Source organism: Salarias fasciatus, chromosome 7 (assembly GCF_902148845.1).
Source record: "Salarias fasciatus chromosome 7, fSalaFa1.1, whole genome shotgun sequence".
In the NCBI taxonomy this organism is placed as follows: Eukaryota; Metazoa; Chordata; class Actinopteri; order Blenniiformes; family Blenniidae; genus Salarias; species Salarias fasciatus.
Window position 1 is genome coordinate 30,016,902 of NC_043751.1, and position 69,225 is coordinate 30,086,126.

The following is a 69,225-nucleotide window of genomic DNA, read 5'->3' on the forward strand; positions in this document are numbered from 1 at the left end:
TCTAAGGTTATGTGATTAACAATAGTGCCAAGAATTAACAACGCCGAGACAAGACTTAAAATACGCTAAATAGAGAAATGCTCCAGGCAAATTGAAAGTAGGTATTTAGTTGTATTATACCTGTTGTGATTTGCCTCGGGTAGTGTTGAGATCGCAGCTGTCTTACAGGCAGTGGAAACTTGCTTTCACCTTTTGCTGTAATGATTTGTATTAGGAAATTACCTTTATGTCCATGTAAGAAATTTCCCTCTAGAATGAAGAAAGTATTTCTATTCTATTTTATTCATTTTGTTCGAGTACCATTTTTTCCATTCATTCAAACTAAAGAAAAAAACTAACGCAAAAAGATGTTTTTTTTATTTATGCCTTGACAAATGAGTGAAATACCTAAGTGCATCAGCAATTTATGATGTCATAAAATGGGAGAAGATGAGCTGTTTCGATGTGTGTAGATGCATTGTGTGTTCTGTTGTACTGAGCAAGTCCATTTCAGTCTTTTAGTTTCCAGTGCTCGGCGTGTTTTCATGCAGGCTCTGCAGGGCAAGGTCCGTCCACTTCATTTCTTGTTCTTTCACGGACTCTGTGGATCCTCCATTGTCCTGTTCGGCCTCTGGGAGTTCACTCTGAAAGGAAAGAGACGCCACCAAGAAGGATGAGCAGGTAATCGACTTCATCGATACTTACAACATCAACAAGGTCAAATCATCCTGCAGTAACTCTATGTTTTTTTGTTTTTTTTTAATCATATCAACAAGTAATGAGATGGATGATGAAGAAACATCTTCCTGAGTACTTCAAGTAAATCTGAGATGTGTTTAGGATCAAGATCATTCAAAGATGTATAGACGAAATGTAAGATTTTGAAGTCAATCCTTTGAACTACACTAAAGTACCTATAATATTTGAGGTGTCTGCAACATATTCATGCACACTTCCCCTGGACATGACAGTAATCAGATAGAGCTCGCTCACGCCAAAGTTGACGTCAACCACACTATTTACCAGAGGAATGGTGACATCTTCGTATGGGAGTCTGTCCTCCCTCCAGGCATCGTCTGTGAGGTCCAGGACTCTCCCGTCCCGCTGGATCTCGCTGTCCATGCTCCGTCCACAAGCTCACACACCCACCTACAACAACGCTTCAAACGCTGGGAAAGCAGAACACACAGTGCGACCAGAGTCCACCGCGACAATCAAAAGTGGCGAAATTATCCGGATTATCAACAAGAGGGCTACATTTAATGAAACTACGACAAAAACACGAACAATCTGAATTTTTTACTTCCGTTTCAAAACAGTGGGCGCGGGAATAGTACGTCATCAAGCAGCGTCCACGCAGATAACGTGATGACGTCACAGATCTTCCAGTCGCAGAGAAAAACAAAAAACAAAATTAAAGTATATATTGTGACTATTAGATGACTTGAAATTCAGATTTACGTCTTAAAAATATTGAAAAATAAGTTGACAAACAAGAGTTTGTTGCTGATTTAATTCATAATGTTTAATGGTTACCATGGTAACCGGACTCCTCGGCTGTGAGAAACAAGCTGACCAGACAACGCGGAGGTCTTTTGTTCGTTTTGTTCCATCTGAAGGTAATTATTGAATAAATAAGACCAATTAGCAAGACCAGCGCCCTATTTATGTTGTTTTTTTCCTCAGTGATAAATGTACAGATGCATCTCAGTCATTAAAATGTGGCTGTTTACTTGTTTGACTTGTCTGTCAGCAACTTTGCTGTAATCTCTAATGTTTGCTGTTTGAAACAATTACAAAAAGAGATAAAGAAAAACAAGATTTAATATACAAGATTTCTGGGTTGTGCTTTGATAGCAAATCTCTGTTTCTGATTTTGACTGAACCAGCTGCCATTTTTCAGTAATTGATTTTGTTTATTCAGTGTCAAAGATGCACTGTATTTTTAAACATCCATCATCTCAGTGAATATCAGATCACAAGAAAGTCTGCTGGTGACTTCATCTAAATAGACAGAGCCATACAACTGTATATTTTTATTTCAGCTAGATTATTGCAAAACTTTCAAAAGTTAAATTGTTCTCAATAAAATGATAAGTCCTTTGTAATGTTGTATTTAAACAGTGGGAGATGTCATGTAAACTTGAGATGTGTCATTATAGATATGTCAACGATGCCAGTCCCTCAAGAACAACAGTCAGAAGATCCAAAGCCTTGTGTCAACCCTGGAAACCCTGTCTTCTCTTACATGGGGAAACCTGCAGGAGCAAAAACAAAGTCCACGAGTCTCCTGTACAGGACCACATCCAGTGACTATGGACGGCGTCCGCCTACCTTTGAGACTGCGCCACGTACCTTCCACCCTAAATCTCAGAAATTCTCCGAAAGCCTGAGCAAGACTGGGATGTATCGTGACAACTCCTTCAATACAGCCCTGGACCGAAGCAGAGTGTATGACTCTCGCAAATTATAAAATCCCAGGCGGAAAAGGGCCAGATTGAACAAAGTGATGGCATTCTCAGAAAATATGGATCACCATTAAAATTGATTGTGAAGATTATTTTATAAAGTGGCAGCGTTGGTCTTTCAGTAACATGGTTGAAGAAATAGCACATTTGTTCTGTATTTCATCCTTGTTTTTGCACATGAAAACAGTCTCTTCATAAACTGACATTCAATTGTAGCATACACGTCATTTTATTTGGTAGTTTTCAAAATTCTGTCATTGCTCAGGGTTTACTCAAAACAGGCTTTTAAAATGAGTGACTGCAATATGCTAACTGTTTGCTGTTTGTTTATTTCAGATTATTTTCTGGATCTGTTTTTGTTTAGTTTGTTGTTTTCAGCCAAGACTTCTGAATGTAACATTTTTTTGAACAAATCTTTATTCTAACTCCTTAACTCTTTACCTGAAAAGTATTTGGTGATTTCAAAATTTGTTCCTGATGCTTCTTGTTGAATTAACACAATATGATATTATTACTCAGGAATTCAGTGAGAGAATGTTGTGGAACTGATAGAACTAAATAGAACTGCCTTGATCACACATAAATGAACATATGTTCGTTTATTTTTCCTTAAAATTTCTGTGAACCACTCTCTTTCATTCCAAGCTAAATAATCAGTAACTCCTTCAGATTTCTTTTCAATGAACTACAAGCATGTAAAAATCACTGCATGATTAAATATTGTGAATTATTGAATCATGTGTGTTATGGTTACAAGAATTACAATAATTATATTGTAATTTTATGAAAATACCTTAATAAACAGTTTGCATTTTCATTTCAACGCTTCACATAATCCATCAGAAAATATATAATCATCACATTTTTTAACATTATAATTATACAATAAATATGATTTTTGATCAGTTTTGGAATTGTCAGCTAAAGTTTGTGTTCATGAAGGGTAGATATTTATATATGTCTCCACCATGAATAAGACAAGGTAAGTGTATTTCTAAAGCACCATACAGACACAGGTAGTGCTTTACAAGAAAATAAAGGAAACGTTGTAAAACAAGGTGATTAAGGTTATGAAAAATATCAAAACAAAGCGATTCAGAAAGGCAAAAATGAAGAATATTCAGTTCATATTCTTCAAGTGAATATAATATTTGTATAGACCCAAGAGATCCAAGATTATTAGATTTAGAGACAATATTTTGGAGTTATTTTTAATTTTTGTGTTTTACTCTTGAAATACGCAGTTTCCAATCATAACCAACAGGCTGGAGAGCAGTGGAGATGAAAACAGAAGTGACCGGACTGGTTGTTTTTAAAACCACTGCCGGGAGGAAAGGAAAGACTGTTTTTCTCCCCCTGTTTAAGTTGATCGTCCCCCTCTCTCTCCTCCCTCTCGCCTGAGCCTCGCCTCCTCCTCATCCCAGCTGATGATGATGATGATGTGAAGCCTTTAGCTGCCACCGCTACGGAACTTAGCGCGCGGCTAGCGGCTCAGTAGCATCGCAAACAGAGTGTGTGCAGGCTGCTCGCTGTGAATGCGCTGGCTCCGTTATCCAGCGGCTCTGTGTTTATGGGGTGTATCCGCGGATTTACAGCCTCGCTCGTCGCCCGGGTTCCGGCGCCAGGCTTTGTTCACGGTAGCCACTAGCTAAGTTGTGACAGGAGCAGCAGAGGAGTGTCTGGCTGTCGATGCTAACGGCTAGCAGAGGAGCTAGCTCGTTAGCTCTCCGTTCTGTGAAACACTTTTGGTTTTGAATGTCGATGTTTTTCAGCTGGTGTCAACGTAAGTATTGCCCCCGGATTTTATCTGAATTCCCGTAGTCTTATTTGCCAGCTGCCGAGTTGAAAGTTTGGAAAAGTTTATTTAATTTAGAACTGATAGCGTTACAGTGCTGATTTTGTGGGTGGCTAGCTTGCTAGCTAAGCTAAGTGGAAAACTCGTGTTTGTCAACAGAAACCCCAAAATGTGTCGCAAATAAATTAATATATGAGTACTGTCGTCATGCTGTGAACATTCATCTAAATAGAAAACGCTTCTTTCCGACAGCGTTTCTTTTTAAATTGAGCAGACCCATAGTTAGTCTTATCTTTAGTTTTTTTTAATAGTTTATTTATTAAACTGTGTTATCATATCCCGATCTGGTTATGTAACCTCAGCAAATGTAAAAGCTTTATAATGTCACCAGACTGCGTAATTTCACACGGTTAAATTTGTTCTTTTAAATATCTACCTCTAGCTGGGATTGCTAGTCAATAATCCCACTGTTTTTAACAAAGTAAGAGTAAGGGTAAAGGACAGGCTGAAGCAAGTATCAATAATGTCACATGAACAAGAAACAAGGGAATGCTTATTTTAAGCATAAAAAAAAAAATCAGTTGCCAAAAAATTGGGCTCACAGGTGGGCGGGTGACTCTCGCCCTCCTGGGAGACAGATGAGAGAGGATGATGACAATGACAACCAAAATAACAACATCCAAGAGCCAACTTGAGTTTCCACATTGCATGCTGGAGGGGACACGAGCAACATATGAATCTGGATTGAGAGATATCTATGGGATACAGAGGAAATGAACAAACTAAGAAAGAGAGAAGTTAATGAAAAACATTGAAAATAAATTAAAGAATAGAGGACGCTTACTCGGTGCATAAACATGTTAAGAGCAGCGGTAACACAGGCCAGACCTCTTTATGACTGTCTGCAGAGTTTATGTGCTTCTCTCTTCTGATTGCACAATTTTATCATTTGTTTGTTGATATTCATATAGCTTTATTAACCTGGAGCTCCAGTTATTGCACTTTATAGACATGGAACAGGAATAAGTCTGAAGAGGAGGATTTACTCGATTACTTGATCGTCAGACCCGTTGAAGGATGTCTGTGAAAACTGTCCTATAGGGAGAACTTGTTAGATTTGTGAAGTACTGATGAAAATCTAGAAGATGCTTCAGGTTCATCATGAAACTGTTGAGTTTGTGACGTAAATCATGGGAAGATGATGGGCCATTGGAGTCCCAAGTCCCGACTTGAAGCAGGACCAAGTGTTCCTTTGGGTTTATGAAGTACTTTGAGATCTTTTTGGAGGGCACATTTAAAACATGTTGCTTTTGTTTGTGCTTTCACAGCCATGCGAGCCTTGGATGAAAGCTGGACCTGAACCTCAGGCTGTTGGTGGTGATCAGAGGTTTTCTCATTGTGTCACCTGACCCGTCCTCATCCATGTAACCAGCCGCACGTTACTGCTGCTCACACACAGATCTCTGGCTTGGCCACAGAATGATCCTCCACGCTGACCCCACCCAGGCCACAGGGACGAGACTCCCCCAAAACCAGGCTCTTCAAATGATATGATAGTGGCCGCCTGGATCACTTTCTGTGCCTGCAGGAGCCTCGCTCGGGTTCTGCTCTTCCTCTCCTCCTCAAACTCCCATTCTCCATTCAGGGAGACCCTAGCCAGTGTGGTCTCCGGCACCGGAACCATGGGGAACAGCTGCGTGTGCCGAGAGGACAGTGACTTGGAGGACCACCATCACGGGTCGACCAGGGCGACCCGGGGTCAAGCTCGGCGAGTAGATCACAGCACGGGTGTGGGCGTCGACGCGGGAGAGGCCCGGAGCAGCCGGCCCCGGGACCCTGTCCGGCCGCCGCGGCGAGGTCGAGGGCCACACGAACCTAGACGGAAGAAGCAGAACGTGGACGGCTTGGTGCTCGACACGCTGGCAGTCATCAGGACACTTGTAGACAAGTAAGTCTGGTAACGCTATTAATTATTCAGAGGTGAAAATGGAAGGAAGAGTTGGAGTGGTTTGCACAGCTTCCAGATTAATATCCTGCAGATTTAATAGTCCTGTACACAGCGTGTGCGCTTCTGAAAAATTATAGTGATAATTCTGGTAGATTATGCCAAGAAAATCCAAATTTACTAGTGAGTGAGTGAAGTGTCTCTCATCTTGGATATTTTAACTATTAATTCATGTAACTTTGTTGGTTTTTGACAGTTTGAATGCAAACCTGGACAGAAAGAGCAGTCAGAAGTTATTCTAAATATGAAAGGAAATAGAGTGAAATAATGATCAACTCTTTCTGTATTTCATACATGATGGCCACAGGGAATATAAATTGATGGATAAAGGTCCAGAAATGACAAAATCAGCAGCATCTGTTGGACCTCCTTGAATTCAATTGTAACAATTGAATTCAAGGAGGTGGCGTAAAGGTTCCTTTCTGTTCTTCGTTGGATGCGCGCAGGGTCCAGAGTTTTGAGAGAGCTGGCCGCAGCGGTAAAACGCAACTGCTCAACAACATCAAACAATTGAAATGAGGTTCAGTGGCGTGTTTAACCAGGGCTGAGTAAAGCTCGCAGAGTTTGGAGTCGACAGATCTGGTGAGCTTCAGCCTGAAGCTGCATGTGGGATCTTGTATGTGCCGTGCAAAGCATTCTCCGCATCGATCCACCGGCTGACTGGAATAAAGCAGCTCATCAATCTTATCACTTGTGAAACACAAACTTCCTCCTTCCTCTCTACCGATCTGTCGTCGGCACATTTTTCAAAACCTGCACGGATCGACTGTCAAGTCGTGTGTTCATAAGATGTGTACGTGATGTGTAGACGTGAATATTGAACTATAGGTCCACGTGCGATGAAGGCATTTTGGTCTTGTTTGACGAGTTACCAGTCCGATCCTCATCGCAACAGCAGCAGCCTGAAGTTTAGTCACCGACAAATCAATAATCTGTTTTTCTGCACATGGTGCAAAATGTTCAGCAGCACATCGAATCTTATTTCTGGATGTTGTAAACGCAGAAAATTGAGTTTTCTGAGCATCTTTCTTATTTGATAGTGATTCACTTATGTTCATTAGAGTCTTCGTCACTGCTTCCAGCGGCCTTGTGCGTCTCTGTTGTATCAAGGCTGCATGAATGTTGCTTTTGTGAGACTGGTTTCATCTTCAGGTTCTTTGAAATCTTCTCATGTGACCATGTTTCGTTCATCGCTGGTATTTAGAGACTTTTTATCATAATACATTTGATGTGGGTTCTTGTTGAGTTGTTTTGCGACCAAGGTTTAACACAATAACTCAGCATTTTGTGGAAATAAATGTTGAATAAGAAACAAGATGAAGAGGTTCTCTGTGTTATTTCCACATTTAAAGGTTGGATGTTTGTGGCAATTTTACCAACAGGAGAGATGAAAATTCTGTTGATATCGGGGCAGTAAAATGAACACAGCTTCTAAAAGCTGCAGTTTTAAAAGTTATCTTTTTATATACTTTAACATGCGCCTCTCAAACAAATGATAAATGATCCCGAACCAGCTAGGGAATCAAGAATCAAGCCACTTGATTTATGGCTGTTTGGAAAGAAGCAGTTCTGAGTTCAGGACAGGTCGTGACAAGAAACGGTAAGAGTGACTGTTTCCTACGGTGTGAATCATTTCTCCGCGTTGTTCTCAGTCTGTTTCTAACCTCTTTTATCTCAACGTACCATCAATGAATGTGAAACAAGCGCGCATTAAAAAGCACTAAATTGCTGTCTTCTTGTATTTGTTTCCAGTGACCAAGAGCCTCCGTACTCCATGATCACACTGCACGAGATGGCAGAGACAGGTAAAGGAAGCACTTTTCTGCTCAGAACACTGATCCTGGATCTGCATTGTAGAACATCTGAGGGAGGAGGATCACAGCACATAGTCTTAGTTTGACAACCAGTCCATCCTCTGCTCCTGCTTCAGCTGATGTTTATCTGCTTTTTGGGTTTTTCCAGATGCATGTGATGGACGATGCTGTCATGCTGCGCTTGTGGTGATGTGTGTGTGTCTGTGTGTGTGGGCTGGCGTTTAAATTCCTGTGCTGGAGCTTGGTGTCACTCACATCGGGTGTTTGATGCTCACCAGGCGTGGTGTTGTGCGTCCTGACAGCAGCCGCGCCGGTATCAGCTTGCAGGTAGCGAGTCTGAAAGGCAGTCAAGCAGCAAGTCAGTCAGTCAGTCGGCCGTCCAGTCACTTCCTGTTTGACATGTGCTGCTCGCCTCCATTATTCATGAGACAGTCGGCTCTCATAAGTGGTGGTGTGTGAGTGTTTCTTACCGAGTCACCTAATGGACAGGAAATGCATGTTTCAGTGATTGTTCTTCATCCAGTACTCATAATCCAGTTATCTGAGGGACCACACACACTTGGTATTTCTGCATTAAGAACTAAACAACTTTTTGTAGTTGCATTGTTTTTCTCTCAATGTTTCATTTTTCTCTTTCTAGTTTCACAAGATTTCTTGGCTCACACAAGATAATATAACTTTAAATGTAGTCAAAATCTGAATTCTGTGCACATGTTGACGGAGCACTTTGTGTCCATGGAGGACTGTATTGACAGTGACTATGTGCTGCTGAGCAACCTTTTCACCACACCAGTTAATGCACAGCGACCGCGGCATTTAAGACTTTGAGAATTGCTTGTCTACCGGTTTGATAAAGTCAGCACCAATGTTTTACTGTATCAGTTAAAAATTGAATCTCTTGGCTTCGATGTAGTGTGACTACAGTACGGTTTGAATCCTCCTGACGGTTGCTTTGAGGATTACGTTTCTCAGATCAAACCTGCAGCCTGGCACATTGCTGCTGGAGGTCCGTGTCCAATTTGTCTCTTAAACGGTGACTCCATGTCTCCTCGGTTTCCTCCTAGACGACGGCTGGCTGGAGGTCGTCCAGTCTCTGATTCGAGTGATCCCGCTGGATGATCCACTCGGCCCTGCGGTGATCACCCTTCTGCTGGACGAGTGCCCTCTCCCCACCAAGGTTAGAATCTGACCCCGGAACCACGAACTGGATGTGATCTTGACCCCTGTCCAGCCCTGATCAGCTTGATTTGGCTTCATTAGGCTGCTTTTTACGTGACCCTTTTCTCATTTAATATGGATTCATTTTCACAAAGCAGATGGCCAGTTGCAGTGTGATTGTCTGCCTGTAATGTTTGACTTTCACTGCTGAGTTTTCAGCACCCCTGTTTCTTCTGCTTCAAACAAACCAAATCTTGTTAGGACCCCCTGTTTCCCTGACCGGAGTCACCCGAGGACAGAGGAGTCTGTTTATCTGCAGGGGTTTGCTTTCGTATCGCAACATGAAATGAATTTGAGTAGATGTGCGATATTCCAGCTCGACCTCACTTTACATTTTTACATGCGGACTGTGCGGACTCGCCCTTCGCTGTAACAACCTGCCTGTATTCTTTTTCCAGGATGCCCTTCAGAAGCTCTCCGACATGTTGAATCTGAGTTCGGCGGTTGCGAAACAGGACGCTTTGAACCCGGCGAAACACAGAAACACTACGGCTGTCCTGGGATGCCTGGCGGAGAAACTGGCTGGTAAAGCATCAGGGTCGCGCTTGAACGTCTGTCAGACTGGCTCCGAATCTCAGATTGACTCATTTTAAAATCTCACACGTTCAGATTTTGTTTTTTTTAGTCTTGCATCCACATTAGTGCACTGATAGGAGACGGCCTTATTAATGTTATGTTTGTGTGAGATATTCACAGATGCCTTGTGAGATGTTTGTTTACGTAACTGGCTTAGCTAGTCGGTTTATTCCGAGGCAGAAAGCACTTTCTAAACAATGAGGTTTAGATATATATCTTCATAATGTGCTGTTAACAAAACTCCTTTCATACAGGAATAAAGAGACTGTTGGGAGATGTTTTTTCTTTTTTTAAACCCCCCCTTTTTTTTTTTTTTTTTTGATCTAATTTCTGTTCCTATTTTCTCTAATTCCACATTTTTATTGGCAGGACCAGCCAGTATTGGGTTGTTGAGCCCTGGAACCCTGGAGTACCTTCTGGAGAGCCTGGTGAGTGAACGCCAACACCTGGCGTTTTAAATACACAATGTATTTCGTGCTTTTGCAGACTGAAGCCGAAAGTTTGCGGTTGCATTTGGGTGGCTTCACTTGTAAGGTGACGGCCTCGGTAACAGGAGCAGATTAAGTAAGACGCTGACCATCCGTACAAACGCAGCGTTGAAATTAATCCGTGATGCGTAATCATGTTTAATCATGTCAGGGCGCCATATTGGCCATTATCCAAAGCCTTCTAAATCCCCCGTAAGATCACGCCCAACAATGAGAGCGCTGCAGTTATTAGGTGGAAAACAATCTGTCACAAATATACACATTGTTCCTGCTTGTTTTTTTTTTTTCTTCTTCTTCTTTCAAAGTAAGAGTTGGAGTGCTCTTATTAAGGGACAGTGTTTTCGAATTTTGGCCTTGATTGTTGTGCAGATCGTCAAGTGAAGTGGTTAATTAGTTTCTCTCGGCTGTCAGATTGTTAATTTCTGAATTTTAACTGAACTGATTCGTTTTAGACTAAATCAATGAAAAGTCCTTGAATTGAATACGACTGACGGTGTTTCCTGTCCTCCTCCAGAGCTCCGAGGCCCACCCTACTGTCATGCTGTTTGCTCTCATTGCTCTGGAGAAATTCTCCCAAACCAGTAAGTTCACTTCACATCCCGAGGTCAAGATCTATTTTTGGATTGATGAACCCCTGATGTCGGCTCTTCGGTCGCTGCTTGTTGTTCAGGGCAGCCGTCATCATAGATGTGTGAGTGAATGGGACTAATGGCGCCGTGTCCTCTTCCTCTCAGGTGAGAACAAGCTCACCGTATCAGAGTCGTCTATCAGCAATCGACTCGCTGTCCTGGAGTCGTGGGCGGAGCATCCGGATTACCTGAATCGGCAGGTTGGATTCTGTTCCCAGTGGAGCCTTGACAACCTGTGTGAGTATCCTCTTGCCTCAGTCAGTGAACTTGTGTGGAATGTCGTAATAAACAGACTCGACACTGAGAGAGCTTCTTTATTTGACTGTTTGTTGAGATAAATTGTTTCTCATGTTGTCCAGTCCTAAAGGAAGGCCGCCAGTTCACGTATGAAAAGGTCAACCTCACCAATATCAACGCCATGCTCAACAGCAACGACGTCAGCGAGTACCTCAAGATCTCTCCAAGTGGTCTGGAGGTGTGTATTTGTGTGTGTGTGTCTCCTCAAATGAAGTGCAGCATTTACCTAATCTATCAGAAGCTTCACCTTGTTGGTTTTTGCTTCTGTTCCCAGGCGCGCTGCGACGCCTCGTCCTTCGAGAGCGTGCGCTGTACCTTCTGTGTGGATTCCGGTGTTTGGTACTACGAGGTGACTGTCGTTACGTCCGGAGTGATGCAGATCGGATGGGCCACCAAGGACAGCAAGTTCCTAAACCACGTAGGTATCCTTCGAGTGTGTCACCGGAGCTCCCCTCTGATCGCTGCAGTTCTCTCATTGTTTTGTTTTTTTTCCCTCGCTGTTTCAGGAAGGTTATGGGATAGGAGACGACGAATACTCGTGTGCGTACGATGGCTGCAGGCAGCTCATCTGGTACAACGCTCGCAGTAAACCTCACTCTCACCCCTGCTGGAAGGAGGGTAGGAGTTACTCACACGGTCGCTCGTAGTCGAACTTCAAGATGAAACGGTCAACTTGAACATCGTGCCTCTTAATATCTGCCTTATTCATTTGGAGTGTGCTCCATTGTTGTTGGTGTCTCTTGGTTATTTTCTGATTTAGATTTTAACTCCCACACTCCATCGCTGCCAGCGCTCAGTCTCTGGCTTGCCTCCTACACGGAGGGTTAACAGCAATAGCGGGCTTGCCAAGGGTTTATTCTGGTGTGTGTGTGTGTGTGTATCTGTCCCGTTTAGGAGATGCCATCGGCTTCCTGTTGGATCTCAGCAAGAAGCAGATGATCTTTTATCTAAACGGACATCAGCTGCCCCCAGAGAAACAGGTCTTCTCATCAGCAACGTAAGTTTTCCCACAATCAAAACTGACAAGTTTTATTTTTTATTTATTTATTTTTTTGGCCTTTTTTCTTCACACGAGTCCAAACTGTGGCTTTTATAAATAAAAGTCTTATAAATAGAACGGAAAACACCGACCCAGGAAGCTCGCAATTTGAAATGTTGTTGCTGATGAATCAAAACAGCAGAACTAAAGAAGCCAATGTGGCCCTCAAAGGAAAACCTGAGGGGACGCACCTGTTTTGTGGGTTTTATTCTTTCTTTGATAAATGAATTGAAGTAGTGGGTCTTTCGTTTTTATTGACGCCCTGCAACATAAAAGTGCAGCACTCTGCACTGTTTGCGTGAACTGCTCAGCACGCCACCCCTGCAGGGCGTCCTGTCCCACGTCAGAATGACCACTGGGAGTGTCGTCCGTTAACCAGGCCGCGTCTCTCCGTCAGGTCCGGTTTCTTCGCGGCAGCCAGCTTCATGTCGTACCAGCAGTGTGAGTTTAACTTCGGGGCCAAGCCTTTTCGCCACCCTCCCTCTGTCAAGTTCAGCACCTTTAATGACTTTGCTTCTCTGCTACCCAGTGAAAAGATCATCCTACCAAGGTGAGAAATGGCCAATAAAGGATTTTTTCTTCTTTTCTTTTTGCTTTCAGTACACAACACTGAGAGCTTGGGAGAGCAGCATGCAGTCTGCTGTTCCTACCAGCCCTCCGGTGAATCATGTTTTCACACTGTCACTGCGTAGGTCTGGCATGAAACCAGCATGACGAATCGTTTGGGGTTTCACCAGAGGAAACGGGGCTTGATCGTCACTTGTTGATTAGTTGGCTCCATTAAACAGGCCTTTACACTTTGTTTTGGGAGTATAGTTAAAAGCTGTAGTGAAGTTAGCCTAACTAGCCTGTTTTAAGGTTTTTAGTAAAGTGCAAATCACATTTCAGAGAACTTAAAGCAGAGAACAGCCTCATTTCTCTTTAATGCGATCTGGCACCTTTCTCTCTCTCTCGTGGGTCCAGGGCCTCATGTTGGGAATGACTGATCTGATATGACGATATTAACAGAATATTTATTGATGTTCAGAGAGTGGATCTGACCGAGAGATAAAATATTCCAGATTACCAGCAGTGAAAAGTAGTGTTGACACCACCATCTGCTGCTTGAGGTATTGACCAGCTGCCCCTCCGAGGACCTCTGAAATGATCACAAACACATGAGTCTGGGGCTCAGCCGCAGTTGGTGGCCTGTCAACATACCAGCGGTGCGTCCAAAGAGTGAACGAGGGGAGGAATGCTGAAGTGCTCTATGGTTCATATTTTTCTGTTTATGAAAGAAAAGAAAATTTGCTTTGAAAGGAGCCGATTTGTTCTTAGGTGATGGTCTAACCCAGTCTCTGAGGAATGCAACCTAATAATTATAAAGTAAAAATGTGAAGAGGCCTAATTTCCCCTGTTCTAACAAGCTGATATCGCTGAGTGAGGAGGCAAGTCAGTCAGCCAGGATGAATAAATACCAGAAAACGCTCTCAGCGGAACTCTGATCACGGCATTGTTGGTTTAATCTGTCACCGAAAGGGCTGTTGTGTTGAATAAACACTCATCTGTGTATATGTGTGTGTATGTGTGTGTGTTCTCTCTGGTCAGACACCGGCGTCTGGCCTTACTGAAGCAGGTGAGCATCCGAGACAACTGCTGCACGCTGTGCTGCGACGTCATGGCCGACACGGAGCTGCGGCCCTGCGGACACGGGTGAGTGTGGACGGACCGCCGAGCCGCCGGCAGTGCAGACTCGCCTCCGGTGAAGAAACTGACGACGCTTGGTTGTTCTCTTTCCAGTGGTATGTGTATGGAGTGTGCCTTACAGTTAGAGACGTGCCCGCTGTGCCGCCAGGACATCCAGACCCGCGTCAGACTCATTGCTCATGTCTCCTGACACACTTCCCGCCCTCCCTCCAGCAAAGAGAGAGACACGAGCCCCACACCCTCCCGCTCCTCCTCCTCCTCCATCATCTCGCTCTCACCCGTCAGGGCCGTGAGGACGGCGCCGCAGCATCGTGACGGCGGCAGAACTGCGGGTTCTGGTGGGAGGAGGTAGCGACGGAGGTGAGGAGATGGAACCACAGCTGGACCCCCCCCCCCCCACACCCTCCCCCCACCGTCTCACCTCTTTTGTACCCTTCTGACAACTCCCTGCAGAAACTGGGCCAAGAATCGTCTACTTTCTACTCGGTGTGTTTTTTTTTTTTGTTGTTGTTTTTTTGTGAGGAGCGGTGACCTTTTAACCAGATTAGGAGACTAAACCAACTTCTCGTCTGCGAGCCCCCTTTGCGTCATAACGCCATCCAGACCGGAGGATCCCGCTGCGGCTGCAGCGATTTCATCAGTGTCACGCACACGTCTGCAGGTCTCTCAGGGCCTGGAGAGCAGTATTAAACCCAAGGTACAAAGAAACTGGAGACGGATCTTCACCTCCTGGTTTTTCTGGCTGTAGGTAAACGAGTTGTCGTCTTCTCCAGGTAGCATTTTCATTGTCTCGTGCGACGCCCACACTGGTGGCAGCTTTACTGTCTGTGCTTCTCCATCGCCCACAAGCCAGGTTTGTCACGTAAAGGATTGCGTTGTGGGCGAATGATGGGATTTAATCGCTTTCTGTGTCAGAAAACCGTGATATTACAAGTTGATTTCTTGAGTTCTGTTTTCAAATCTAGTTTACAAAAATGTTTCCAAAATCAGCCATCGCTCAGAAAGAAGAAGAAGAAAAAAAATCATGTAAAGAACCGATGAACGACACACTTCAGTCTGGTAGAAGTCGCTGATTTTCAGTCTGGCTGACCCCGCTGCTTCTTGTGCTCTTGTCTTTTTGCTCAGATGTTTTCTCTGACTCAGTCATGTTTGAAGCAGAAACACACACACACACACACAGGGATCGATTTCCCAGTTACAGATGTGCATTTTGGAGCACATTTGTAAATGATCTCCCCTTCTCAGACTTCTGGAATTAGCTGGTTTTTGCTCGATTGGTGCTAACAGTTTGGCGTCAATGTAGCTCCAATAAGAGTCATTTTAGGCACCGACGTAAGAAACTTATGTCTTAATATCTTCTGATGACAGATGTGTTTGTGTTAGGACAACAATTCTCAAGATGTGATTTGATCTTTGTGAAATAAATGACGATGAACTGGTTTCGTTTGAAGAGCTGAGCGGTAAATTGTTTATGCAAATGTGAAGTTGTTTTTTTTTTTTTCCTTCAGTATCAGTTTACAGGATGGAGGTCTGGTATGCGGTCAGCTGAGGAAAGCCCCTCACGGCACAGTGACTGAAAAATTTGCTTCGCCTGCCGCTTTAATCAGACTCCTGGCAGATGCGTTTGACCTTCTCCCCCAAAAAAACCGAGGTTATGGAAGTGTCATTTCCAGTTGAGGTCAGGCTGGGTGAGATGTGTTTTCCCTTTCTGTGCTCTGTGTGACGCGACACATGCTCATTCTGCAGTTTCCCCATGTTCCTCCCTCTGTCTGCAGCTTCGTGTTTCCTGTCTGTCCATCCTATACTTGAAGCATCTCTGGGGTTGACTGAATTACGTTTGTATATCTGAGATGGGTAACCAAATTAACGAGAGATGGCGGTTCAAGACAGACTCTTATTTATACAACTTAAAGAATCCAAATCATGATACTGATTAATACTGATCAAATTCTTTCTGAACGAGGTGGTGGTCCACCACGCTGCATGAGGAGACTGTAAAATCATTCAGACTGTGTGAGACTGGTTTGTGACGCGCCTCTCGGTTCGACAACAGGCTGGGCTGCTCAGTGTTTGTTTCCTTGTATTTCCTGGAGCACCTTATACAGACGTGGGAGCAGAGAGAAAAGCCGTCTCTGGTTTGAGATGAAATTCAGGATTGTAAAGAATGCGTTGTATTTAAAACATCTATTAATGAAATTTACCCCAGAGCTCCCAAAGATGTGACTTATTGATGAGTTGTTGTTTCCTGGATTGTGATATTTGTAATAAATGTATGTTCATGTGATTATTTTTGAATGGCTGGCTTGTGCTTTCTCTATGACAGGACTATTTTAAAACACTTCTCTATAAACCAAAGGTGTAACATGACTTTCTGTAAGAAGTGGGACCTGTAAATTGTACAATAAAAAAAAGAAGAAAACTAATTGCATGATGGACAACATGTAATGTTATGTACTTCATGCCGCTTTTATATTAGAAATTTTAGTGTTTCACTTTCTGGGGCTGTCGTTGGCCTACAAAGGACTGAAGCCTGAAAATTTACCTGTATCTTTTCATTAATATACAGTATTTTTCATGAATAAGTCTTAAACCTGTTTAAACAAGGAAAGCTTGGACAGGGACAAAAAATTAATGAAAAGTAACTTACCATGTGATTCTTAATCACCGCTACATTACATGAGGCAAAGCACAGTTATTAGTCTGTAAAGTGACGATTTTAAAATATTAAATCTAAAGATAGCCTCTCCAGTGTGTCTTCAGTGGTTTGGATTTAGTTTCCATTAGTTTTTCTAATATCTTGTCTGTTAAATGTGTTAAATTATCTGAAGCTGAAAGTGATCCTTGGGGAATAAATTAGAAACAAGTTATCTTAATGGAAAAGTGTTTTCTACATTGCAAGGTTGTCTCCAGCTGAGTGGTTTACACTCTTATTTCATCATGTACTTAGTCTTGATGATATTCACTGTTCTTAAAATTTTATCTAATTCTGTGTATATTTTCATTTTGTTTTCAATAAAGATTTATTCTCATAATTCACAGGAAGGAAACCATGCTGGTCCTCCGACTTGCCAGGATTGTTGGCGCTTTTGCGCCCTCCAGTGGCGGAGATAACTTTTTATACTTGACAAAAACTAATCTAAAACTATGTGTTGCATTTCTTTTCAAGAATTAGGTTGATGCAAGATAAATTTACACAAATTTTCTTTCTTATATAGCCTTAGTGAATTGCGCTTAAAACTGTTTTAAAAAAAAAGGAGCGGAGATCCAGTCATAATTAAAACGTTGAACGTCAAATCAAATCAAATTTTATTTATAAAGTTCTTAACAAAAACCAAAAGGTCCCCAAAATGCTTCACAAAGGAGGCATGAAATATGTGATTTTCGTCCCTGTGTCTCTGTGGAGTGGTCATAAACAAACGTTTAATGTTTGGATAATCTGGCGCGTCCAGGCAGGAACCAATAACACACATGTTTAGTTCCACCGGACGAAAATAAGCCGTGCGCAGCCATTCACAGCGTGGTTTCCCTGGCAACGACATTACGCTGATATTTATTTATTCAGCAACATGGACATCCAAGAGCGAACTAAGACAGGTAATTCCGATCCCATGACATCTTATGAGTTGTGCGTATTAAAGCTTGAGACACACGGACTGAGAAAAAGAAACATTTTGGCAGTTTATGAGGTTTTAACGCTACAGGTGTTCCGCTAACGTTAGCTTGACTTAGCTTCCGGAGCTAACTAACGTCACTGATGAGCGGACCCAGGCCAGGCACCGGGAGTTTTGATGTTTACACTTATTGACACACTCCTGAAGTTTCGTGTTACTAAGTTTGGCTCTGCTCGTCTTCCCGGTTTACCGTTTCTTCTTCTCGCCAGATGTCCGGGGCTTTGGAGACATAGTTGACATGGAGGAGGAACACTTCGCTGCTTCCAGGTCTGATGTTTGCAGATGCTTTTGGGCCATTTGTGTTAAATCCATCAGTTACAGCTTTACACCGCTTTAGAACTTCGGCATTAATCTGGAATGCTGTCAGTAATACAACTGAAATGATTCCCATAGAGTGGCCTCAAAGTCTATGCTTTGTGTATGGCAATATAGAATGTAGATCAATATAACAGGTGGGGTTGGGCTGTGTGTGTGTGTGTGTGTGTGTGTGTGTGTGTGTGTTCTCGTATTTCTATCCTTGTTGGGGCCAAATGTCCCCACAAGGATAGCAAAACGTGGAACGACGTGCCTTGTGGGGACCTTTATCCGGTCCTAAGTAGGAGAAACAGTGTTTTCTTGACCATGTTGTTGTTACTGAAAAAAGTAAAAGTGCAAAAACATTTCTTTAGGGTTAGGCTTTGTTGTGGTGTGGGTTAGGGTTAGGGTAAGGGTCAGGGTTAGGGGCTAGACATGAATGGGAGTCAATGGAAGGTCCCCACAAGGATAGAAATATGAGACTGTGCGTGTGTGTGTGTGTGTGTGTGTGTGTGTGTGTGTGTGTGTGTGTGTGTGTGAGAGAGAGAGAGAGAGAGAGAGAGAGAGAGAGAGAGAGAGAGAGAGAGAGAGAGAGAGAGAGAGAGAGAGAGAGAGAGAGAGAGAGAGTAAATGACTTTTGAATGCAGGCTCGAGCCAGTATTTCTTCTTGATAGATCACTTTTTGTTGGAGCTTAGTGAGTCCAGTAAACAACAACATTCAATATAAGACTGGTGTGTTAAATGTATCAGCTACAGCAACTTCATACAGAATGACAGCACCTTTTGAAAGAGAAAGTAAGAGCTTTTATACAGGTCTAATATTTGTCATTTTTTTCTTTCTCCAGCTCCTCAGCTGCAGAAACAGCCTTTGATAATATTATTGGCCTTATAGAAGACATCATCATGGGTAAGATTGGTGGTTTGTCCTTCTTTATCTACTCCAGAGTCATTAATTCAGTCTTTTCTTGAAAAAAAAAAGAGAAAGTTTTAGGCAGTTGAAATCATAATGTTATACAAGTCAAAGTGGAGGTTGTGATCTTACCATTAGTCTTGAAGTCATAAATCCAAACCATGCAGGCTTTTAAGAGAAATAAGTCCTATATATGCAGAGTAACAATGCAATTTGTTTACATTAAATGGCAAAAGACTGAGGTAAAAAAAAGCCTCTGTAATCTTTTCTCCTGTTTCCACTGGGTTTTAGAGGAGGAGTTCCAGCAGTGTCAGCAAAGCTTCATGGAGAAATACTACATGGAGTTTGAAGATTCGGAAGAAAACCAGCTGAGCTACACACCCATCTTCAATGAATACGTGAGCGGCTTCACACGGGTTGCTTTGCATAAATGATAAATATAATTGAAATCCAGAGCAAATTCGGCCAAGATCGCTTCTATTCTAACATTTCTGCGAAGGTTCGGTTGTTCACTCACTAGTAAAAATGTTGGTTGTCATGTGTTCTGTAGGTGAACCTGCTGGAAAAACATCTGGAGCAGCAGCTGGTGGAGAGGATCCCCGGCTTCCACATGAACACCTTCATCGAGCTGTTTATGTAAGATGTGACGCCGCAGCAAGGCTTCTCTCTCCTCTCACACCGCCTCCGCTGCTCGTGCACCGTTTATTCCTGTTTATTTTTAAACTGGAGATCATAAATTTCTCAATCAAAATCTGAAACAATGTTTGAAACATTTCAGTAATTGAGCTGCATAAACCTAGATTCCAAACTGAATTATCCAAATGTCGCAGTAATCCTGCGCGGAGCTCTGAGTTTCCACAGTGTCCCTTTTCCCCGCAGGCAGCACAAAGACAAAGTGTCAGACGACATCCTGAACATGCTGCTGACCTTCACGGACTTCATGGCCTTCAAGGAGATGTTTCTGGAGTACAGAGCTGTGAGTAGCCTGGGAGCTCCTCCGCCTCAACCCGCTCTTCCTCACAGTGTTGAGATCTTCTCTGACGGGAAACACTTCTGCATGAACGTGTCCGAGCTCATTTGAATCCTAACTCAATGTTGAGATTTCAAAGCAAACTGAATGAGATCAGCCAGACTCGTTTCACCGCTCGATAAAGTTAAAACATCAGAAATCTTGCAGTGAAGAACAAACAGGAAGCCGGTGTTACAAAGAGATCAGAGCATTGCACAAATATTTCCTGTTTGGACGAACCCTGACTTATTGATTATCAGGGTCAGTTCATCTGGCTTAGAAGCATAAATCAATCCTCCTATCACAGGCTGCTGTGGGTCATTTAAAGGCTCCGGGTGTGTTTTCCTCGCACACTTTGTACCCATTAATACCTGCTAATTGCCGTCTGTACGTCCCTTGCCTATGTGACATTTTCTTGTCAAATCTTTCTCTCTCTCTCTCTCTCTCTCCTTTTTAACAAGATAATGACAATGTGCAGAACAGACACACACATTCATGTGCTGCCGTCGTGGTTGAGTTTTGGAACCGTGTGTTTGCAGGAGAAAGAAGGCCGCAATCCCGACCTGAGTCAGTGCCTGGTGATCACATCGGCGATCTCCTCGGGCTCCGAACACTCCGGCTCTGCTGACCTGCAGTGATTCACGCTCTCCAAAGAGAAAACAAACACTGGGATTGCCTCGTCCGCCACACGTCTGTGTAAATGTTACGGTTCCAGCCTTCCCGATCGGTTCCTCACTCACAGGTTTTGAAGAGGCGATCTTCGTGTAGTGGAAGCTGTCGACAGAATAAACAAGTATTTTCTTTAATGAAATTAAATATGTCAGCAGAACTGATATATATGTTTTATGACGTTGTAAATGATTTTGTGAACTTGATACCTGTGAAAGTGATTTGTGATTAGCTTTTGGTACGATGTTCAAAGTTTTTTCTGCTTGTTTAGAGAAACCTGAACGTTTTCATGCAGACGGTTTATTTACGTCACTTTTAAAACACTGCGGTGTCACATTTGTATAAAAAGATGACAACGTTTTCAAATAAACAGATAAAAGCCTTGTTTATGAATCACAGAGCGCTTTATTTAAAGTGCTGTTTGAGCTCCGGCGCTCATCAGCATGATTTCACTGTTATTCATGATCCTTGGCATAAAAACACACTGTGTTGGATAAAGACACACACACACACACACACACACACACACACACACACAGCAGGGCTGGGCAGGGCTTCATATCAAACTCCATCGCTCACTTGTTCCAGAGGAGTGATTTATTTCCAGCAGGAACGTTTGGAGTGATGATGAGATGCACGTGTCCATTTTCCATTTTTAAACCAGTTTTAGCATCTTTTAGAAGGTATGGATTAAAAAAAAAAACACTCTTCACAGCATGTAAACAAGAAGAGATGGATAGAAAATGTTCAATGAGGGAGTTTTCATCACAACCGTCCCTGATGGATAACGAACCCTGAACATGAACCACTGCAGAGGAATCCAGATTTAAAGGTTTTTACCGACAGTTGTGTCTGGAACAATGAGAATATCACTGAAACGTCAGTTTTGCCACTTATTCCTCTGCTTATAATATACAAATGGAAACATGCATTCTAATTATTTGTATTTGCTTCTATTGTTTTTCTATTGTTTACATTTTTTCATGACTTGCAAACCAAAATTATGAACTATATTGTAAAAGCTGTTGCAAATATATCAGTTCTTAATCTATGATAAGCAGATATTTCACAGTTTCCACTGAAATATGGGGGGAAAGGAAGTAAACTCATTCTCACTTTACACTCTTGAAAACTGGAAGTGGGTGATTCTGTTTGTTAAACAGTTCAGGAGTCGCTGGCTGATAAAAAAACTCATAAACAACAGCTGTTATTAAACAGGGTTTTTAAAAGATTGACATTACAGCTGCGTTACAGTTCCTGGAATGGAGCTGAAGGCTGCGACACGCCTCACATTCAGCCGTCCAGCATGAAGCTGCCGAGTAATGAATGAATGAATGAATGAATGAATGAATGACTGTTGTTAGGAGATTTACCTTCCAGCAGCACAAATTTACCACCAGCTGTTCGTGTGGAGCTGATGCTGGAAATAAAGTGTAAAAATCTCAGTAAAAAGTAAATGGCAATTTTCTAAATAATGGAAAAAAACAAGATTACGTGTTGTTAAGTATTATTAAGTTAAATATTAAAATTAGAAATGACTTTGGCAAGTAGAGAATAAAGTCTGTATTTCAGACAATTGATGCTGAGAACGAGAATAACGTTTAAATCATAAACATATTGTTTTGAGAATAAGGATGAAAAGAAAAAATTAGAACAGAATATATTATATAAAAATCGATGTGTCCAAACAATCAGAGCAGCTACGATGGAGCTGATGGAGTCGACTTTGACACACATCATGATAATATTAGAAAACTCACAACACGTGTATTGAAGTGACTGCAGTCCTCACAAACAGGAGGAGGAGTCGCCTGGTGAGTTTAAAATAAGAGTGAAGAACGGTGAAGATGGAGACCGGCTCTGAAGTGAAGTGAACCCTGTGTTCGATGCAACTTAGTTATTAGAAACTTTATTTGGAATAGTTCAGAAAAAAAATTAACTGAAGAAAAAAAAAATATTTATTTTCTAAACAGTATTTCATCCTCGCCATACATTCAGCTTCAACATCGACACAGAGTAAAAACAGAACTGAGAACAGAAAGCAGTGAATTAAATGGAATATTCCTTCATTTAAACCTTGGTTTAAACATGTAAAAAAGAAAAGTTCTGCTGGTGGAAGCCCTGTTGCGTCTCGGGACGAGCCACAGAGCTGAGTTTGGAGGAAGATCTGGCAGATTTCTGAGCCTTCTGTTTGGTAAAAGAAGAATCTGCTGAAACGCCAATCAGGACTGTAAAATCCACCAAACCAGACCCGGCAGCAGCAGCAGAAGCTGTTTTTTTTTACTGGGAGTGACCCACAGACTCAGCCCTGCTGCTCAGATTGAATGAAAGAATGTGGCGCCGTACAAAATAAAACAAACGACCCTTTAAATAAAATCATCCACCGAATACAGATCTCTCTGTCGGCCCTAAAGGCTCGCCAGAGTTCTAGGTCGGCACATTGCCGGGCGCAGCGTTTCTCCCAGAATCTGCCTTCCAGTCAAAAAAGGCGAGGACGGCGCTGCCACCGTACGCCACCCACGTCAGGAAGCCGAAGAACTGCAGAGAAACAGAGAAACAGTGAGGGAGAACCACGGATTTATTATTGGGGTAAAACGAAAAGTTTCAGGAGGCCGGGCTGAGGTCTGACACCACACGTCAGCCACAGACGGTTTTATAGTCTTCATATCTATTAGTTCAGTGGCCGTCTTCTGACATGCACTAATGGAAAATTATCTCCTGGAAAATGCCGCTGTGTTTGGACTGGTGTGTCCCACAGGCAGAAGAATGCAGCTGATAAGAAAAGGTCCAAGGCTGCGAGTGTGAGGAGTCATGTGCTGATCGCTGCGGGAGTGGTAAATCAGCCTGGACTTTATCCTGCGGTCGGGATCGTAAATAACCCTGGAGATGGAGGCGTTCATCGTGGTCACCTCTGGTCTTAATCCAGCCGAGGTGGTGGATGTGAATCAGTAATGTCTGACGCACATTCTACACAGATCAAAGACCTCATGGAGCTTTTTCTGAAGTTGCTGATTTGCATCACTTTTCGTAGAAGTTGACAGTATATGTGCTGAAAGAGCTGAACTGACATGGAGATCTACTTCACCGTATGGATTTCTGGTCATTTCTGGATCATCAGGAAACCGCAGTGACGCATTAAATCATTTCAAGTGATCGTGATGCTGAGGATGGTGTCAAAGATTCAAGAGCCTCACTCTCTAAGAAAGTGTGGCTCTTCGTCTATTTAATCAGCTATTTTCTCAAAGTGTGTGTGCCTGCCACAGCCCGATGCTCAAACACTGCAGGCTTTCTGTCTGGCGGTCCTCTCTGACTCTCTCAGAGTTTCCCGCGTTGCCGGGCGGAGGCGGCGACTTACAGAAGCGGCGGCCATGTGATCGTAGGCAGCGCCGAAGATGAATAAGACGTCCACGTACGCCGCGTTGACTGCAAAGGCAGTGAGATACAGCACCGTCGCCACGGCGTTGTACACCATCACCTGGAGAGGAGAGCAGGAACATGAGCCGTCTTTCTACTGAGGCTCACTGACGCTCAACGGTCTTGTCTTTAGGAGACAGCGGAAGCATCAGAGTCTCCTCAGTATGTCTTTCAAACAACTTCATAAAAGTATACTTGGTGTCCAAACTTAAAAAAAAAAACAACAGCTAAAGGTTCTGTCTACTGCAGGAAATGAAGGACAATCTGATTGTTGTCCTCTGAGTCCACTTACCACCAGCGTCCACGGGACGGCGGCGATCTGACGATGGACGCCGAAGAAGATCAGGAAGAAGAGGACGATGGTGAGGACCCACAGTGTGATGGCCACAAACAGCACCCAGCCGTACGGCTCCGTCACAATGACGGGCGAGCTGACAATCACCGACCAGTGGATTAATCCCAGCAGCTGCGAAGGGGAGAGACGAGAGAGAGACGAGAGAGGACAGAGAGAGGACAGAGAGAGGACAGAGAGAGGACAGAGAGAGGACAGAGAGAGGCCCGTCAGAGGCGACAGAGCGAGATCTGGATCACAGGAAGGTGATGTATGCATTTGGATTTTTACTTCTATTCATGAAGTGTCATTTCTGTTTGTGATCTTGCTGTCATGCTCTGTGCTCCTGCAGCCAGTTTGCAGCTCTGTGGCCTTGTTTTGTTTTGTTTTGTTTTGTTTTGTTTTGTTTTGTTTTGTTTTGTTTCAGGTGGGCGGAGCCGGGCCGTCTGCAGAGGCGGGAATCTGGTTCCTGATTGCAGTGATCTGCATCACCTGTGGTGGCAGGTGAGGATCGCTCCCCTGATGAGCAGTGGCTCGATTCAGCTGGACCTCGGGCCTAAGCTGGCGTGGGATATTAAACCTTCATCCACCCAGTCAGAGTGGAACCAGCAGCTCAGTTTTGTTCCCTTGGACTCTGAGGTCTCTGTCTCTGGACTTACCTTACAGTTTGAATGTATACAACAATATCAAACATGCAAATATGTATCAGAGGAAAGGACAAAAGAGGGGCAGAGTTGCAGCCTATTATGTGCACAATGGTCATGTTTCACTCTTTACACACCTCACTCACACACACACACACACATACGCTAACCTTTGTAGAAACACCAACTTCACTGAAGACGTCTGTTCTGAACAGAGCAAACATGGAAACTTGGAAACTACAGTGACTCAACACTTCCCTCTCACTGAGTGTTCAGCACAGGGTTCAGTAAAATAACAGATGTATTATAATGATGCTTGATTAACAGTGTTGGATTTCTATATGAGCGAAACAGGCTGAAGATGAGGGAGATGTGTGAAATCAGCCACCAGACGTGTGTTGGTGTGGAGAACTGGCTCTTTGCTCGTGTTTAAATCCTCTGTCAGTTTAAACTCGGATCTTCCACCCAGTGATCGATGCAGGAGAGGTTTATGATATTATGGGGAGCTGGATGTTTGAAACAGGAGGCTGTTCACCAAAGTTGCTGAGTGAATGAAGAACAGCAATGGAGACAAGAACCATGTTGGTTTTCAAATGTTTTCTTTGTACTGATGCATTTTTTTAATTTATTTATTAATTAGGTTTTTTTTTTTGCAGAGCAGATTTCTAAAGCTGAACCCAAACGAAGCAAAACTGTGCTAAAAGACCCCACAAATAACCTGAATCTGTTTGAATCCCTTATGGAGTGCTCAAAAATCACCACCCAGTCAAAGCAGTGTTAGATGGATGTGTCTATTTAAATGATCACTTTTACAACAGCTGTGTAGATTTGGTTAATTCGATCTTGGTGCAGAGTTGTAAAAATGAATTCCGTCTCCACAGGATCACGGTGCAGATTTGGATATTTCCAGTTAAAGGGTTTGATCACCCGCTTTCTTGGAGTTTTAACAGAAACAATCATTTTTCTCCAAAATCTACCGAAACTGTGAATTTTTAGGAAAATTACTAAATGCATTTTTTTGCAACCATGAAGAAGAAAATGCAAAGCAGCTGTTGCCGATTACGAGGTGTGTTAAACCTGCCGAGCATGTGCACAGTCCAGTGAGTGGCTTTATTGATCCTGACGTCAGATTTGCATGAGCTAATCCAAGAGATACTAGATCACCTTTAACACAGGTTCCAATAAACTTTCAAATGAACACGTTTCCAGTCATCTGTCCTTAAAACTATCGGTATTCTGGTTTCCTCGAATAGTCCGAAGCTAAATGGTTGACTCTGAAACCTCAGTTGTAACCTGTCCATCGCGTACTCTTCTTTTATCAGCTGGTATTGATAGTAATGTGTGAATATGTATGGATCAATGTGATTAACAGTGTGATGTGCTCAAGCAGCGGAAAAATGCTGTGTTAGTGAATCATTTAAAATCATTTAAAACTCTCTTTTATCTAAAGAAGGAGCCAATATCAGTCAATTCAGAGCCAATCAAAACCAAAGACTCGTCTAAACTTGATCGTCCATCAGCTTTATCATGAGATAACGCCTCAGAACCGCCGATTAACTCACTGAATGATCAGTCTGTTCATAGATGAACCCTATAGTTTAAATTATAACCACAGTTTTTACTGATTAACAGTTATATATTCTTAATTTGCTTCCTTCTGTTTCCTGCGGTGAGGCAACGTCTGCATCTTATTAACCTGTGGACGAAGGTATTTTCTATCCAGCTGTTCATACACTGCAGGTATGGAAATCTGGTTCTCTGCAGCAACCTCATGGTCTCATTGCTACACTGAGGAGTGAATGAAGCTGCAAAACACTCAAGCTTTTGTATTTTGAAATTCATTCTTCCCGGAACAATTAGAAAGGAATACGGTCACAATCTGACTTCTGGAAACACTGGAGTTTAAAGGGTGAAGTTAAACCATGCTCAAGCTGTTTCTCTCATATCTGACACTAATTAAAGCAGATAAAGCTGGTACTTAATGCTATCACGATCGCTGCTCGCCACGCCTCATACACCGGCGTTTTACAACACATTCAAAAAGGTTTAAAGGGTTCATAATGGTGCAAAACCCGGGCTAAATGTTCACAAGTCCCGTCATTTACAAGTGAACATTAACAGCAGTAACTCTGTCCTCCAAGATCAAGCTCGTTGTTTCTTTATAGATTCGGAGTAATGACGGTCAAAAGGGTGTGGCAGCAGGGTAACAAGGCCCCAGGGGGGCAAAGGTCGCCTGCGCCTGTCACTTAGCGTAGCAGTCACATGTTTGTACAGGGTCAATACGCCTCTGAAGGTGGTGATTTACAACTGGAGCCGAGCCTCCGGCCTCCATTCATGCCTCGCCCGCTGCCTCTGGAAGGTCTCAGACTTCATGAAGATGAACAGAAACACCAGTCCTGCTGCTGGGTTCTCGTCAACATTCACACTTCACGTTCCAGCTCGATCGAAAACCAGAAACATTTAGAAATTGGCCAAAGTATTCATCGGCATTTGTTCAGACTGCAGTCCTTTACTCCACCTGCCATCAGGTCAAAGGTCAAAGATCGAGATACACATGATGGATGCATCCATCACTCATCCAGAGCTCATTTAGAGTCAATAATTAACCTCAAAAGTTTGTGGGGGTGAGTAAGTTCTGAAAAATACTCACAGACACAGAGAATATTTAAATTCCACTTGGTTTTCTTGTTAGTTTCAATGTAAACATAAAAAATCCCTCCATAAACCATTTTCACTGATATTCAGTAACTATAAACTACAGCAAGTTTCACTGACAGCATGGGGAAATGTTTTCAGAGATCACTGCATTCATTGATATCAAGGGCTGTGAAAATATAATGCAGCATATTATCTAGTTACATATGAATTCCTGTGGTACCGTGCACAGCTGATGGTTGGAAGGAAACATGAAGCACTGTGAAAAGTGCTCAGGATCACTAAACGTGCACCGGTTTTCGACGCTTCAGAATTGTTTGCACAAAAGAGGTGATTCCTTTTCAACAGACACATTCATGAATGGGAAGAATTCAGACAGACGAGGAGCGACTCCGAGGCGGTCACGTACCACTTCAGCCATCATGAGGATGGCCGGGATGCTGCGGACGAAGGAGACGTCCACCATGGCGGCGCCGGCAGCCAGTCCCCCGTGCCTCGGCTGGGTGTTGTCGTAGTGACCGCCGGTGTGTGTGTTGACACTCGCTGGGAAGTCTCCCATGAAGTGAAACAGCGAGAACGTTCAGCTTGAACTCCTCCTGCACACTCTGCGTCTCCTGTCACTGGAAGATCACTACACTGCCTGGGGTTAACTTCCTGGGGGAAAATAAAAAAGCTTAAAATGTTTGAAAAATTAGGTTTGATTCAACCGAAAAAAGTGAAAAAAATAGACTCAAATCTTTAAAAGGAGTCCTGAAAGTGAGATGTCCAGGTTCAGTGATCAGACCGTCGGTCTTGTGGACAGGTGGCCAGTGGCAGCAGGTAGTCTCTGTACACACACACACACACACACACACCTGTAGCACCTCCCATATGACTGTCACCCAGCCCACCTCACAAAGGTAACTCAGCAATCTATTTAGAAGGGACACACACTCACATGTGCGCACACACACACACACACACACACAGACACACAGACACACACACACACACACACACACACACACACACACTACCTTACTGAGACAATAAAGTCATTTCATGCCACTTCCTCTCACAGCAGCTGTAATTTCCACCTTTAACCACAGTCAGCAGAAATGATTTCACCTCCCGGATGGACGTGTCCATTGATACACCCAGAGTGGAAGGAGCTCCTGTGGTCAGTGTGCAACCAGATTTACGTCCTCACCAATACACATATGCAACATTTAGACATCTCCCATCTGGATTTGTATATGTCGAAGCAAGAATGTAGTATTTTTAAGACCTGAACCCTAAACCTAAACCCTGACTGAACAACAAGACCACATCAACAGCCAGAAGCCACGGAAACAGAACACCAAAACCCTGGACCGAGAGGCTGTCTCTGAGGTGGACCAGAGCCGTGATTGAGGGATCGCAGACAGAACATCAATCGCGGCTGATCCATTGAGACAGCCTGGATCCAATGGGTGAATTCTAATTGGGCTTCAAACAAAACAGCTGCTCCACTGATTAATGGAGGAACCCGGATCCAGTGGGTGGAAGGTTTACTGAACCCCGGGTTCTACCATGTGGAACCAGCTCCCAGTTCTGCTCCTTCTCTCATTTCAATGTAATTTCATTGTACTACTGTAATTTCATTGTATTACTACATGCCATTGATGATTGTTCCTCTTGTAGCCTCTGTACCCTGTGTTTATATATGAACTGTATGTAGATACAAGAACCTGTCTGTCCTATCTCCTCTTTCTGTCCCCTCACCCCAACCGGGACAGCAGAAAGCCGCCACTTTTGAGCCTGGTTCTGCAAAGGTTTCTTCCTGTTAAAAGGGAGTTTTTCCTTTCCACAGTGGCTTATGCTGCTCATGTGGATCTGTTGGGTTTCTCTGTAAAAGTGTCGAGAAACGACCATGTTGTAATTGGCACTTCATAAATAAAGCTGAATAGAATTGAATTGAAAACTTCTTCTTCATTGCATTTCAACTTTAATCAACCTTAAAATATTCAGGAGGTAAATTACAAATACTTTGTTCAGTTTATGTAACAAGTTGGCAACAGATGTACTCGTTCAGGCGCAATTAAATTGTAAAATAATTCACTGTGGCTCCATTTTTACATCCAAAGGTTCAGACCTCAGTGCCAGCTAATTGTCAGAATAAATACATTTTTCAAAAAAATCAAATCACACTTTACATCTTTTCAGGCACCAAGAACACAGTTATTTATTAAAAAATAATGGTTGCAATAATATTCCGAAATGCATATTGGAAAGAGTGCAGTAACAATACGGAAACGCACACTAAATCATTTCAGACATCAACACTTCTGCTCTTTCTTATATGAAGCCCAGATTTTTTTTTAAATTTCAAATCAGGGAGAGAAAAAACAAGGCAAGAAATGAAAAAGTGAAAAACTGCACAGTGTGTGTTCATTACCAGGCTGTTATCAGAAATGCTTCATGCTGGCACCTTGTGGCGTTTTCTACTCTTTCTGTGAGGTTAGTAAAGTGTTCTCCCTGTCTGGAGCGATGGTTTTTAACCTCATCACATCAGACGGATCAGGTCTCTGTATTTCTTGCGGACAACCACTTTGGCGAATCCCTTCACGTCCTTCAGCCGGTCAGAGTCGAAGTCCACCAGGAGGTTCCTCACCCCAGTCCTCATGGGCGAGAAGGACAGCTTCACGGACACCGTCTGTCCTGCAGAAATGTCACCGCTGAAAAAGAAGCATGTTTTAGTTCAAACTGACATGAAGTGTCAGGCGGAATGACGTCTGTGGGCTTTTTTATCTTTTACAGTGTAAGTTTTTCTTCCTCATTTCATTTCTTCCCCCTGCACTGATTACTCACTCAGCGTAGATCTTGGTGGCGGGCAGCAGGCCGGCCCCTTCCACGGTGAACACCCCACCCTTCAGCGGCACCGGGAGGGGGTTGGTGAAGGAGATGTAGACTGTGGTTGGCTGCTGAATGACAGGCCGCCCCTCAACCTGGAGACACAGTGGAGCATTGTGACAGTGGATTGATTTATTTATTGAAAGGTGCCGTAACTGTACTGATCGGCGGACTTTAATATGCTGATATATCCAGCTCAAAACGTCAAAATACATAAAATATCTTTCATTATATTATGAATCCCGTGTTTCTGCTTGAAACAGCTGAATCTGCTGCTTGATTTTTTGTACTGTAGATAATTTCACTTCATGCAGTAAGTCTGAGTCATGGTGAACGTTCACAGTTTTTCTATAGATATGAGGAGGAGAATAGTTTATACTGTAAGAGTTTCACAGTTGTTTGTTTTCAAAGGAAAGTGAGTTGACTGACATTCAGAATAGAAAAGAACAAAAAGGGAATAAAGAGTGTTAAGCTTTATCTTCCTCAGTTGCATAAACATCACTCCTTTATAAACCAGTCGGGGGGGAAAAAAAAAAGACAAGGTAACAAGTGACAACTTTCATTGAGCTATACAGCTCCAAACTGGCGACCCCTTTGGCTTTTCATCCAGCATATGATCCTTCATTTGCTCACCTGTAGGTGGATCTCGGGCACGCTCAGGGGGATGTTGGCCACGGTCATGATGGGTTCGTTCTCCATTGGGGCCTCGAGCAGCGCTTTCACCCTGATCAAATGATGCTCAGAGACACACTTGGCATAGTCCTTGTAGTGTACACGCTGAACTTCCTGATGAACTGGAGGAACGCAGACACACAGAAGCCATCAGGACAGGATGACAAGCGTCGATGTCGGCTCTTCCTATCATTGCTGAATAGTAAAAAGTGTTTGGGTCCATTGTAGACTTATTTGAGAGACTGGACTGACCTTTGTGGGCTGGAACAGTCACAGTGATCCGTTGCCTCTGGCACGCCCCCCGGTGGAGAGAATTGTAGGTCACAGCTTCCACAAGCAGGGTCAGCTGAACACGAGCATCTGAAGCCCCTTCGTTCTTTATCTATAAATCCAGAGGATATTTTAAGTTGAAAAAAACAACAACAAAACAAAGCATAACCATACCGCAACATCATAAACTTCCTCGTGTCCTGACTATTTCACTTCGTACCTTGACAATCACGTCAAAGTCCGTCCCAAACACAGGTTTGGCGTGTTTAATTGATATTTGCAGTTTTCCTGGTTCAGCATCGTTGTTGGTCGGTAACATGAGTCGACGTCCCGCCTTCTCATACACTTCCCTCTCTTTCTTGGAGCCTGTGGAGGAGATTTGAGGTTTGATCTCTTCTTTCAGTACATATTCCCTCTTGGCTGAACTATTAGACGTTGCAATGCTATTTCTTATCAAATCTATGCTGATGACATCCAGATATATTGATCTGTCAAATTTTCTGAATTTTATGAATTGGAACAAATAACATTTACTTATGTGGCAGAATGAATGGGAGGGATAACCAAAATTCAACCAAATCAAAGACAACGCCACCTGGGGGCTTGCACCCCAGGATCTCAAATGCTAAACCAAATTAAACCAAAAAACAAGGGCCCGCAGGTTCAAAGGATTCACTGGGACGGGAGACGTGAGTTCAAATTAAAACAAACTTTATTAAATTCCTAATGTTAAAATCAACAGACTAACTCAAAATAAATGGGGTTTGAGGCCTGCCAAACAAAACCAAACTGGACAGGGCTGGGGCTTACCACGACAGCGGTAACAGAAAGGGGGGAGGATCCAAAAACACACAGCACCCGTGACACAGCAAACCAAAAAGTGAAAACGGAACCACCACCAGGGAACCGCTGCCGCTCTGGGACCCCCAGCACCTGTCAAAAGAAAAGAAAATCAACAATTAAACTCACAAAATGATGGCAGCCCTCATACCCTGAAAACAAAAACCCAATACCTAAATATTCAAACGAAAGAGGAACAAAGTAATTTACACGAAATGAAAAAAACAAATCATTACAAAATAACAAGAACCAAAGGGATAGAACAGAGAACAATAAAGCAACGTAATCACTATTAAACGCAATCGAACAGAAGAAGGAAAAAAAAGAAGAAAATCAGAAGGAAAAGTGCGTCTGCATTTCTAAAAATGCCCGAGCACGGCGCAGGCTCAAGCTCCTAGGCTCGACGCAAGAGAGCCACACTTCTCAAGGAGCCTGGGTGGTCCATCAGGCCCCTAGGGCAGCAGGGTGTACTGAGGAGGTCGTGGTGCGACGAGCAGGTGTCAAGCACATCCAAAGGAGAGCCAAAACAGCAGTAAAGCCCGGGGTCAACTGCAGCTGATGACTGCACCACTGTAAAACAAACCATGAAATCACACCAAAATAATAAAATTAAACAATAAATCACTGTTCCCTACTGAGGAGGGGTTGGCACACCTGGCAGCATGAAGGAGAGCATACACAGCCCGATACAGCAGCGGCGGCGGCTGCAGGAAACACACCGCGCCCACACAAACTCCAGGGCAGTCCAGCTCCCAGTCAATTCACAGCTGTGAAACGCAGGGCTGGGGTAAATACACTGCTGAGGCTGCTAAGTGGACTAAAGAGAAACAGGACATGCGTACCTTTGTGGGAGGCCAAACACTATCCTGCACAGGCACGCTGTCAGGACAGCAGCCACATGTCTGTCAGTCCCATGAAGGAGGAAGAGGAAGAGGAAGAGGAAGGGCGGAGCAGGGATATTTATAGACGCCCAGTAATTAGAAGCCACACTGCCTCAAGTGGAGGGGAGTGCAACTCCCCACCATGCCACATCTACCCCCGGAGTTTGTGTCGTCGTCCCGACGACTGACCAAGGGAAAGGGGCTAACACCAGGGTCTGAACACAGCTGTCTGTGCGTTGGACGCAGATGGCTGAGGGCCATCTGGTACACGATCTGCCTGCCCTACAGACCGGGGAAGATGGTGCACATTGGGATGTCGACCAGCAGTAGAGCGACCAGTCCGGCGCAAGGTCTGCCGACTGGGCCCAGGTTGAGCATCCAGCAGAGGAGGCTGAGCCCACTGGGCTGTGTCTGCCTGTGCGCCAGATGCACAGTCCACAGCCTGAGGCTCCAAGGCGACAACAGGTGAAGTGGCAGAAGCGGGCGCAACACTAGGAGCGGCTCTGGTAGGTGACAGGGGGTTTTCTCGCACCAGGAGCCATAGATCTTCCTCAGCGGACTCACTGTCCGACTGGACTGGTGCAGGTGGAGGCAGGACCTGGGAAGGGTCAGCCGGGGGTCCTGACCTGACCTGGGGCTTGATCATGTCTCGGTGGACCTGGCGCACTCTCTGGAGGTCATCCACTGGGGCAACAGAATAAACAGGCCCTTCCACAGGTGCCCGCACAATTTGGTAGACCGCAGAGTTCCAGACATCCTGGATCTTATGACGACCTCTGACACCATGATCCCGCAGGTAGACCAGCTGGCCAACGCTCAGTGGGGCATCACGAACGCGTTGGTCATGTCGCTCCTTCCGGCGACTAGCAGCAGCAGACAAGCGTTCGCGAGCACCCTCAAAGGCTAACCTTAACCTGGCCTGATGCTCAGCCACCCAGTCTTGGACCTCTCCTGGAACTGGATCACGAACGCGACCTAGGAGAAAGTCTACAGGGAGCCGCGGCTCACGTCCAAACATCAGGAAAAAGGGGGACTCCCCAGTGCCCTGATGCGGGGTGGAGTTGTAACAGAACAGAACCTGTGGAAGACAAGAAGCCCAGTCACGCTTCCGTGAAGTCGGGAGTGTGCGCAGGAGGTTGTGGAGCGTTCTGTTAAACCTTTCACATTGCCCATTGCCTGCAGGATGATAGGGTGTGGTGCGGGATTTTGAAACCTCGTACAGGCTACAGAGATGCTGAATAATGGAATTCTCAAAGCTCTTCCCCTGGTCTGAGTGAATACGACTAGGAACCCCCAGTCTAAAGAACCACTCCTTGACCAATACCTGGGCTACAGTGGAAGCCCGTTGGTCTCGAGTGGGGACGGCCACAGTGTACTTGCTGAAGACGTCGGTCAACACCAGGACGTTTTCCAAGCCATTTCGAGATGGTTCCAAGACTGTAAAGTCCATGGCCACAATTTCATTGGGCCTGGACGCCAGTAAATGACCCATAAAGCTGTGAGGCACCAGGTCCGAGTCTTTTGCAACTTGGCAACGCTCACACCCCTGGACCCACTGTTTTATATCAGTAGTCATGTTGGGCCAGTAGCAGCGTTCCCGAACCAACTCAGAGGTCCTCTCGATGCCTTGATGGCCATGTTCATCATGGAGCTGCCTCAGGGTTTCCTCCTTAAGGACAGCAGGTAGGAGCAGCTGAAGACCTTCTTCACCCCCATCTGGGTGGAAGAATCGACGGTAGAGAACCCCCTCCTTCTCCACCAAGCGGTCCCACTGACGCAACAGTGCTACCGCTGGTCTTGAAAGCTGCTGGCGTTCAGCTCGGGAGGGCTGGGCACGTCTCCTCCAAAACACCAGGACCGCCGCCAGAAGGGGGTCAGTTTCCTGCAAAGAGCAAAGGTCAGAGGGAGAATGCCCTGGGAGGACGGATACCAGGGACTGGGTTACCCCAGTGGGAGGGGCAAGTTGCAAAGTCTGTTGGAGGGCCACAGGGACAGATGTTCCAGGCACAGCGTGTTCAACTGAAGTCGCACCAGAGGTGTACTGCCGGGAAAGGGCATCAGCATTCCTGTTACTTCGGCCTGACCGGTACTTGACTTCAAAATCAAATGCTGCAAGCTGAGCAGCCCACCGATGTTCTGTGGCCCCGAGCTTAGCGGTGTGGAGGTAGCTCAACGGGTTATTATCTGTAAAGACAATGCACTTGTGTCCCAGTAAATACTCCCTGAACTTCTCCGTCATGGCCCACTTAAGAGCCAGGAATTCAAGTTTCATGGAGCTGTAATTCTCCATGTTGCGCTCGGTGGGTCGGAGGCCCCGGCTAGCATATGCCACTGGGCGTACCCCATCCTCCAAGTCCTGGGAAAGGACTGCTCCAAGGCCGCTGTAGCTAGCGTCAACCTCCAATATAAAGGGACGGGAGAAGTCGGCATAGGCTAAAACCGGGGCTGAGACCAGTCGCGCCTTAATGGCCTCAAAACTCTCCTCACACTGAGAGGTCCAGGAGGCACCCAGGTGCTTCCCTGAACCCTTTTTGGATTTCGTACCCACCAGCTCAGCAACCAGCTTATGGAGGGGGCCAGCCAGGTGGGCAAATCCCTCCACAAAACGCCGATAGTAGCTGGCAAAGCCCAGAAAGGAGCGTAGCTCTGAAACATTCTGGGGGCGCTGCCACTGGGCCACAGCCTTGATCTTGTCCGGATCGGTGGACACTCCCTGGCTAGAGATCACATGGCCCAAGTATTTCACTTCTTTCTGAAAGAAAGAGCACTTCTCAAGCTTTGCCTTCAGTCCCTCTTTCTGAAGACGACCCAGAACAACTTCGAGCCTCTGCAGATGCTGTGAGACAGAGGAAGAAAACACAACAATGTCATCCAGATACAAAAGGAGGGACTGGCATTGTTGATCCCCAAACATCCTCTGCATCAGGCGCTGGAAGGTGCTTGGTGCATTGCATAACCCAAACGGCATCCTGTTCCACTCGAACAAGCCGAAGGGTGTGCAGAATGCAGTCTTGGGCTTGTCCTGTTCGGTGACTGGGACCTGGTTGTACCCACTAGCCAAATCGATCGTAGAAAACCAGCGGGCCCCGGAGAGTGCATCTAAACTCTCCTCAATACGGGGAAGGGGAAATGCATCCTTCCTGGTCTTCTGATTGAGGAGCCTGTAGTCAACACACAACCGCAGGGTTCCATCTTTCTTTCGAACCAGGACAATAGGGGAGGCATATGGACTGCTGCTTTCCCTGATCACCTGGGACTCAAGGAGCTGACTGATATGGGCCCTCACTTCCTCATACTCGGATGGAGGAATTCTTCGGTATCGCTGTCTGAGGGGGATATCATCAAGAAGAGGGATGTCGTGAGAGATGAGGTTAGTACAGCCTAAATCGCCCTCATGAGCAGAGAAGACTGAACTATATTTTTGAAAAAGGGTTCTCACCTCAGACTGCTGTCCCTCACTTAATGCCGACAAATCCAATGCCTCCACCATGTCCAGGACAGGATCAGACACCACCTGGGAGGTTACCATGGCAGTGGACGACGTCAACTCAGTGACCCCCGCCGGGAGACTAATGACCTGTGCACTACTTAAAGTGCCGAGACTGGTGCGTGGGTAGAGAAGGACCTCCGTAGTTCCCACATTGACCACAGGGACATAAGCGGTACCCCTGACCACCTGAATCAGGCTCGGAGATGCCAATAACCCTGCTGGTAGGCCTGACTCAGCGGGTTCAAACAGGGCATCCCGACCAGCAAACTGCTCCGGGCACGTACAAGTCACCAGTCTCATGAACCCACCAGGTATGCGCACCACACGTCTTCCCTGGACCTTGACGGTACCACTAAGGGTTATCTGAGCCTGGCCTGCAACCTCGTGACACTGTTGGAGGGCCTCACGGACTGGGCGGGGGACATCTAATAACAGTGGGGCATCAAACAGAGAATCACCATACTCGCCAAAGAGTTCTTTGTAACAACGGCGGATGATATTCATCCCAAGGATCCCTGGGGATGAAGACACTGGGGCTGGGGGGTCCCTAACCACCAAAATACCACAACGGGGGATAACCTTGCCACACAGTTCCACATCTAGCTCCAGGTAACCCATGTAGGGTATAGCGAGCCCATTAGCCGCTCGCAGCTGCAGCCAGTGACAACACTGGAGGCGGTCATGGCCCCAAGGGGCAAACTGCTCCATAAAGAACTGCTCAGTTATGGTGGAAACCATGGACCCAGTGTCCACCAGACAAGAAACGGAAACTCCCCCTATCGAGACATCAATCTTTGGACAGGAAGACATCAGATCAACAGCCTTACCATCTATGGAGCCTGCAAATTCCCCCACTGGGCCATGGCTCAGTGACTCAGCGGGTTTCAGTTTTCCGGCTGCTGAGTGGACGAGGCAGGTCTGGAGGGGCTGGAGACTAGTCCTGTAACAGAGTGGGCACGAGCGTGGGAAGAGACGCGTTCACCATCACACTCACGAGCAAAATGTCCCGGTTGCTGACACCGGCGACAAATCACAGGGTTATTACGTGTCATCCGACCTTGGGGTCGAGGGGCCTGCAAGGCAGCTACTGTGCGGGTAAGGGTGTTAAGCTGCTCTTGTTGTTTCTTCAGAACGTCCATCAGCTCAGTTAAGCTAGGACCCTGGGAAGCAGCTACAGGAGGTGAAACGGAACCACCCTGAACTCTGAACTGAAGACCATGTGTAGATGGTAGAGAGTAACTACGGCCACGCAAACCGCCAGGAAGACCCTCTCGCTCCCATCTAATAGCCTCCCTACGCACCTCCAGCAACGAAGCGGTGGGCTGACGCCGGACCATCTGCTTCAGTTCCCGGCGCAAGGAACTGTCGAGGACATGTTCCACAAACTGGTCTCGAAGTAAAACTTCAGAGTTTGGCATCCCATCAGGTGCACACTGCTTAATGTTCTGCATTAAGGCCAGCAAGGCTAATGAAAACTCCTGCAAGGTCTCACCTTCCTGTTGTTGCCTTGCAAAGAAAGCCTGCTGTAGAGTGACATAAGAGTGCGTGTGGCCGTACAACTCTCGCAAGATGGAAAAAATGCGGGCCGGGTCGTCACGCTCCACCCTCGGTCGAAACCTTATCTCCTCCCGTGCCTCCCCCTCCAAATGGTCAACAATGAAAAGGGCCTGATCAGCAACAGAAAGGTGGCGAGTTCGCACGCATGCCTGTATCTCTTCAATCCACTCAGCTACACCCATACCTGATCTACCGTTAAACATGGGACACCTGCGATCCCTTGGTATAACCACCAGCCGCTCCGCCACAACAGCAGGTGAACTACCAGCTGGATTTGCGGAGGCTGACGCTGCCCCATTGGGGTCCGAGTGAGACGCAGCACGCTCCCCACGCAGACGCTCGTTGTCCACCTTCAGCTGCTGCACAAGCTCTCGGAGCTGCTGCACTTCCTCCTCCATACCGACAGACAACCCCACCTCAATTAGGTGCCTCTAACAGAACAATAACCAAAAAAATGACAATGGTTAAATGAATGGGTGATCCTCCAAGGCAGTGCTGCTGTTTTGGCTCCAACACAAATCAGACAATGATTAAAACACAATTAAGACTTTTAAAGATAAATACATATATTTTAAAGTTGAAATCACGTCTCCGTCCTTTAATTGTGAGTCCTGTCGACAACGCCAGAATGTGGCAGAATGAATGGGAGGGATAACCAAAATTCAACCAAATCAAAGACAACGCCACCTGGGGGCTTGCACCCCAGGATCTCAAATGCTAAACCAAATTAAACCAAAAAACAAGGGCCCGCAGGTTCAAAGGATTCACTGGGACGGGAGACGTGAGTTCAAATTAAAACAAACTTTATTAAATTCCTAATGTTAAAATCAACAGACTAACTCAAAATAAATGGGGTTTGAGGCCTGCCAAACAAAACCAAACTGGACAGGGCTGGGGCTTACCACGACAGCGGTAACAGAAAGGGGGGAGGATCCAAAAACACACAGCACCCGTGACACAGCAAACCAAAAAGTGAAAACGGAACCACCACCAGGGAACCGCTGCCGCTCTGGGACCCCCAGCACCTGTCAAAAGAAAAGAAAATCAACAATTAAACTCACAAAATGATGGCAGCCCTCATACCCTGAAAACAAAAACCCAATACCTAAATATTCAAACGAAAGAGGAACAAAGTAATTTACACGAAATGAAAAAAACAAATCATTACAAAATAACAAGAACCAAAGGGATAGAACAGAGAACAATAAAGCAACGTAATCACTATTAAACGCAATCGAACAGAAGAAGGAAAAAAAAGAAGAAAATCAGAAGGAAAAGTGCGTCTGCATTTCTAAAAATGCCCGAGCACGGCGCAGGCTCAAGCTCCTAGGCTCGACGCAAGAGAGCCACACTTCTCAAGGAGCCTGGGTGGTCCATCAGGCCCCTAGGGCAGCAGGGTGTACTGAGGAGGTCGTGGTGCGACGAGCAGGTGTCAAGCACATCCAAAGGAGAGCCAAAACAGCAGTAAAGCCCGGGGTCAACTGCAGCTGATGACTGCACCACTGTAAAACAAACCATGAAATCACACCAAAATAATAAAATTAAACAATAAATCACTGTTCCCTACTGAGGAGGGGTTGGCACACCTGGCAGCATGAAGGAGAGCATACACAGCCCGATACAGCAGCGGCGGCGGCTGCAGGAAACACACCGCGCCCACACAAACTCCAGGGCAGTCCAGCTCCCAGTCAATTCACAGCTGTGAAACGCAGGGCTGGGGTAAATACACTGCTGAGGCTGCTAAGTGGACTAAAGAGAAACAGGACATGCGTACCTTTGTGGGAGGCCAAACACTATCCTGCACAGGCACGCTGTCAGGACAGCAGCCACATGTCTGTCAGTCCCATGAAGGAGGAAGAGGAAGAGGAAGAGGAAGGGCGGAGCAGGGATATTTATAGACGCCCAGTAATTAGAAGCCACACTGCCTCAAGTGGAGGGGAGTGCAACTCCCCACCATGCCACACTTAGTGCGGCTGATAATTTGTGCAGTTTGTACTCAGTTCTCCTGCTAACCTTCTGGATACTTGTAGTGCAGCGTGACATCTTCTCGGTCGTCGCCATAAACACTTTTGGTGCTGATGTTCTTCCCCACGCCGCTCTCGTTCACTTTGATCTGGAATAAATAATAGTCACAAAGGACCCACTCATTAATTATGTGTATCCTTAAGTAGAGAAAGGTGCAATCACAAAAACAAAGACTTCACCTTCTGTCGCTGGCCGTCTGGATAAACGATCCAGTAGACAATGTCTGCGTTCACCTCAGCGAATACAAAAGGAGCATCGTACTTCACTCCCAGGTTTCCCTCTTTGATCGCCACCACTGGACATGGACCACAACAATACACCCCTGAAAAGAGCAAACGTTGATCTGTATTGATTGATCACATAGTTAGAAACCGAAAACACAACCTGTGCTGTGTATTAACAGGAAACTAAACACAGGTTTCACCGAAACACTGTTGCAGTTTATTGTCATCTTGGAAGTTGTCCCTCTCTGTCAGCTGAGCCACAGTTGCTCCCAATAGACAACCGCCAACAGATTGTGTATAGATTTTCAAAATACAATTTAGAATTAAAAAAACAACACCCGGGAATCAAGATTGTACCTTCACTCAGTTCTTGAGGAGTAGGATCCAAAACCTGCCATCCATCATTTCCATTGGGGAGATCATCTCTCTTCATCCAGGACTCAATCCAGCAGTGGTAGTTCCTGAAACCCAAATAGGATGTTACACTGGATTCATATTAAAATAAAAAGAAAATAGCACAATGTCTTCTGGTAAATTTAGAAAGTCAATGCATGACATCCTACCAGTTGATTTCTGGCTTTCCATTGCCTCCCAAACTCTCCAGCTTTTCATTCATCAGAAAGTCTATGGAAAGGTTTCCATCGACATCATGAGCTGAAGAGAAGTTGGTAATGAGGCGTGTTGGGATACCGAGGCAGCGCATCACTGTGAACATCAGATGAGGACAGTTCAATCCGCCGAACCACTGACAACCCTGTTCTTCTCATTACGTTATCTATCAGGTCAGAAAAACCAGAGCATTTTCACAGGCATCCTCTCACAGGAATTCACTTGTGAAACTTGAGCCCAGAGTTTATCTGTACTCTTGAATCCAGTGAACAAGTTTGTGGTTGATCATTTACTTTGAGGATCTCCTGAGTGGAAGTCATACAGCTCTGTCCTGTGCTAACCCTAACTCCACAGCTGAATGAGGTAAAGTTCACTGAGGGGGCAGGAGGTTCAAAGCACACACTGAGAGGCCAAGCTTTTGTCTCCATCCAGTGCCAGTAAGAGGTAATACACACAGGTAATAATGGTAGACTACAGGCTGAAGGTGATCTGTATCCTCCAATGTTTTTAATCAACAGCTAAAAGTGATGGAGGCACCATTATTGTGCACACTGCTGCTGGAAATTATTGTGAGCTTTACCTGTACTTCGGGTTTGGTCTGGATTTGTGCTGTGTTGAGAACAGCAGATCAAGTTGTACAATAAAATGCTAGAGAGACTCCGTGTTTTTAAAACCACGTGTGTGGAAGCTTCACCTGTGCATGCAACACCAGCAAACACCCAGCACTGGCCATATTTGACCGCCCTGAGCCCCGCCTGGCTCCACTGCCGGAGGATGGGCACACTGCCTGTCCATTGAGTCGGCGTCACTCCGTCAGTGTACGGCTCCATCCAGCGCCCCTCCAACACACCTCTGTCGCCGTTGGCGTTCACCTGAATGAGTAGAGAAAATCTGTCAATCACTACCTATCCACAGATAAATAAGCGCCTTTCTCGCTTATTTAAATATCAAAATGCTTTTCACAGTTCTTGTATGAGTTCCAACAGGACTGATATACAACAACAGAAATGTTGGTAACTTTCAGGGACTTTATCATGTTCTTATGTTCAATCATATACAGTTTGAGCTAACATGATGACAAAATCAAAACGTATACCATAGTTTCTGGGCTGGAATTTACACTTATTATTTGTTTTTCTGGTCATGCAGATGGGAGGCGACTTTATGTCTGATAATATACTGAGGACCAAAACCACCGGAAACTCTTCATCAGTACTGTATTTTACAGTGGCCCAGAAGGGCCAATGACACGAGACACCAGCAAACTTCACTACACAACAACAAAAAGCCTTAACGGAAATGGCAACAGGCTTTGTTTCCGGGGACAATGTTTTCTGACGGACTATTTTGATTGAGGGACAGTTTAATAATATGTGAGTAAAACATTACTGCTTGATAATTGCGATCAATGAATTTTAAAAGAAGCAATATTGGTCATACTGCTGAAATAATGGGGTATTTTCACAGCTTCACTACTTCCTGAAAATAGCTGTGCACATTCATTTCCTGTCTTGCATTTTTGGCCAAACTGATTAATCCAGGTGTGTCTGGTTTAGACTGCTGCAACAAGACACACCTGGATTAATCATTTTGGCCAATAATGCAAGACAGGAAATTAATGTGCACAGTTAATTTCAGGAAGTAGTGGAGCTGTGAAAATGGCCCATTGAAACGTTGTATGTGCGCTGTTGTCAATTGTTTGGTTCCGTCAGAAAATATTGTCCCCTGGACCGGAACCAAAGGCTGTTCTTCCGACCAGACTGTTGTGAGAATTTAATGAATCGTAAGTTAATTTGATACAATTTAATTTAAACATTTTATTGTCATTTTATTGTTACAAAGACTGTAAAAGCAAAAGAATAGTTGATTTGTTAACAATAATTTCATATTTGAAACAATGTTCACTTACTTTACATTAAAACAGTTAATTCAGCTACATGACTTCCACTGATCACGAACAATACTTAGTTTTATCAATTTATGCGGCCAAAAAATAAAATACAACACCAGAAAGAAATGGCAAAAGCTGGAGGAACAAATTAACCAGATTATGGTATTATGTCTGCGCATCAGAGATATAAATCAGACTTATAGTCCAGTTGAATTTATGTTTGGTTTTTTTGTTGCTGTTTTTTTTGACAAATGTGACTTTTACACAAGTGCAACTTGTAGTCTGGAAAATGTGGTATATTTCTTTAGTGTAAATGAATCGTCACCATTGCACTGATCACTCTGCTGACATAGACGGGATCAGATCTGCGCTCAAGATCCAGCTCTGGGTTTTTCAAGGCATCTCTGGAGTTGTCCAGGACTTCAAAACAGATGTCCATCACATAGTCTTCAAACTGAGGGAGGGACAGAAACAAGAAGGAATGATTATTTAGCTTTTTCTGTGTAGGTAGAGACCAGGCTTCCCAGACTGCTTCTGACTGTTCGACCCCCGATCCAGAACGTGTGAATGTGTGTGTCTGTTACACCACCCCCTGTCCTGTGTGTTTGTGTTCCTCTTGGCTGGTCCAGCACACTGGACAAGCCCTTGTTTGTGTGGTCTGAGAACATTCTCACACGTCTCGTCCAGAAGCTTCCTCCAGCCAACAGCAGCTTTCGTGATTCATTTGAATCTGCGCTGTCACCGTGCTGCGACAATTCACACCAGCAACTCACTGGCCTGAGCGAGACCGACACACTCAGACCGCCTGCGTGTGTGTGTGTGTGTGTGTGTGTGTGTGTGTGTGTTTGTTACCTGTCCATAATTCCAGGGGCTGCTGGTGATATTATACCACTCTCCTCTGTAAATGACTCCATCTTCATTCATTATGTACTCCTGAAGCAGACCCTCATCAGGGAGATGCACCACATCATCTAGTGAAACAAAACAAGAGAAAGAAAAAAAAACACAGCAACAGTTTGAAGGTGATATAAATAGAAACAGAATCAGCCACGGACCATAAAGCGTAGATCTTGTCACTTCATGGATTCGTGTTTTTGTTGTCGGTAGAGAACAGCTTGAGGATTTGAAGGCCAGGTGTTTGTAACGATGTACAGCGCCTTCCTATACAGCACTGGTGCGAGTTTGCTTGTGCAGATGTTTGTCTGAGTGATTTATTGCTGGTGAAGTGATAAAACTGTGATGAATAAATCCAAGTGCATTTACCATTTAATGATGTTGGTGGAAAAAAAAATCAGTGTGTCTTCTTCACAAATAGAGGAATGCACATGTCAGACTATAAACATGAAGCTCAGAACAGTCCAGGCAGCGTGACTCATGAGTTCTCATGAACCTTTCGGGACAGAAAATGATGAAAGCGTGTTAAATTATCTGTTACCTTTGCACCAGGGGTTGAAGAGCAGGTGGAACTGGATCTTGTCCAGTCTCTGTAAAATGTGTCCGTCTGGTGCCAGCACGAGCACGGCCAGGCGGTAATGGCCGATGGCGGCGTCGGCCGGACTGTGCAGGGTCAGCAGCACTTCGCCCTGAGCCTCCTGCTGGCTGAACCACCAGCTCGCTCCAGACCCACGCTCCTTCTGGAGCTTGATCACCGTCTCGGCCCTCTTCCCTGAACAAACATCAACAGAACATTTGTCACTTGAACTGGGTGAGATTTGGGGTCCAGGGAGCCTCCAGCAATAAAAGAAATCAGCACCACTGACACTAATGATATAACAACAACTACACACTCTGTGACAACAGCAGTAACAACACTGATGACAGCAAAGACAACAACAAAGCACCACAATAATGACCAAGACATTAACTATAAAGGACTTTTTAGTTTTAACAGCTGATTGGAAATTGCATGAAGCAATAATAATGAGAATAAAAAACAATGGTCAGTTCATCTGGTAAGGGCCATTGCATCAGATTCCCTCCGACACGCCCTTCACCACGCCTGAAAGCACCTGTGGTCCTGAAATACTCTCAGAGGAAACACTTCGTCACTCTGAGCTTGTTGTCTAAATATGATGCCTCAATTTAATAAGATGCTCAACAGAGCAGCGAGTCATTAAAGGTTATAGTTGAAATATGAATCTGTTATATTAAAGGTTACTTTATCTCAGGAAATCATGAGAAAGTCTTATGAAATTGTGATTTGCGAATCACTTTTCAGTGAGTGTTACCAGGAGGGGGGACGTGGAGGCGGTCTGTGGGTTCAGACTCTACAGTCCGGTTCTCACCGAGGTGCAGGACCAGCTCCAGGTGGCGTCCCGGCCGCACGCTGCCGCCGGAGCACTGCAGGGTTATGGAGAAGGGCTGACCTCTGCGGACGATCAAGCGCTCCCGATCGATCTCCCAGGTGTGGTGGGCAAAATTGTTTTCACGGGTTCTTAAATCCGCATCAGTGATCGAGCCTGCAGTGGACATGAAATATGAAATTGATGGTGAGGAAAGAGATTCACAGATCAAGGTGATCTGTTGAGGAAAATCTCAGAAAATGATTTTCTCATGTAAGCGGTGTGTGATATCCACATCCTGACATTATCTCAATTTTCCTCAAACAGACGCATCATGCTTTTAAATCATGTTTAACTGCATGTTTCCTGGCTTGACTCTGCTGAAACGCTTGCCTTGCATTAGCTGCTGGAATTAGGATGGGCCGCATCGCACACCGGCGTCAAACCGTGCATCACCACATATTCCTCCTCTATCATAATGTCCCTCCAGCGCAGCTCAGCGCTCGGGCCGGCTCTGAGATGGACAGACGGTCACTCACCGTTGTGGTGGTCCATCGCAGAGCCTCGTCTTCGTCTGATGAAGAGTCCTCACACTGGCCTCCTGCTCTGTGACCGCCGCCGCTCTGTATTTATACAGCACGGGACAAGCCCTCCCATCCCTCTGACACACACACTCACCCCAAAACACTCACTCTCTCCACCTTTTATGACCTCTGACATCACTCGCCAGAAAGCCACTGTGGGAGTTGCGTGCGCGCGCGTGTGTGTGTGTGTGTTTGCACTGCCTCAGTGAGTTCACACACTTGCAGACACAGGGGTCTTTGAGGCTGTGTATGTTGAAGGGTGGAAGCTGTCCACTCCTGTCCGTGAGTAAAGGACGGAGGAGTGATGAACGTTGCGACACGCAGCGCTGCGTCAGCATTCGAGTCAACCGCTGACCGACGATCTCCGATCAAACCAACGTTTCTCTTTCAAGAGTAAATCTTTAATACTGTGAAAGACTGAGAAGTTTTGGCTATCCCAACACAGCGACGGCAGGGGGAGGCGGGAGGATCAAGACATTTGATGAATCAAGATTTTTGTTTAAAATTTGATATAAACAAACTTAAAAAAAAACCCTACCTTTGGAAAAATGTCTTTTAGGGTTTTCCTTTAATCATTTTCTGAAATAACCTTTTGAACTTTAACTACTCTCCTGCTCTGTAACACTTTGAGATTGTTAAAATATAATGCTAAGTTATAATCAGTATTATTATACAAATACATTCAAAAAGTATCTTCACTGGCCTGAAATGAGTCATTCAGTCAGATTTAGGGGCTTTTCTCCGTGATGATTGCATGTTCTCCAACAGCATGTCTTTGAGGCTGAGTGGTAACTGCCTGTAGGTGTGTGTTTTTGTGTGTGTGTGTTTGAGTGTGATGGTCCGTTTGTGTGTTTGCCCTCTGATGGACCTCTTGCGTAGAGGCTTAATGGATGGATGAGACGTTCTGCTTTCTGCCATATTCACTTTGTATTTGCTGTTGAACATTTCCTAAAAGATTCTACATTTAGAAATCCATTGTTGACCCATAAAAAAACTCATAAAGTAGTTATTTATATGTACTTCCAGTGAGCAGACAGTTACACGAACAGGTGTCTGGATATGATCAACCGTTGTAGCCAGAATGTCTTGATTGCCTCCTGGTGGCTGTTTATGGTATGATCCATTCAAAAAAGACTATTAATTTTTTTTTTCATTTACAGTTGAAATTTATTTACAAGCAATGCATATTTCCACTCTTTCTCTAGAAGAGAAATTACTTATTAAAAAAAACCCCTCAGTAGCTACTCAGTATAGATTTATAAATGTGGTGTTGAAAGTGTTTTAGTGAGGCATCTGTGATAACTTTCTCTGAGTCTGCGTCTCCATCTGAGACATGCACACCCAGAATGAAACCAGCAGCAGCTTCAGCTTCAGCTTCAGCTTCAGCTTCAGCGTAGTGAAGAATACAAACCGGAACACGTGTGCTACAGTAATGATGTTTTTAAGAACACTGTGGGCTCCACACACTCTGACACAACCAGCACAACTGGAAATCCTTTATTAGTCCCACCAGGGGGAATTTCAACCTTCACAGCAGCAAAGTGACAATATGAATAAAAACAGAGAAATAAGAAAAACTGAAGAACACAAGGATAACAACACAAAGTTATATACGATGAGTTGCACTTGAGTTGAGTACACATGACAGTTTGCTAATTGTCATTAAGAAAGAGTGTGAACTGAAGTTGAATTACCCACTCAGATAGCTTCACTTGTTTTTGAAATACTTAAAATGTAAAGAAAAAAAAAATCTTGTATGTTTTAAGACTTCTGAGGTTATGGCGCCACAGTGTAAATGACAGAAATGTTTCTTTGCATGAATCGAACAGGTGATAGTGATGAAATCACACGTTTCCTTCAGGAGCCTACAAACATGTTTTCAGAGTAACTTAAAACAAATACATCAGTCTTCATCTTCATTTCAGAGTAACAGAAGCATATTCCAGGCGGACTAACCCAGAATGAGATGAGTGCACCTGACAGTCATCTGAGAAACCGCAGTTTTCCTACAAAGTTAATGTTAACTAGTAACTGCTATGAAAAGTTTACTTATTAAGTCCTGAAAATAAATTTCAGGATCCCGTCTGCGCCCCGGTCTGTGTCAGTGCTCGTGATGTGTTCGCTGTCTTCATAAAACAGCCCCCCCCCCCCATGTGCTCGTCACCCTGATGTGCTTCACCTGTGTCTTCCCTATTTAAACCCTTCTCTCCTCCTCGCCTTTGTACTCAGTCATCCTGCAGCAGTTTCTGTTCGCCTCTGTTTTTGGACGCCACGCTTCTGGGCTTCTTGTGCAGTAAACTCTTCAGTGCTCTTCCTCTCGGCTCCACCCTGGCTGTGACAGCGGTGGCTTGAAAAGAGACACTTTGGGTGTTGCTGTCACATTAACTCAGCCGCCTGCAGTGACTGGATCTTTCTAATCAGTCTGGAGTCACACCAAATGTTTGGGAATCTAATTGTGCACGTCCCAGTTTCACATGATCACACATTTTTGTGGTTTTCAGAAATTATTAATAACAAGCATGATCACTGCGCCTACTGCCCAGAGCAGGAGTCAACAGCCATGCAAAACCCAACGTAACACCTGCTGGCTGTCGAAATATAAGCTGTAGCCAGAAGAATATCACCCCTTAATTTGCGTAATTGTTTGTTTACATTTTTTAGGAATGAATGCTGAAGGAAAATGAAATGACATTGTGGAAGGAATATGAAGTAAGTAAAAAGTGTTTGCTCATGCCAAAAGTTCACTGTTTTCTGTTGATTCTTGTTTATTAAATTCAACCCAGTTTGCAGATTAATGATTGATTTATTGTCTGGAAAGATCAGCATGATGTTCACCTGCTGGAACAACTGCCTGGAAGCACACAGAGTTCCTTACAAGAAGCCAAATCTGCCTGACTTCAGTCCGACACCCCCAGAGGGACGGGGCTGTGCCGAGGCCTGACTGCCGTCATCCCAGCCACCTCCGGATCTAGAATCACACGGCTGAAAAAAGACTAGCAAATGTTTAACAGGGGTGAATGCGTGCATGAGAGGAGAGGGTGTAATTCTGCTGACCGGAAAGCACTGTTTGTATCTGCGTGATGTTGGCCCGAGGAATGCATGTGTGGACAACAGGTCTGGAAAACAGGGTCACCGACTGACCTCTGCACCCTGATCACACCAGGCTGTCAGGAGAGTGACACATCGTGGCTTCGTCCACCGTCTGGCAGGTTTTGACACCGCTGCTACATTCCTTTGAAAACATTTTCATCCCTGTTGTGGAAAATACTGTGAGAAAGCCTTTTACTAGAAACTTCACACTTTGGTTTTTTTTTTTTCCCCATTTCTTTTTATCGTTACTGTTTTCCTTGAGAGGTTTTTGTCATTTTCAATACTGTAGCCAGTGACATCTTCTTTGTACAATTTAATGATGCCATCGCGCCTGAACAGAATCTCAATAAATAACAGCAGATGTCTTCACGCCAGCTTCAATGACTTCAATCATGTTCATATAAAACTGAATATCAAGACTTGGAATGCATAAGTGATTAGGCTTATTATTATTATTATCAGTGATTTCATTATTGATATACAATGGACAATAAAGAATATCTGATATGACAACAACAGACATCAGTAAAAAAGGATCTTGCCGCTGACCATTGTAAATGCCTCTGATGGAGACGTCATCGTTTGTTCAACTATCTTACAAACTCACTCTGCTGTCTCTTAGTCAGCCAGTACAGTATTTATGACGTTGTAGCAATATCTGATCACATGATAAAAATCTGAACATTCTCGTGTGCAGATCTCATCTTCTTTGTTGACGGAAACATCCACAACGGCTTCATCTCGCTGATCTGCTCAAACGACAGACGGGCAATTCACTGCTCTGTGACTGCTATACAAAGGTTACTGATGAAGTTGTGAAGTCTCCCTCAGTCCCAAGATGGAATGTGTGTCCTTCAGAAATTGGCAAATGATCATTTATTAACTGATTTTTTATTTATTATGACTAACTGTGTCCATTTTTGCTCACTGGGAAGCTACAAATGAATTAGCTGCGATTGAACAAATGCATTTGTCTGAACTGAACAGTCGGTCAGACAGCTTCTTATCCTGCCTTACAATCACACAGGAGAGATAAAACCTGTTGAAATAAATTCTTTTTGAGAGATTCAAAATGGGATCGAAGGAACCACCCACCATTGTCGTTTGTCAGAGGCATGATCTCCCTCCCTTTCTTTCTCTGTAAACCTTCACCCACTTCTATTCCAGATTCAGATTCAGCTCGAACCCAAAGATCCAAAGTACACAAAGAGGAGAGGCAGGGCTTGGAGCTCAACTTGTCTGAACTTCCCTCTGAGAGCGAGGGCCTCTTCATTTCAGCCATGCTCGTCTCAGCTGTGCTGGTTTTGGTCTGCGTTTGTTTCATCGTGCTTCGGCTCACCCCTCGGAGGCCTAAGAACTTTCCCCCGGGGCCTGCTGTGCTGCCGATGCTGGGAAACCTTCTGAGCCTGAGCCTTGACAATCCCCTGGCAGACTTTGAGAGGGTAAGACAATACTTTAATGAATTCTGAGGCTCTAAATGCCTTTGTTTTTAGAAAGAATTCAAGAATGTCAAACATGTTTCTAGCAGTACGTGTTTGTAAAGGGACCAGTGCTGCTCTGCCTGTCTGATTACACAGCGTGTTGTTGACGGTTTGCCTGCAAACGTGGACTGTGACCAGCCTTGAGGCCTGTCCTTGACTCCACACCTTTGACTCTAAATGTTGATAAGCTCAAGGTTTTAATAAAGAGATTTATTCCAGGTTCACTGCTACTGTATTTTTTGTCTGTAAGGAAGAGAAATTATGCTGAACTGTTGCGAGAAGTGATAATCTCTCTGTAGCCACATGTGAGTAATCTAAACATGCTTCTTGTCCGCGGCCAGCTGAGGAAGTCCTATGGAAATATCTACAGTCTGTACCTCGGTCCGACGCCGGCTGTATTCCTCAATGGAGTGAAGGCCATCAGGGAGGCCATGGTGGTCAAGGGCACCGACTTCGCTGGACGACCTCAAGATATGTTTGTGAACCATGTCTCAGACCACGGCAAGACTAAAGGTACAGCTTATTTCATCAGATGAAGACTCAGGGTGACTCTGGTCTACCTGACCCAAAGGGCCAGGACTCTCTGGGCAGTCCCACGTAGCTTCTGGAGACGTCAGTCCAGTTCCTGATGAGGTTTCCTGGAGTGTAGAACCTCTCCAGAACACGCTGGACAGAGTTGGGAAACATTGATTAGTTACTCCTGTTAGCTTGTTTTGCGGTCTTGGACTGGTTTTAGCCCTCGTGTGCTGCTCACTCTTTTAGTTTTAACAGTGCTTCTCCAAAGAAATTTGCATTTACCTCACAGTCATCTGGGTTGCCCACATTTTTTACATTTAGAAGACACTGAGTGAGCCTTTATCCTTAAATAAGACAGGTAAAATAAGCTTTAATTTGCATATCTATGTGCCGGCGTACATGCTACTCTTGAATTTATTGTGGGTGTAATGGTTTGAAAAAGGTTGAATCTGATTACATCTGACACGTTACAGGAAATGTTTTAGAAAATATTGTCTCTATTGTACAACATCCACAGTTGGAGTGATTTTAGCCGATTACGGCAGCAGCTGGAAGGAGCACCGCCGCTTCGCTCTGATGACCCTGAGAAACTTCGGGATGGGCAAGAACTCGATGGAGGACCGCATTCATGGAGAGATCAAATATGTTGTTAAGACACTGGAGGGGAGCATTGGTGAGCCAACCTCAGCTCCATGACACTGGATTTAAGTTGATGTTAATGGTTAAAATGTTTGTTTTGGTTCAATACTGGGTCAAAACTGAGTCAACGCTTTGCCATTTACAGGTAAACCCTTCAGTCCTCAGGTTATGTTTCACAACGCCGCCTCCAACATCATCTGCCAGGTTCTGTTTGGTACGCGTTACGATTACGACGACAACTTCATCAAAGTCATCGTTCAGTGCTTTACCGAGAATGCCAAAATGGCCAATGGGCCGTGGGCGATGGTGAGTTCAGGTACATGTAGCAATGACTTTCAGGCCCCGCTCACACGACAACGTTTGTAGTATGAGTATTAGTTTAGTGTTTTCATTCCAGAAAAGTTTTGTGTTTACTCGGTAATGTTTTGAAAAAGATATCCGTTTCCATGGCAGAAACACTCAAGACAATGTAGTTTTCATGTTTAGCCACTAGAGGGTACTGTTGTTTGTTTTAATGATGAAGCCAGCAGACATGCAAAGAGAAAAACAAGTTTTAAGCGTTACAATGGCAAGAGCACCAACACTTATATGACCAGACATCGAAGTTTAACTGCTGCTATGAGTCGATATAAACTATAAAACGAGCAAGTCCCAGGAGACCCTGGACTGGGAGTCATGACACTCTGGAGGAAAACTTTGTTCTTCATGTTGATCAACACATACGAACAGAAGAACCATTTAGGATGGAGTTGGAGCATATTCTTAAAGATCCACCTCAGAAGCAGCTTTCAGAAAGCTGCATTTTCAATGTCTCTCAGAACCGTTGTCGTGTGAACAGACACCCAAACTGCAACGAAAGTTTTGTGTTTTCGCTTGATAACGTTGTCGTGTAAACGAGGCCTCAGTATTGCTGTTTGTTACTGCCAGCACATTTTTCATCCTTTGTTTGTCACACAACCTAAGAACTCTAAAATGCAAAAAATGATTCGACTCAGTGTTTTTTTTTTTGGAAAATCTGTAATCTCTCTGTTTCTGTACTCATTGTCTTCACAGCGTAGCTCTAATTAGCTCTACTTTACAATCAGAAAGCTAATGAGTCTGTCACTGACTACGTTTACATGCAGTCATTAAGTGTTTCATAACCGTAACTAGCAGTAACTTAATCAAAGAATGGCGTGCATGTTGTAGTAGTACGAACTGCTCTGTCTGTGTTTTCAAACGGACATGTTAAAATGTAACACGCTGTAATGTCCTCAGACGTCCTGTTCGTAGTCACTGGAGAACAGAAGACACAGAAGCAGATCTGTACGGCAGCTACAGCTCCATTTCCAGTTCTTCACGTTCTGTCCTTGTGTTAATGAAGACCACGAGGAGCAGTAGTGTGAAGGTGGATCCGCCTTGCTGCTGCTGCTCCTGTTGTTTTTATTTTTGGATATTCATGACATTTCGGAGCCTCGTGGTTTAGACGGGGTTATTCCAACTGATAACAATCATCATGTATCCGGCAGTAACTGTCTGCTCATGCATTTAAACAGGTGTTTAAATGCATGTTTACATGTTTCAGAAACTGGAATTTTGACCTTAACCTGAATATTGACTGCATTTTAACGTCGCTACACCATGTCTGACAAAAACTCTGTAACTTCTAGACTTTGTCAGATGGTCCAACAGACCGGACTGAACCTTCTTCCCAGCCAATTTTAGACTGGCTTTATGTGAAACACTGTTTTAGAGAGTGTAATAGTGCTTTTCCTGAACATGTTAAAATTTAATATTGACAGTTTCTTTGCAGACAAAACCTTTGCAGCTCCTTGTGATATCTGACACTCTAGACTGGAAACAGCTTCTTCATGGGCTGAAGGAGGATCCAGTCAGACCAGCATGCTAACATGATCAAGAAAATGCTCACCAAGTGTCACTTAACCTGAAATCTCACATCGGTGTGTATTTCTTTGCCGATAAATAAAATGTTTCTGTTTTAATTTCTTCACAGTTGTATGACTCGTTGCCGATCATCCGGAACCTCCCACTGCCCTTCAGGAAGGCCTTCAAAAATGGAGTGGTAAAATCAGCAGCACATGTGCTCAAAATCAATACATAAATGTAGTTTTGACAATGAAACAAACAAGACTGATGATTTCGGTGTGTGTTGTTTATTCTTCGTTGAAGACTGTTCGAGCTCTTGGAAGACAGTTGTTAACGGAGCACAAAAAGACGAGAGTCCCCGGAGAGCCACGAGACTTTCTCGACTGTTACCTGGATGAGCTGGATAAGGTGCGTTCAGGTGCTAAAAGAGACGGCACACTGCCTATTTTCCACTGCAAACTAAGTTTAAATCACCCATGATCCATTTGAACCTGACTGTGTTTATGCCATTTGTCCATAAGATGCAGATATGAAAGTGTTTGTCTTTCCAGAGGGGAGAAGATTCTTCATTTTCAGAAGATCAGCTCATCATGTACTTCCTTGATCTTCACTTTGCCGGGACAGACACGACCTCCAACACTCTGCTGACTGGGTTTTTCTACCTGATGAACTTCCCCCACATACAAGGTACACATGGATATGCAGATTTGTCTTTTTATAGGACTGCTGCTTGACTTGATGTTTTCCTGAGTGAGACAATAAATGTTTTTTTTTAATGTTTTGTTCTTCAGTGGTGTTGGTTTCATTTGTTAAGTTGAGCATGTGATGTGAAATGTGAGATGTTATCTCGCCCTCACAGAAAGATGTCAGCAGGAGATCGACCGGGTGCTGGAGGGAAAGGATCAAGTCTCTTTTGAGGACAGACATAACATGCCCTACATGCAGGTACTGCCCAGCATCACTAAGAAAAAAACTCTTCTTCGTTCTGTTAGTGGTCAGCTCAGGAAGCTACCATACAGCAGATCTGTGAGAGAGTTCAGATCAGTTCTATCAGCTCAGGGAACAAACCCTCAAACAGAAAACTGACTGATCATCAGATAAAAACAGGACAAACTCGAGCAAACTCTCTTCACCCAGGCTGTGATCCATGAAGTGCAGAGAGTGGCCAACACCGTCCCGCTGAGTGTCTTCCACTGCACAACCAAAGACACCGAGCTCATGGGGTATTCAATCCCCAAAGTGAGTGGAAGCTGCTTCAGGGTGTTTCAGCATCTGAGGCAGGAGGGTGAAGAGCTGCAACTGTCCTTGTTTTGTTTGGTTCATTCTCTCTTCAGGGCATGATGATCATCGAGAACTTGACCTCAGTGCTGAACGAGGAAGGCCAGTGGAAGTTCCCTCATGAATTCAACCCTGAAAACTTCCTCAACGACCAGGGAGAGTTTTTCAAACCAGAGGCCTTCATGCCTTTCTCTGCAGGTCGGACCACTCCAGCGCACACCCAGAGAGCCGTGCACAGACAGGCTGAGCCTCATGTTCCTCTTGCTGTATGTCCTCAGGTCCTCGGATGTGTCTCGGAGAGGGTCTGGCTCGCATGGAGCTCTTCCTCATCCTGGTCACTCTGCTGAGGAAGTTTAAGTTCATCTGGCCTGAGGACGCAGGAGAACCAGACTTCACGCCGGTCTATGGAGTCACTTTGACTCCGAAACCGTATCACATGAAGGTGGAGCTCAGGTCAACACAGTGAGGCGGCCTGCAGACACAGCAGGACGGCACCGAGACACAGATCAACCCAAAACTCTCACTCTGGCTTCGAGGCGTGACTTTAGCCACTGAGTCTTCCCTCTGACGATTTTACAGAGGTCCCCGGTGACGGCTGGACGACCCCCAACATCTCAAAAGCAGCAGCAAGGTTTATACATAACAAGACATGTTCATGAAATTACTGTGCATCTACTGGATTGTGCGATTTAGTGATTTCTTGGTGTAGCCTAATAAGGATGGTGGTTATAAATAAAATGTCTGACTTAGGAAAATAGATGCAAAATATGAAACTTGACATATTTATGACAAAGAGCTCGAGTGTTAAGTATCAGGAAAACAGACAAAACAGAACCGAATGCATCTTGTGCACTTATTGAATAAATATAATGTATTGTTTGTACTAAATGCATGTAATTTAATGTAGTTTAGCGAATGTCTTACATTTGAATGCAGTCCATGTTTAAAGCTGTACCATAGTAGAGCAATGTAACATGAATGCATCATAAAACAAGTATTTCAAAGGAATTCACAAAAAGTTATTGAGTTGTAGTAGAAAGCCGGTTTGTGTTTGTCATCCTGCTGAGAAAAGAAACACTCGGATTCAGGGGGAAACTGCTGCTGGGGGTTACACAAACACAAAGCTTAAATAAGCAGCAAATGATTAATTTCTATCAATGAATTACTGAGGTTTTTCACAAGCTGGGTGCTTCAGAGGAAAGTTACTGTGAATATCATAGTTCACATATGATTCGTCCGTGCTGTTACGGTCAAGAAAGCTTGGCTTCACTGAGACCACAACACACGAAGTAAAAGGAATACATGGAAGCTGGGGAGACACAGACAGGGCGCAAAACTGAACACAGGCAGCAGATGGGGCTAAAGGACACCGGCAGGACAGCTCGACCCTGACACGCTCACCTGGGCCCAGTATTTCAAAAAAATAAATCCAGATTAAATTGATCCAAATCCCACTTTCCTGATCCACGGATCAGGATCCTCTATCCCGGTATTTCAAAACTTTGCTAGACTGGATCAGAATAATCCTGATCCTGTCGGATTGAGAGTTTCAAATCCATCCCGCCCCTCGGATCAACCCGCCCTCAGGGTCACAGACAGGAGACAGAATGTGTGGTGTGTAGATCTTAAGGCTACCGAGATCTTTCATAAATTAATGTACCAAAAGCAAAAGTATTATATAGTCATTCAAAATATTTTCTGTTGCATGGAGTCAATGTTCACTTCAGTTCTCTGTTTAAACAATTGCCTTGTCACTGACCGTTTGTATTTTGAGATGCATTTTATAAAAGGACATCACAGACTAGTGTAATAAAATAAAAAGATAGGACAAATGTGAGATATCCAGTAGCTTTACTGAACATAAACAAAGGGAAAACAAAAGTATTCCTAGAACTTCTAGGAAAAATACAAAACAATCAAAGCACTTCTGACCGCTCTTCCCACTGGTTCATCAGGCAGATGTGGTGAAGGTGGAAGATCTCAAGATGGAAACTGAGCGAACACACCAGCAAATTCTACTTGCTAAGGAACAAATAAAACTTACCATGCTTCAGCAAGAACACATCAAGTTAAAAATACAATTACTGGAAAAGCAAATGGAAAAGTAGTGTGAAAACTTTAAGTGTTGGTGTTACAGTTTTGGGTTGAGTAAATTTTTGTTGACTGAATTACTTTCTGACAATTGTGAAATTTGGATTTTTTTCTGTTCAACAAAAAAACTGTACATGAAGAGATTTAATTTATTGAAAATATCTTTTTTTACTAATGATTGCGAGAAACGCAAGTAAAAGCTATCTATCGATGAGTATATGTGGAACTAATACGTGGGATCACACTCTGCTCCTACCCTGAGGTGGGATTAATTTAATGCTGTTTTTCAGGATAAAACTGATCCAGATTTGGGACTGAAGTTTTGAAATACCCAACACAGGCTCAAATCTGGATTAAAGGCAGGATTGGATTTCCAAATCTGGGTTTAAATTATCAAGATTAAATGGTGTTTGAAATCCCCGATTTTGGATCAGATCTGGGTTTAATCCAGTCCACCAGGATTAATCCTGGTGGATTATGTTTGAAATACTGGGCCCTGGACAGGTCCAGGCCTGAACTGTGGGCGGAAGTTAGAAACACTCATGCATGCATGGGGAGGGAGTGAAATCTTCACCTTTAAAGGCCCAATCAGAACATGAGCTGTCATCAGCCACTGCACCGCTCTGCTGCAGTCTTTACTGCTCCACACGAAATAACAAATAATATTCATAGAACAGAACGGAAAAAGATAATTTAGGTTACAATGAAATGAAAAAAGTAGATAATATGTACAAGGAAATACTAATATTTACAAGCCAAACAATGAATATCTACACAAAGAAAGGCTTGACTGAAAGAAAGAAAAAAAACAAACCTCCTTTTGGCTGCCTGAGAGTGATCAGCTGTTCCCTGTAAACATTCCCGGTTTATCAATCAAACATGAAAAAAGAAGCCCATTTACGGTACATCTTGGATGGAGCAGATTAAAACTCACCAAACTGGAGCCCACATGACACGGTATTTTCGTTTCGGTATGTTCTGTTTTAACTAACAACGGTGTTATGGCCCTTGTAGTCTTGAAAAAAGACGTCAAAAGAGTTGTCTCGTCTTCATGGAGGAGGTTTGCGACTCACTAAAACAAAAAGCACTCGCGGAGATCTATATGTCAAAAAAGATTATATTTTTTTTCAACCAAAATCGTATCGGCTCTCCGTGGTTGACTTTCTAAAGAAAATATATAAATAACGTGTTTAGAGTGGTTGAAAAAACTGTTACTCCTCACCAGGGGCGGATCTAGGATTCTAGGAGATCAGGGGCTTAGCCCTGAGGGTGCAGATGCCGATTTATTTTTTCCTGCATTTTTTGTGCCATGCATACTAAACTATCTTTATTTTATTTTTTATTTTTTTTTTACATCAACTTGCCACCAATTGAAAGCTGAGAAAGGCACGGAGAGCACTTAAAAATCAGACCCTTTAATGCAGGGGTGGGGAACCCTGGTCCTGGAGGGCCGCAAACCTGCATGTTTTCCATGTCTCCCTGCTTCAACACAGCTGATTGCAATGAGGCTCGTTATCTGGCTTTCTGCTGGACTTGGCCATGAGTCTTGATTCGATTCAGGTGTGTTGAAGCAGGGAGACATGGAAAACATGCAGGTTTGCGGCCCTCCAGGACCAGGGTTCCCCACCCCTGCTTTAATGATTCAAATGTCTCACCACCAGCAGCCTTGAAGTCATTGTTTTATGCCTCATGTCCACTGAAAGAAAAAAAAACAACTCTAAAATACAAAAGTTATTCAGACTGATCATAAACTAAAGAAATAAAATCCCTTATTTCCTTACTGCAGGCTCCCTGTGATCCTGGCTGGCACCTCTGCTGTCCTTTACTGCTCTGTCCTGTCCTCAAATCCTGTCTTCAAACCTCCTGTCTCTTCTCTCTTGCTTTCTCTGCACATTTTTTATGATTTCCTGGTCATTTCCCCCCTCACTTTCTTTCACTCCTTCCTCTCTTCTGTCTCTGTTTCTCTTTAATAACAATATTTCAGAGCTGTTCTCATGTCTCGTCATGCCTTTTTTGGAATGTTAAATGTGGGTCATCTCCTGTCTTTTCCTCTTCACTCACACATGAACCAAAATAAAAATATTGAGAAATAAAACCTATGAAACATACTGATATATTGAGTTTAAATGCTTGAAATGTTTCTTGATGAGATTAGAAAATTCTCCCTCTTCTTCAAATAAATGAACTGTTCTAAACTCCCCTGGATTAGCTGAAAAATACATCAGTATTAACTGTTGATTGAACCACCCAAAAGTGTTAGGACGAGCTTAAACATCTGCCGTAGTACAGTATAATAATCCAAAACATCCTATATGATGGCAAAGCACTGACAGGGAGCACTTTCCTGCACAATGAATACTTTAATCATTTTGCCAGTAATACTTTTCATTCATATTTCATAAAGGGTTTTTAGTCTTATCCTGGAATGTAATATTGATCTTGCTGTCTTTCATTTTCAGTGCGGTTGTGTTGTCGTTGGTATTAGCTGATAATACTGACAGCCAGCCAGCAAAATCAGTCAGAGTTTCGCAAACCGGGAACATCAATCTGTGTAGCAGCTTCTGCTGCTGCTGCTGCTGCTGCTGCTGGTGGCGACATCTGCTTTTTGAAAAAGCTTCAGATATCCATTATGAGTCGACTCTGGAAAGCGTATGCTGAGGAGTATACAAAGTTCATGGAGGACATTCTGAAGAAGCGGTATGCAGAACAGGTTCCACCTCAGCAGCTTAATAGGAAAGATGGACATGTGTGGTACATCCCCCATCACGGGGTTTACCACAAACAAAAACACAAACTGAGAGTGGTGTTTGACTGCACGTCCTCGTTCAAGGGAACATCCCTAAACAAGGAGCTCCTCCAAGGACCAGATTTAACAAACACACTTATAGGAGTCCTCCTAAGGTTTCGTCAGGAGAACATCGCAATCATGGCAGACATTGAAGCAATGTTTTATCAAGTTCGTGTTGACGAGAGGGACAGAGACCTTCTGAGGTTTTTATGGTGGCCACAAGGTGATATCAGCAAACCACAGGAGGTTTACAGAATGAAAGTCCACCTGTCTGGAGCGGTATCATCCCCAAGCATTGCTCATTTTGCCCTACATCAAACTGCCAATGACAACCAAGAGCATTTCCCGGATGAGGTCATAAAAACAATCAAAACTAACTTTTATGTGGACGACTGTCTCAGATCTGTGCCAACCAAGAATGAAGCAATTCGACTCGTAAAAGATCTGACAGAAGCCTGCTCCCAGGGAGGCTTCACATTAAAAAAGTGGGTCAGTAACAACTGTGAAGTTTTGGCAAGTGTTCCTGAGTCGCACAGAGCGAAGACAGTCAAAGACCTGATCCGTAGCTGTTACATATGGAGGCCAGTAGGGGCCATAAAAGAAGCAAGACACCTCTTAAAAGAACATTTCGGGAATTAAATGAAAATATCTGATGCTTACCTGGAAAAAGTTTTGAACTGGACAGCCATTAAGGCTGAAGATGAAAAAATGTTGCAGGAATAGGCCCTGTATTTGAGAGGTTGTTGCAATGTCACACAGGATTTACAGTATTTGGAAGAACCTGATATCCTGTCCAACTTAAGACTCATGGCATCAAAACTACCCTATAAACTGAGGGAAAGATGGCGATCCACGGCTTATGAGATACAACAACAGACTGGCAGGAGAATCAGATTTCAGCACTTCGAGGAGTTTGTGGAAAGAAATGCTAAGATGCTTATGGATCCACTGTTTGGAGATATTCAAGACCAAGTGACAACTAAGAAGTCTTTTCCAAGACGCAAGATGGAACAGAAATCGCTGAGAAACAAAAACAGCAGTTTTGCTGTATCAGTTGGAGTGAATACTGAGACATTAGGGGCCGGAATGCTGGAGCCTGTTGAGCAACTTATCAGTATTTAAATGGCGATGATGATGATGAGTTTGAATCTGAAGTCATGGTGCTTTTCTTTGTTCTGATTGGTTACTAAAAAACACTCACCTGCCTCCTCCTGCGGCCTGCCGGCCCTCTCCAGTAATTAAGAGAGAGGGATCAGCTGTTTTGGGGAGGTAATGCCCTTTGTGTTGAAGGAGTGAGGAGTAACAGTTTTTTCAACCACTCTAAACATGTTATTTATATATTTTCTTTAGAAAGTCAACCACGGAGAGCCGATATGATTTTGGTTGAAAATAAATATAATCTTTTTTGACATATAGATCTCAGCGAGTGCTTTTTGTTTTAGTGAGTCGCAAACCTCCTCCATGAAGACGAGAGATCTAGATCTCGAGACCTTTTTCTCCTCCTGCTCCTGCTCTGAGGTTGCTCTTCAACATTGTCTTCCTCTGTTGTCTCCAGCTGGAGGTGCAGTTTTCTCTGGGATGATATGCTGTCGCTCCCTCAGGTCTGGTGCACTGGGTGCACGGTGGGATTGCTATAGCCCCCCACATCGAGTTTATCAAACCCAGAGGTCATAGAAAACATAGCGCTTGTCTTTTCATCTCTATCCCAGGTCACATGGCTTTCCTGTGGGTTACACATATGGCACATGTCCCCTATTACTGGGACTTTATTGATATTTTTTTTTTTAACTTTTTCTGCTACTTTTTGACACATTAAAACTAATACTGTTATTAATACACACACACACACACACACACACACACACACACACACACAAAAAAGAGTGTTCTCGCCACCCCGGCGATATTGTGTCTGTCTCCTTCCAGCTGGGGTCCTCTCCCAGAGGCCTGGGAGTTTGAGGGTTCTGCAGGATCTTAGCTGTTCATAGGATTGCGCTCTTTTGAACAGAGCTCTCAGATGTTGTTCCTGGTCTCTGCCGGAGCCATCCTCCCAGCTTGGGGGTTACTGCTCCCAGTGTCCCGATCACTACTGGTATCACTGTTGCCTTCACGCCCCACACTGTCTCCAGCTCTTCCCTCAACCCTTGGTACTTCTCCAGCTTCTCGTGCTCCTTTTTCCTGATGTTGCCATTAGGGCTGGGCGATATATCGATATTAAATTTATACCAATATATTTTTTTTAATGCGATATGGAATTAGACTATATCGCTTATATTGATATAGTTCAGATTTGCGCTGTGATCCTTGCTCTGCTGCGCTGCTGACCCGGAGCGGAGCTCTCTGCACTCCTCTGCGCGCCCCCGCCCCTCCTCTTTCCTGCTCAGAGGGGGGAGGGGCAGAATGCGACACTCTAGGGCTGTGTTGGAAACCGCATACTTACCTACTACTCATACTAACTTATTGAGTGTGCAGTGCGTTTACACTGGCAGTATGCGATTCTGAGTATGCGAGAAGTTCCCAGATGCATACTGCATTCGCCAGGAATGTTGAGTATACACCATGTGTTCACTACTCATACTGAAATTACCCAAGATGCAACACGACGGACAGTGGTGGTGCCAGACAGAGCGCCACCTGGCGGCCGGCGGGTGTGTGTGTGTGTGTGTGTGTGTGTGTGTGTGTGTGTGTGGCCCCGGCCCCGGCCCCGTGCTCTGGGTCCGGCCCCGGAGGGTGTGAGAAACTCTGCGCTCGCCGGCGGGCCCGCCCCTGGGGGTGGCGCGCCGCACCGGGGGGCCTGGGGGCTGGGTCGGGGGAACCGACCGCCACAGCGCCGTGCCAGGTGGGGGCCCCCGTGGCGGCTCCTCTCCCTGCTTCTCTGCTTCTCTGACACCTCCCTGCTGGAGCCGCTCACTGCAGCTGGCTTAAATTTGTCCGAATTCGTCCGAACAAAATCATAAACAGCTGGTATTTGTACAAATAAACGACACACTCGGGCTCTAAACCACCACTTTGTCACATAATTTAAAAAAAAAAATCTCGATAAAGTTATACATTTGAAGAGTTTAGAGTCAAAGTTAAATCAGCTTTAGCAGGTCGATTTCGGCTCAGGGAGGAGTACAATGCATTGTGGGTTATTATGTAGTATGCTGTAGTGTAAACGCTTTGCCTACTGTCTGATGGACTGGGTATGCAGTATGCAGTATGGACAGTATGGGTACGGCAGTATGTAGTAGGCAGTATGCGGTTTCGAACACAGCCGAGGACAGCAGCGGCTGCAGAGCACTGCAGAGCACGCAAAGGAGGAACTGGTCAGTAGAAGAAAAAGCAGTGGCTCAGTAATTTGGAGATGGTTCAGTTTTAAAGTATCAGACGATTGGTAATTTCTTTGCCTGAAATTAAAGTCTAAAGCTTCTGCGTGTCTTTTTGACAGCCTCCCATCAAAACTTTTAAGATCTGTTGTTGATTCCATTGGTCCGTACATCTTGAAGTTGATCAACACTTCATTTAACTCAGGCTGTGTTCCTGAGGTTTTCAAGCATGCTGTTGTTCAACCCCTTTTAAAAAAGCACGGCTTGGATCCTGCAGAGCTATCAAACTGCAGGCCAATTTCTAAGCTGCCTTTTCTATCAAAAGTTCTAGAATAAATTGTCTTATCCCAACTTCAGTGTCACTTGGATCTAAACAAAATAGCTGAGAAATTTCAGTCTGATTTTAAATCTTGTCACAGCACTGAAATTGCACTGTTAAAATTTTTTAATGATTTACTTTTAACAATGGACTCTGGTCACCCTGCTGTTTTGATGCTTTTAGATCTCACTGCAGCATTTGATACTGTGGATCATGAGATTTTATTATCACGTCTAGACTCTCTAGTTGGTATCAAAGACACTGCGTTAAAATGGTTCAAGTCATATCTTTCCGGGAGACATTTTTCTGTGAATATTGGATCCTTTTTATCATCCAAAGCATGCCTTAAATGTGGAGTACCCCAGGGCTCCATATTAGGCCCAACTTTGTTTTCTTTATATATGTTGCCTCTTGGCTCAATTTTCAGGAAATATCAGGTTTCCTTTCATTGCTTTGCGGATGATATTCAGATATATATACCACTCACGTCCAAAGCCTCGCTCCAGTCCTCACAAAACTGTATAAATGAAGTTAAAGTTTGGCTGAAATCCAATTTTCTGAACCTAAATGAGAATAAAACGGAGGTAATTGTGTTTGGAAAACCTGACCCCACAGTTACATTTGATGTTACTCATAGCTCTTGCGTGAAAAATCTTGGTGTCATGATTGACAGCTCTTTTAAATTAAACAGGCAAATCAGTTCGGTGGTTCAAGCAAGTTTCTTTCAGCTGCGTCTGATTGCAAAAGTAAAATCTTACATACCCTCGGACCAGCTGGAAAAACTATTTCACACGCTAATCACGACACGTCTAGACTATTGTAATTCATTGTGCTATGGTCTAGACGCTTCTTCCATTCGTCGCTTACAGCTGGTCCAGAATGCAGCTGCTCGCCTCCTGACAGGGAAAAGGTGCTTTGATCACATCACTCCTGTGCTGAAATCACTTCATTGGCTCCCTGTGTCTTCTGGAGTTCATTTTAAGATTTTATTGTGTGTGTTTAAATGTTTGAATGGTCTGGCTACTGAATATTTGTCAGAAGTTTTGTGTTTGTACGCTCCTGTGAGAGTTAGTTAGTTAGTTAGTTAGTTAGTTAGTTAGTTAGTGACTTAGTTACTTAGTTAGTTAGTTAATTCATTTATTGTCCACAGTGTGGAGATTTGTCTTTGGTCTCAAAAGAAAAAACGACAAGCAGAACAACTCAACAACAACAGCAGCAACAGAAACAAACAGCAACACTTACACACAGACATCTTCAGGGCAAAAGGCAGGACAGCAGCGGCAGTTACGTTACAACATATCAACGGGACATGGTGTTCAATGCCCCAATTGCGTTTGGAATAAAAGAATTTTTAAAGATATTACGATTTGCCCTTGGCACTTTGTAATGTCTACCAGAAGGGAGAAGTTCAAACTCCCTGTTGGGTGGATGAGAGGGATCGTTTGCTATTTTTACAGCTTTTTTACTCTGAACTTCCTCGTACATGCAACTTAAATGTTTCTGTCTTATGCCTATGATTTTTGAGGCAAGGTTTACTATCCTCTGCAGCTTGCTTCTTCCTTTAATGTTTAGGTTACCGTACCACATTACCATATTAAAGGTCAGGATTCCCTCTATCAGGTTCTTATAGACTGTTTCCATAATGTGCTTGCTCACTCTGAAGGAGTTGAGCTTGCGCAGTAGACGTTGGTTACAGATTTTAAAAATATAGTCTGTGTTTTCACTGAAATTTAAATTACAATCAATATATGTACCTAAATATTTGAACTTGTTCCCTACCTCTCCAGTCTGTCCCCTCATGATGAGGGGCTGCACAGAGCTCTGCGGTCATGTGACCAGCTGTTGTTAGCTTGCCCTTGTTCAAGACTAAAAACCAGAGGTGACAGAGCTTTTGCAGTTGCCGCACCTAAACTTTGAAACGACCTCCCACTGAGCATTCGTTCAGCTCCAACCATTGAGTGTTTTAAATCGCTTTTAAAAACTCATTTATTTGCACTGGCTTTCAACACGAGCTGAGCTAGACATTCTTTGCACCTTAATTTCTGAAATATACTTTTTGTTGTTCTTTTTATTTTAGTGCTTTTTTATTATGTACAGCACTTTGGGCAGTGTTTACTGTATTTTAAATGTGCTTTTTAAATAAACTTTGACCTTGAACTTGACCAACAAAGTCACATTACATGTCGGGAGTGCTATAAACCAGTTACAGGCAAGGATGGAAGCACGACAAATCTTTTACAACACCTAAAACAGTGGCGCAAACTGCAGCACTGAGTGTGTAAAGCTGCGCGCATTACTGTTTGTCAAAGTACAAAAAAAGGTCAGAAAATGTATATTGACTTGATATTATGTTTCTTGTGCAACTGGTTGAGACTGTTCAGAAAAGAAATTGCTGAAGTAACAAGAGGAAAAGATAATCTAAAGCTGATGTTTACATTTGTTTCTTAAACTGAGCACTTTATTTTGTTCTTCATATATAAATGCTGCTCTTAAAAAAAGGTTTGTCATATTTTGTTATGCAATGTTTATTATTTGCATCTGTAGATTTATTAGAAAGGAGAAGAAAATCAGTCATTTGATTTCAATAAGCTATTTTTAGTTGTAGAATAAAAAAATGCTTATTGTATTTTCATGCATAGATTTATTTCAGAAAAAGATTGGCCTATTTTATTTTATAAGCTATTTTTATTTAAGATATATTTTCATTTAAATATGTACCTTACAGAGATTTAATTTGATAAAGGCACTCCTGTTGTTATACGGTATTTATGTTTACTTTTCATTATTTGAACAACTGAACATTTTTCATGAATCAGATGAGGAAACCTGTTGATTATTCATTTGATTTTGCCGCTGTTCACTGAAACAGCCAGTTTCAATAAAACTACTTGTGACTTGTTATATTTGGCTTTGACTTTGACTGAACATTTGCTCTCACTTTGCGGAAAAAAAAAATATCCGGATGTATATCGTATATCGATAGTCAGCCTAAATATATTGGGATATGAATTTTGGTTCATATCGCCCAGCCCGAGTTGCCATCACTTGGGATTGCTACATCTATCACCACAGCTGTCTTCTGCTGTTTATCCACCACCACTATGTCAGGTTGATTGGCCATCACCTGCTTGTCAGTCTGGATCTGGAAGTCCCACAGGATCTTGGCTCGATTGTTCTCGACCACCTTTGGAGCTGTCTCCCATCTTGACCCTGGGACCTCCAGTCCATACTCGGTACATATGTTCCTGTACACGATGCCCGCTACCTAGTTGTGCCGTTCCAAGTGTGCCTTGCCTGCCAGCATCTGACCCCCTGCTGTGATGGTCTGTACTGTCTCTGGGGCTTCTTTGCACAGTCTGCACCTGGGGTCTTGTTTGGTGTGGTCGATCCTGGCCTCTATTCATCTTGTGTTAAGGGCCTGTTCTTGTGCCACCATGATTAGTGCCTCTGTGCTGTCCTTCAGTCCAGCCGTTTCCAGCCACTGGTATGTTTTTCCAATGTCAGCCACTTCTTCAATGTGTCGGTGGTACGTGCCATGCAGGGCTTTGTCTGTCCATGATTGCTCCTCTGGCTCCTCCTTACTGGGCTTTGATGTCTGAGGCATTCACTGAGCAGATCATCACTGGGGCCATCTTCTTGGTATACTCATGGAGGCTCTTGGTTTCCTCCTGGATAGTGGCTCTGACACTCACTAGTCCTCGGCCTCCCTTCTTTCTCTTGGTGTCTCGCCTCAGTATGCTGGACTTAGGGTGGAACCCTCCGTGCATTGTAAGGAGCTTTCTTGTCTTGATATCACTGCTTGCATTTCTTCCATTGGCCAGGATATTATGCCAGCAGGGTATCTGATTACTGGTAGGGCATAGGTGTTTATGGCCTGGATCTTATTTTTGCCATTCAGCTGTCTCTTCAGGACTTGTCTTACTCTCTGTAGGTATTTGGCTGTGGCTGACTTTCGAGTTGCCTCCTCATGGTTACCATTTACCTGTGGGATCCCCAGGTACTTGTAGCTGTCCTGCACATCTGCTATGTTCCCTTCAGGCAATTCAACTCCTTCAGTTGTGATCACCTTGCCTCTTCTAGATACCATTTGTCCACACTCATCTAGTCCGAATGACATCCCGATGTCATTGCTGTATATCCTCGTGAGGTGAACCAGGGAGTCGATGTCACACTCATTCTTGGCATACAGTTTGATGTCGTCCATGTAGAGGAGGTGGCTGACAGTTGTTCCACTCTTGAACTGGTATCCAAAGCCGCTCTTGGTAATGATCTGGCTGAGGGGGTTCAGGCCTATGCAGAACAGCAGGGTGGACAGGGCATCTCCTTGGTATGTGCCACATTTGATGCTCACCTGTGCCACTGGCTTTGAGTTGGCCTCTAGACTTGTCTTCCACAGCCCCATTGAGTTCTGAATGAAGCTCCTTAGAGTCCTGTTGATGTTGTACAGTTTCAAGCACTCCAGTATCCACATGTGTGGCATTGAGTCATAGGCTTTCTTGTAATCAATCCAGGCAGTGCACAGGTTGGTGCTGCGGGCCTTGCAGTCTTGGGCGATTGCCCTGTCAACCAGTAGCTGGTGTTTGGCACCCCTGGTGTTATTGCCAATCCCTTTCTGTGCTTTACTCATGTACTGATCCATGGGCCTACTTATCTATGATGCCTGATAGGAGTTTCCATGTGGTGCTGAGGCAGGTTATAGGGTGGTAGTTTGATGGTATTGTTCCCTTCTGGGTGTCCTTCATTGCTGAGCTGAACCACTGAGATGTGGGTAAAACACTGCATTTCCCAGAGTGCACTACCATCAGCAAGTCCTCACTGATCAAGAGCAGCTGGGTAGGACTGGTAGGAGCTCAGTGATTCAAAGCACCTGGGGAGGTCTGGGGAAGCTCAGTCAGTCTCCGAGAAGAAGAGCAGAGAGACACAAACCCGCTCATGGTTTCAAGCCAAAGACGCCAGTGGTGTGTAAAAATGATGTTTTTCTTGAGGGTTTGAGGTTATGGTTTGTGTTGGCTCGTGTGAATGGTTTGGACTTTCTGGATTTTTGATTGGAGTTTAAATTAAGAAATTTCTTTTGAATTCAAAGTAAAAACATTGAGGCATTTGTTTATTTCACATTGCAGTTTGAATTAAGAAAGTTCATTTGAGTTTAAAGTGAAGTAAAGTTTAAAGTTAAAGTAAAAAATTTGACTTTATGTAGATGTTTCTGAACTCTGTTGGAATGTAGACTTATTGTTGAGTTTGAGAGCTTGAATGGTTAATGTTGAAATTTTGGTTCTGTGGTTAATGATGTCAACATATTTTTAATTTGTTTTTTTCCCCTGTCTTTAAAGGTTTACAACCTATTGCTATTGCGAACTCCTACTCCCATTCTGAATAAATCTGGAGTTGGAAATTAAGTGGAGTTGTCCCTATTGTCCTTTGGGGGGAAACAGAGGTGGACTTCACATTCATGATGAGGACTGTCCGACCTTGGGTTAGCCACTCTGGTTGGGTCCCTGATATTAGCAACTGGTTCATTTGTGCTGCAAGGTGTTCATGGAGTGCAGTTAGCTTCTTAAGCTAGTAGGTGTGAATCTTGTCGGGCCCTGGAGCTGTCCAGCTCTTCATTTTGGCCACTCTTGCCTGTACATCTGCTGTTGTAATTACTACTGGGTCTTGTTCTGGGAGGTTGCTGTGCTCTGCCTGCAGGCCTGCCAGCCATTGGGCATTGGTGTTGTGTGACACTTCTTTCTCCCAGATACTCTTCCAGTATTGCTCAGTCTCAGCCCTGGGTGGGTCTGCTGTGGTCTTACTTACCCTGCCACTGAGAGTAGACCTTAGCTGGATTGTTGGAGAACACCCTGTTTATTCTCCTGGTCTCCACTTCTCTCGTGTATCTCTTTAGGTGGGTAGCTAGGGCTGTGAGTCTTTGCTTAGCAGTCTCCAGTGCCTCAGTTATTGACAGCTTTCTGTATTTCTTGGTCAGTTCTTTCTTGAGATTCACCCCTCTGCTTAGTTCTGTGAGGAAGCTGACTTCTCTCCGTGTTGCCATGACTTTTGCCTCTAGCCTTCTTTTCCATGGA

General features: G+C 44.1%; 7 protein-coding genes across 8 annotated transcripts in view; 4 read left to right on the forward strand and 3 right to left on the reverse strand.

Moving 5' to 3' along the window:
* LOC115391759 (lathosterol oxidase-like) overlaps positions 1-74 on the forward strand; it is a 1,627-nt gene extending 1,553 nt beyond the window's left edge. The window contains exon 5 of the mRNA XM_030096101.1: positions 1-74. This exon is cut by the window's left edge and continues 421 nt beyond it. The gene's annotated coding sequence lies outside the window, so the exon portion shown is untranslated.
* A 160-nt stretch (positions 75-234) lies between these two features.
* anapc13 (anaphase promoting complex subunit 13) lies at positions 235-1,302 on the reverse strand. Its single transcript, XM_030096102.1, has 2 exons — positions 1,003-1,302; positions 235-623 (listed from the first exon to the last, which is right to left on the reverse strand). Exons 1-2 carry the CDS (start codon positions 1,099-1,101, stop codon positions 498-500), a joined length of 225 nt encoding a protein of 74 aa, XP_029951962.1. The 5' UTR covers positions 1,102-1,302; the 3' UTR covers positions 235-497.
* Positions 1,303-3,900: 2,598 nt separating this feature from the next.
* On the forward strand, positions 3,901-16,278 carry rspry1 (ring finger and SPRY domain containing 1). Its single transcript, XM_030096671.1, has 15 exons — positions 3,901-4,230; positions 5,571-6,190; positions 8,000-8,052; positions 9,126-9,238; positions 9,678-9,804; positions 10,225-10,283; positions 10,858-10,924; positions 11,078-11,209; positions 11,332-11,447; positions 11,544-11,687; positions 11,776-11,887; positions 12,164-12,266; positions 12,706-12,858; positions 13,896-14,000; positions 14,088-16,278. Exons 2-15 carry the CDS (start codon positions 5,793-5,795, stop codon positions 14,182-14,184), a joined length of 1,779 nt encoding a protein of 592 aa, XP_029952531.1. The 5' UTR covers positions 3,901-4,230; positions 5,571-5,792; the 3' UTR covers positions 14,185-16,278.
* Positions 16,279-17,503: 1,225 nt separating this feature from the next.
* On the forward strand, positions 17,504-30,500 carry arl2bp (ADP-ribosylation factor-like 2 binding protein). 2 transcript variants are annotated; one of them, XR_003931847.1, is made up of 8 exons: positions 17,504-17,588; positions 17,875-17,932; positions 18,805-18,866; positions 19,161-19,267; positions 19,420-19,505; positions 19,749-19,845; positions 20,418-20,645; positions 30,498-30,500. XR_003931847.1 is itself a non-coding variant. In XM_030097035.1 (7 exons), the coding sequence occupies exons 1-7, from the start codon at positions 17,561-17,563 to the stop codon at positions 20,514-20,516; spliced, it is 537 nt and encodes a 178-aa protein (XP_029952895.1). In that variant the 5' UTR covers positions 17,504-17,560; the 3' UTR covers positions 20,517-20,926. The 2 variants fall into 2 exon arrangements, 1 of the variants encoding a protein (XP_029952895.1); XM_030097035.1 differs by lacking the exon at positions 30,498-30,500 and having other exon boundaries at positions 20,418-20,926.
* pllp (plasmolipin) lies at positions 22,975-28,150 on the reverse strand. The gene is made up of 4 exons (XM_030096954.1): positions 28,001-28,150; positions 24,254-24,427; positions 23,903-24,022; positions 22,975-23,085 (listed from the first exon to the last, which is right to left on the reverse strand). The coding sequence occupies exons 1-4, from the start codon at positions 28,148-28,150 to the stop codon at positions 22,975-22,977; spliced, it is 555 nt and encodes a 184-aa protein (XP_029952814.1).
* tgm2l (transglutaminase 2, like) lies at positions 29,739-45,758 on the reverse strand. The gene is made up of 15 exons (XM_030096955.1): positions 45,743-45,758; positions 45,207-45,380; positions 44,357-44,587; positions 43,774-43,892; positions 43,247-43,375; positions 41,725-41,902; positions 40,985-41,126; positions 40,779-40,882; positions 40,377-40,519; positions 40,186-40,285; positions 31,625-31,770; positions 31,387-31,516; positions 31,096-31,256; positions 30,421-30,557; positions 29,739-30,287 (listed from the first exon to the last, which is right to left on the reverse strand). Exons 1-15 carry the CDS (start codon positions 45,756-45,758, stop codon positions 30,116-30,118), a joined length of 2,082 nt encoding a protein of 693 aa, XP_029952815.1. The 3' UTR covers positions 29,739-30,115.
* A 4,270-nt stretch (positions 45,759-50,028) lies between these two features.
* On the forward strand, positions 50,029-55,144 carry LOC115392289 (cytochrome P450 2F2-like). The gene is made up of 11 exons (XM_030096875.1): positions 50,029-50,319; positions 50,700-50,871; positions 51,392-51,547; positions 51,659-51,819; positions 53,507-53,575; positions 53,683-53,787; positions 53,931-54,066; positions 54,239-54,324; positions 54,517-54,618; positions 54,714-54,855; positions 54,936-55,144. The coding sequence occupies exons 1-11, from the start codon at positions 50,158-50,160 to the stop codon at positions 55,121-55,123; spliced, it is 1,479 nt and encodes a 492-aa protein (XP_029952735.1). The 5' UTR covers positions 50,029-50,157; the 3' UTR covers positions 55,124-55,144.
* The last annotated feature ends 14,081 nt before the right edge of the window (positions 55,145-69,225 follow it).

Excerpts from the sequence above, each read along its gene's own strand:
- anapc13 (XM_030096102.1), bottom strand. The coding sequence starts at position 1,101 with ATGGACAGCGAGATCCAGCGGGACGGGAGAGTCCTGGACCTCACAGAC. Across the intron at positions 624-1,002 it reads AAGATGTCACCATTCCTCTG|AGTGAACTCCCAGAGGCCGA; the intron begins GTAAATAGTGTG and ends CTTTCCTTTCAG.
- pllp (XM_030096954.1), bottom strand. The coding sequence starts at position 28,150 with ATGGGAGACTTCCCAGCGAGTGTCAACACACACACCGGCGGTCACTAC. Across the intron at positions 24,023-24,253 it reads CCGTCCCGTGGACGCTGGTG|GTGATGGTGTACAACGCCGT; the intron begins GTAAGTGGACTC and ends TCTCCTCTCCAG. Across the intron at positions 23,086-23,902 it reads ATCACATGGCCGCCGCTTCT|TTCTTCGGCTTCCTGACGTG; the intron begins GTAAGTCGCCGC and ends GTTTCTCTGCAG.
- LOC115392289 (XM_030096875.1), top strand. The coding sequence starts at position 50,158 with ATGCTCGTCTCAGCTGTGCTGGTTTTGGTCTGCGTTTGTTTCATCGTG. Across the intron at positions 51,548-51,658 it reads GACACTGGAGGGGAGCATTG|GTAAACCCTTCAGTCCTCAG; the intron begins GTGAGCCAACCT and ends TGCCATTTACAG. Across the intron at positions 53,788-53,930 it reads ACCTGGATGAGCTGGATAAG|AGGGGAGAAGATTCTTCATT; the intron begins GTGCGTTCAGGT and ends TTGTCTTTCCAG.
- rspry1 (XM_030096671.1), top strand. The coding sequence starts at position 5,793 with ATGATAGTGGCCGCCTGGATCACTTTCTGTGCCTGCAGGAGCCTCGCT. Across the intron at positions 9,805-10,224 it reads CCTGGCGGAGAAACTGGCTG|GACCAGCCAGTATTGGGTTG; the intron begins GTAAAGCATCAG and ends TTTTATTGGCAG. Across the intron at positions 11,210-11,331 it reads GTGGAGCCTTGACAACCTGT|TCCTAAAGGAAGGCCGCCAG; the intron begins GTGAGTATCCTC and ends CATGTTGTCCAG.
- tgm2l (XM_030096955.1), bottom strand. Across the intron at positions 44,588-45,206 it reads GGAGCTGGTCCTGCACCTCG|GGAAGAGGGCCGAGACGGTG; the intron begins GTGAGAACCGGA and ends ATGTTTGTTCAG. Across the intron at positions 41,903-43,246 it reads GCAGAGTGATCAGTGCAATG|GTGAACGCCAACGGCGACAG; the intron begins GTGACGATTCAT and ends CTACTCATTCAG.
- arl2bp (XM_030097035.1), top strand. The coding sequence starts at position 17,561 with ATGGACATCCAAGAGCGAACTAAGACAG. Across the intron at positions 17,589-17,874 it reads CCAAGAGCGAACTAAGACAG|ATGTCCGGGGCTTTGGAGAC; the intron begins GTAATTCCGATC and ends TCTTCTCGCCAG. Across the intron at positions 19,268-19,419 it reads CACCCATCTTCAATGAATAC|GTGAACCTGCTGGAAAAACA; the intron begins GTGAGCGGCTTC and ends TGTGTTCTGTAG.